Below are 67,791 nucleotides of genomic sequence, written 5' to 3' on the forward strand. Positions count from 1 at the left end.
GGACAACATGTGTTTATTAGAGGCACCGAGCAGCAGGCAGAATCCAATGTGGGGGCGGAGGGAGAGGGTGGGGCCGCAGCTGGAGGTCGGGGTGGGGGGGTGATTCCTGGGTCCGGCGGCCTAAACCCTGATGCACTGAAACCCCATCTTCCTCCCAAAGGCCAGCCTTAACGTGAGTGAATGTGGGCTGCAGAAAGGCCAGAGAAAAGCAGCTTCGTTGTTGGGGTTGGGGAGCTCCGCGGCTAACGTTGGACTCCGGCATGACTGTGGGCAGGAGCAGAGCACAGGGGCCACGGGGTCCTGCCTCTGCCCCTGCCTGGGGATTTGAATGGAGAAGCTCACTAAGGCCGAGATGTAAGGAAGTCACTCCAGGTCACCTTCCAAACCAGCACGACCGTCCGGAGACTTGTTTAAACCCAAAGCCTGGGGAGGATGAGGGAGTAGGAGGCCGGCTGAGGACAGAGCAGAAGCTGGCACCTTGCGCCCCTCTCCACCAGCTCCCCTCGGTAATGTGTGCGACATTCCGCAGGCACCCCGACTGCCATCAGCGAGAAACAAACTGTTAACTTGCAGAGATCACAATCCTGCAGGACGGAGTCCCCCTGGGTTTACAAATGTCCTAGAGATCTACAAAGAAGTTACCTTATCAATAGCCCAATTTCCAGAGGCACATAACTCAGTTCCTCAAGCCCTAACGTCACGCTCCCCTCCATAAAACTGAAGGAGGCCGAGGCAGAAGGAATTGTAAATACAGCTAAATTTTTTCTAAACCCAAATCTCACTAACAAGGACACTTGATAGCAGGAATGTGACGGTCCACCAGGAAACCCCCAACTGTCTTCATGCTAGTGCCTCATTAAGGGGAAAAACGGCCTTGGCTTGATAGGAACCAGGCCTCCAATATCCTGACAGTCTTCTGTACCCCAAGAGCCCTTCTGAACACGACTTTGTCCTCACCTACCCAACTCCTGTGTATATAACCAGCCCCTCCTCACACCCACCGGGCAGCATCTCCGCATGCCCACCAGCCCGTCCCCGTGCTCTAATAAACCACCTTTTTGCACCAAAGGCGTCTTAATTTTCTTTCTTAGCCATCGGTTTCGAACCTCACCCCACCGAACCTCACCTGGGTTCAAGAACTTCATCAGGGACGCCTCGGGGGGCTCGGTCGTTAAGCATCTGCCTTTGGCTCAGGTCATGATCGCAGGGTCCTGGGATCGATCCCCACATCAGGCTCCTTTCTTGGTGGGAAGCTTGCTTCTCCCTCTCTCTCTCTCCCTGCTTGTGTTCCCTCTCTCACTGTCTCTCCGTCAAGTAAACAAATGAAATCTTTAAAAATAAACAAATAAGTAAATAAATAAACCCGAAGCCTGATCCACGGCCCACCAAGCTTACCTTACACACCTGCTGTGTAACTGAGTCATCTAAAGGAAAACCATCTTATCCTCAACGTATGGACCAATTCTACTCTCCACACTCCTCGCCGTTAAACTTAGGATTCCTGCCTGTATGCTGATCTATCATCTTTTGAGCTTTTACAAGATGTGAGAATGTATTAAACCGCTGTAAAATGGCTCATTCTCTGGAGTACTAGACATAGTTTTGCAATATTGGTGAAGTTCAGGGCCCACAGCCCAAGAAAGAATTCTTGAGGCATCTTTGGTTTTATTAAAACCCAGGGACAGGACCGGGGGCAGGTAGAGCTGCACTGGGGTCCTGGGGAGGGGCCTCTATATATACTTCCAAGTTGGGAGGGGTGAGGGAGAGTGCAGGCCTACCAGATATTTTGGGAACAAGGTTTCCAGGACCCTGAGGGGGCAGCTCTAGTGAGGAGAAGGTCATGCACTACTGTTCCATGAAAACTCAGTCCTGAGACCTTTCGGATTTACTGAGGCGGACAGAGACTCCGGCTCCAGCTCCTTTCCGTCCCGGGCTCCCCTTTGCTCCTGCAAAGGCCAAGAAAAGACCAAATTGCAGTCCCCTTTGACAAAGATACAGTAACTAGTCATTGCTCCTGCTGAGCAGGAAGAAAAAGACCACATCCCCTGTGTTGTTTGAATAAGAAAAGAAAAGGAAACAGCCCCCCCCCAGGTGATTTAGTACTCTCCTGAGATACCTCCACAGAGATTATGCTGCCACAGGAAAGGACCATTCAGCCTGGGGGAACTGGGAAACGGTCCAGGCCTTGAGAGTCCTTGAAAACACCCCGCTGCTACCATCCCCCATTGCCTGTTCCCATAAAAACTCTCTCCTCACCCAGCCCGGTGCTCAGTCTCTGCCAGCGATGCCACTGAGCCCGCTATTAACAAAGCTGTGCTCCCCTGTCTCGCCGTGGGCCCTTTGGGTTTTCTCGGTCACCTCGGATTTTCCGCAACAGTAGCTCGGTGCGTGTATGCTTGGGGGGATGATAGCCGCCATGTACTTGGGATACATAAAGGAAGTCTCCAAAGGAATGTTTATGTTAAAATAGACTTACAGGATCCTGGGCGTCGGGCCAGAATGGCTTGTTGCCCTTCGCGAAGTGTCAGCATGGAGGCCGCTGAGCCCCCAGAGGAAGGTCGCTCTGCCTGTTCCCAGAACTTGTCAGTGGGCTGTAGGGAGAAAGGAAATTTAATTTTTCTTCTGCTTTTGGTTCCCACGTCACCCCCCCCACCCCGAACCCTCTGACCCTTCAGCCTGTAAGTTGTTGATGGAAGGTCTCATCTTCCGAGAGGTCTCCCTGCTGACTAGGGGCGGAGAGATGGCCGTGCTGGGCTCCACGCTGTCCCTGGGGCGTACGTAGCTCAAGCAGCGGCGAGAGGCAGAGGCGCTGAGTCAGGAGAGGCCGCTCGTGCGGATCCCCCGAGCGGGAAGCACCCTCGGCGGGAAGCGGCGGCAGAGAAAGCGTCTCGGCACCGGGCGCAGAGACGTGGGAAAAGACACGAACCTGGTTAGAGGAACAGAAAGAAAAAGAACCCAAATAAGAGTCTTTTTTTTTTTTTAAAGATTTTATTTATCTACTTGAGAGAGAGCGAGAGCGAGCGACAGCACAAGCAGCGGGAGGGTCGGAGGGAGAAGCAGGCTCCGCGCTGAGCAGGGAGCGCGACAGGGACTCCATCCCGGGACCCCGACCCGAGCCAGAGGCGGACGCTCAACCGACCCAGGGCTTCCCAGAGAAAGCTTTGAGACAGAAAATGAACCATCATTTTAGTCATTTTTTGCTGACAAATTGCAACAGAGACAACAGCCTATTTGACCTTCAGCAAACCCTGGTAGAATAAATGTTTCATCTTTAATGCTGATAATTCTAAAGATATGTTCATCTTAATTAATCCAACAAACTTAAATTAGTTTCAATGCCAATTACATTCCACCTGGACCCTCTTTTAAAAGCCAATCAGTTTGCTGCCCTCTGTGGTTTTTCCCTGGGACCCTGGGGGGAATCCGGAGTGGGCGGGGTCAAGCGCTGACCCTCCTCTCTGCTCCTCACAGGGGGGGAGGAGAGTCCCGAGCAAGGAGGGCCCCCGAATCCAGTTAAGCAGGAGGCCCCCGGGCCATGCAGATACGGGAGGGGGAGGGCTGGAGAGGAGGCCACGTGCCCCCAGAAGGCAGAGAACACGGTTTCTTGGTTCTAAAGCTCCTCGGCTCAGACAGACGAACAGACACCCTGTTTGTTTGTCCCCCAGCGTGGACACCTGTGGTCCAGGTCGGGCTGGAGAAGACAGGAAACTCCCCGGACACAGAGGGAGTTTCGGCAGCTGCTTGGGAAACCTCCTTCAAGTCCCCATCCCCGGGTCCAGCCCCACAGCTGGCTCTAACTGCAGCCAGCCCGCGAAATGCAGGAGACGCCCCCACAGCCGTCAGGAGGAGGGACCGTGAGACCCCGTCCGCCTCCTCGGGACCACGGCCCCTGTTTCCTCCAGCAACCTGGATCCTGTCGGGATGAGGCCTGTTTAGATCATTATCATCCTCCACGCAGGGAGGGAATTTACCAGCCCGGTTCCTGACCCAACCTGTTCTGCAAGAGGCCCCTTAGGTCGGGGTCCCGATGCAGAGCCCGCAGGCTGCCCTAGAGCATCCCCGCCCATGCGCCCTGCTTCCTGCGGAAGAGACGAACCGCCACATCCCACCGAGGCCACGCGGGGCTACAGGAGCTCAGTCCTTTCCTCAACTTCGCAATCCACATGGTTTCCGGGGGGTTAGAAGGCTCCCCGAGGAAGAGTCCTTGGGAACTGGGGAGAGAGAGAGAGAGAAGGTCCATCACGGGGAATCCCATTCCCGACTCCCAGGTGGCGTCCCACACGGGATACATCAGAGGCTCCTGGCGTCAAAGGGACTCAACGTGTCCCTCCGATGAGGTCGCTCTGATCACCGCTCTGCCTTAAAGTCCCCGGAGGAGCGATGCCAGCGTCCCCCCATGTCCCCACTGCGTCCTAGGCTAGTAGGGCCTGAAATACCATGCCTCGGAGGTCGTGCCGTGAAGGTCACCTCTTACTCCACCTTGCCTTGAAGAACCCACCATTGTTAGCCCATGGAAAACACTAGAGAAGTTTTACCAGGGGAAATGTCCCAATATTGTAGTTTAAGTACTTAGAGGACCTTGACGGAAAACAGTAAAGACAGAAACCCGTCACGTTCTGAGTGACATTCCCACACGTGTGGTCTTTCCAGCCAGAGTCCCCAGGAAGCCATCCCCGTTGGGTTTTAGTTCAGTCGGGTGCTGGGTTCCGCCGGCTCCCCGTGGAGGTCCCGCGGCCAGAAGGGGCCAGACCAGGGACGTGGGTAGGATCACATTAGACCGATGAGGAGGGAACCTCACATGGGAGAGTTAAGATGGGCAGCCAGGCTGGTCGCTGGGGTGCCTGTCCCGTGCCCACGACAGATGACTTTGTCGAAGGACAGGATCAAAGAGAGGGCAGCAAGTTTCTGGGTCTTATTACCGTTCAGGCTCGGGGACTGACTTCCAGCGAAACGGCAGGGTTTCTCCTTCCGTCCCGTAGAGCAGCCGCGGGCAGGAGGATCGTAGCCTGAGCGATCGACAGGAGAGTGTTCCAGTAAGACGATACTCCTCAAAAAGCCCCTGCAGTGAGAGTGCGGAGATGAGAGAACGTACTCCCCAGGCCCACACCAAGGCTGAGTCCAGGAGACACAACCGGAGCCCCACACTGAGCGCCAAAGCATGTAGTTTTGGAATGTCTGTGAGGAGCCCATGGCCCAAGGAGGAATTTTTGAGACCTCTTTGGTCCAAAAAGGTGGTTTTATTAAAGCACAGGGACAGGACCCGGGGGCAGATGGAGCGGTAGTGGGGTCATGAGTAGTGACCCATTAAATACTCTCAGGTTGGGAAGGGGTTAGGAACGGTGAAAGCCTCCCAGGTATTTTGGAACAAGGTTCCCAGGATGCTGAGGGGGCCCCTATTGTTAGGAGAAGGTCATTTATTACTGTTTCATAAAAACTCAGTCACAAGACACTTCAGATGTATATCAGTGGGTCATATGCTGGGGGGATGGTGGCCAACATGTATCTTGGGGTTCAGAGATAAAGGAGTTTTCCAAAAGAATTTTTATATGTTAAATAGACTGACAGGGTCCTGGCAGTTGGGCCAGAATGGCTCGTTGCCCTTAGCAAAGTGTCAACATCGAGGCAGCTGAGCTCCTAGAGGAAGGTCACCCTGCCTCATCCAAGGACTTGTCAGGGGCTCCAGGAACTCAGGGCGTCTAACAGCTTTCCTTTGCCTTGTTTCCCCACCACACTTTCTTCCCCGTGTGCAGCACATTCCCCAGCGGCTGTCCTGACTCGGACTGGACACAACGCCTTCCTAGAGATGCCTAAAGCCTTGTTCATTTGGTGTGGCGAGGCTCCCCGTGTTCTGCAGCTGAAGCATGAGTTCCTGACTCTGACCCTGGAGGCCTGTAGCCCTCACTGCCTTCCAGGACAGCTTCCCCTCCGCAGATGACCCCAGCCAGAGCACAGGCTTTCACCTCCCACTGAGGCCGTGCGCAGCTCGGGGGCGGGAGAAGACGGGCCCTCCCCCGCCTGCCGGTGCTCCTCCCCAGGGAGGAGGCTCAGTCCCTCTGGATGGGGTGAAAGACCCCAAACCAGGCTGGAAATCAGGAGGACTCAGAACGGTGACCTTCACACACACCCCCACACTGCCTCCGTCCATGGAGCCGGTGACTCTGATCTCAGGGTTGTGAGTTCAAGCCCCACACTGGGCGTGGAGATTACATAAAAATAAAAATCTCTTTCTTAAAACAGTGTAAACTCCAGAGGGAAACAAGCCTGCACGGCCTCACCGGCACAGACACACGTGTGTGTGTGTGTGTGTGAACTCTGCACTGAGTAGGGCACAGAGACAACAACCCACCATTGGGAACGACACCTCACACAATTTAACAGGCACAAAACAGTCCATTGTCTGTGCAGCTGAAGAACTTCCCCAGCGAGGGCCTGTGCTCCCCTTCACTACGTTTCTCAGCGGTTCTCGGGGAAATCCGGTCGGTTCTGCCGCCCGAGCTCCTGGGACCGACCTCTGCTCCGCTCACAGGCACCGCAGCGAGACCCGGGCTGCGGCCCTCTTCCCCCGACCTCACCCCCTCAGATGTTTCTAGAACACTCCAGGCACGTTGCGCACTAACTGCCCTCTCCTTTTTCTGTCTTTGCTCAAATTACTTTCTCCTGCTTGAAATTACAAAATAAGTTTAAAATTGCCACGCCCCCTCCTCCCACGTGCTGGACTCCAGCTGCAGAGCCGCTGCTGCCCGCTGTCCCTCCTGTCCAGCCCCCTGACATCGAGCAAGTTCCTTCTTACTGAGCTTCATAATCCGAGTTTCATTAAGGCAAAGGAATCCCCTTTTTCGCTGACGGACTGCAAGCAGCTGGCGCAGCCTGTTAGGCATAGGCACTGACTTAGCAAGGACCGCACGAACGGGGCTAGCAGACGGCCTGCAGACAGGCGGTCGCCTGCCCGGCCTGCATTTACATTCTCCCTTCTGAGCTCGAAAGAGACGCTCCCTCCTCCTCCTGGGGCACTGAGTCAGAAGTCCCTGGAGGACAGAGCAGCCCCGCCTCGGCTTCATCCCCTCAGCCCCACTGACTCCGCATGCAGGGGGTCTCGCGGAAGGCCTGCCAGCTCTCCCCTTATCTCTGGGGTGTCTTTTTGCCGTGCAGCCCCTCCTCTCTGCCCACAGCAGGAGGCCTGCCAACAAGCTGGTGCCAGGTTTGGGGCTGAGGATGGAGAAGCCGCCTGTTGGGTTTGGGACAACTCCCCCCCCCCCCACAGCCATTGGAAAGCAAGCAGCCCTTTGGGGCTTTTGCCTAGGCTCTCCTGTGAGTGTGCATGCTGACACGGTCATAGGGCCACATCCCGTGGCGCTCACCTGCAGGGACCTTGAGCTCGTGGCTGCACAGTGGACAGTGCAGGTGTCCCCGGGGTCCGCAGCACCTGGGCCTCACAGTCTCCCACTCTCCGAGCCCGAGTTAACCCTGCCCTACAGGGCTTCCCAATGCCCATTGCCCTGGGCTGTTAGGCTCAGGAACAGGCAGAGGGAGGGACCCCAGTGAATCAAGAGCCCAGACCTAATCATTCTTGCTCAGTTAGTGAAACCGCTGTCTTCTATCCTGGGGTAATCAGCATACACACCCAGCTTGTCAGGGACCCTATTCTCTGCCTTAAGGGGCCCCAGATGGGGCAGTGGTGTGAGGGTAGTGCTCAACTGGCAGAAATGACCGCAGTGGGGTAGAAGGTCCCCCCACAGGGCCCAGCAGGGTGGGGGCTGCGGCATCTGACAACCCTAACCGGCCGCCTGGCCGCACTCGATAGAAACATGTTCTGTTGCAGTTCCAGAGGCTAGAAGTCCAAAGCCGAGGTGGGCAGGGCCGTGCTCCCCTGGAAGCTGCAGGGGAGACTTGTGCATCACCTTCCCTGCTCCCAGTGCCGGCCTGCAGTCCTTGCTTGCCCCTGTGGTCACTTGGCCGTCCTCTCCTGGCACGCCTGATCTAAGAAGGACTCTCGTTGACACAGGAGTCCCCCTGTTCCAGTACGGGGTCATCTCAACTCAGCCAGTTACATCTGCAATGACCCTACTTCCAAATAAGGTCAGATTCACCGGGGGTTAGGACCTGGACATATCTCTTGGGTGACACAGTTCAACCCAGATCGGGGGAGATGGGAGACTGGCGGCAGGCAGGGGAACCGAGCTGCTGTGGGCGGGGGGAGCCGTGGGAAAGGGGCAGCCGGGAGGCAGCCAAGCCTGTTGGATCCCATGAAGATGCTGGTGTGAAGCCATGGTTCCCATGAGCACAGGCACAGAAGTGCCACAGGTGTCCAGGCAAGAGCAACAGCATCGACATGCATCTCCTGGCTCTGGGCACTGAGGGAGTCTGGGGACAGTGGCCCCCAGCAGCAGTGAGCATGTCCACGGCCGAGAACAGCTCTCCACCAGGAAGAACTGGGGCTCGGGGGAGAAACAGCCGCTCCAGGGCTGGATCCCAGAGAGAGGAGGAGGAGCCTGGAATATTCTTTCTGCCAAAAAACCAAGATGTGCCTCTGCCCGCTGGGGACACAGCAGAGCACAGAGGTCAGTTCTAAGGGCTCCGAGTACCAAGTCTAGGATAGTGTGAGCCTCAACGTGGGTCTCCACCTCCCAAACCAAGTGGACACCCACCGGCCGGTGAGCATGAATAAAGCAAGACCAGCGGAGAGGAGGAAGCTTGCCTCGGGCTCCTTGAGTTCTGGAGCCGGAGCAGCTCCGAGTGCAAGTGCCGCCCGGGCACCGTGTGCACGTCACCACTCCCCCCGCCGGGGGCCTTGGCTGGGAGATGACGGATCAGAGTCCACCAGGAAGGTCCTGGGGCTTCCTCCAGTTCGTGGAGCACATGGCGGGTGTTCCGAGCTTACCTCCCACCCCATTCCCCGTCCCCTCTGCCCATGAATGCGTCGACACGTTGCCATCTGAACATTTCAGAGTTGGTGCGTTTCTGTGCACCCTCCCAAACCCAGCTGTCTTCTCCCGCGCCGGCCAAGGCCCACCCAGCACCTCCCAGGACAGCTGCAGGGCGAGCTACCCGTATGGTCTCAGCTAAAAGATGCCGGGTGCACCGGCAGGCTGCCGGGTGGGCGGGGGCCCTGGGACATGGCACAGCCGCCCCACAGGCCACTCTAACCGCTCGATGCCACCAGGACCCCTCCCTCCCCCAGACTAACAGCCAGAAGCGTCTCCAGATGTGGCCAAATGGCCCCCTGACAGGGGGTGTCACTCTGCCCAGCCCCCATCCCCTGCCGTGGGCGGAGGCCCTCAGGCGGTCAGTGCCCCTCCTGGCCCCACTTCCTCTGGTCACCCTGGCAGGTCATCCCCTCACGTCCTCACAAGAGGGGCCAGTGCGGCTGACAAGCCCGAGAGATAGGGCAGGTGCCCTACGACAGAGTTAGCTCCCTCCGCGTCCTTCCTATTATGGTTAGTGACGGGCTTCGTCTCTGCCTGGGCCGCTTGGACGTCAAACTCCGCCACAGGTCCGTACGCGTGGGAAAAACACCGTCTACCCGGGCTCTGCTCCATCTGCGCGCGGGGCGTCCCCGGGGGCTCTGGAGCGCGTCGGGGGGGGGGGGGTGGGGGGGGCTCCCGACCCACAGGACAGGAGGGCCACCGTTCAGCCCGCGCCCAGGACCGACTCTTTAGAGCCCAGGAACTTGGCGCCGGGTCTAACGGGGTTGAAATGTGGTCCTTGCGGTTCAGGCGGCTGCCTCCCTGCGGGGTCCGGTTGGGACTCTCCCTTGGGCGCCCCCCCACCCCACCCCGTCCCTGGCTTCTGCAGACTGCCAGGGCCCTGCCGCCCGCCACCATGGTGCTAGCTCTGTGCCCTTCCTCCCTGTTGGCAAGATTTTACTAAGGATAATTTGGACTCTGGAGACCTCCTTAGGACACTGAAGACCTCCCCAGACTGGTTCTTCCCGGACCTCTCTGTTCCCAAGCTTTACCACCACCAGCCCCCGCCTGTCCTTGAGTGTCCTTCAAACCCCAACCCCTCCACCCCCTCCACTCCACCCTCCGCCCCTGCGGCCACTCAAGCCCGAGGCTGCCTGCCACCACTGGGGGCTCTCAGGGATGCAGGGACCCTACCAGCAGACCCGTCAAGCTGGGAGGCTCCTTGGAAACCCTATTTCAGCCCCTCAGAGGAGGCCGGCCCTCAGCACCCCAACGGAACCGTAGTCCGCAGCCCCCGTAAGACTGCACATGGGGCCGGAGAAAATCTTGAGGTTTGTTCCATCAGCCTGGATGAGAAGCATTCTCCCTCACGTGAGGCAGGAGATCTCAAATGGTCTCATCTGCAGAAACACAATTCAGGTAAAAACAGAAAGCGGGGGCTCTCTGCTCTTCCCCGTTCGACAGACAGCCGCATCTTCAGGTGCAGTGCCAGCCGCGTGCCAGAGACAGCCGCATCCGCGTGCCCGAGACACGATGGGGAAGGTCGGAGTGAACGGATTTGGCCGTATTGGGCGCCTGGTCACCAGGGCTGCTTTTAACTCTGGTAAAGTGGATATTGTCGCCATCAATGACCCTTTCATTGATCTCAGCTACATGGTCTACATGTTCCAGTATGATTCTACCCACAGTAAATTCCACGGCACAGTCAAGGCTGAGGACGGGAAGCTTGTCATCAATGGGAAGTCCATCTCCATCTTCCGGGAGCGAGATCCCGCCAACATCAAATGGGGCGATGCTGGTACTGAGTATGTTGTGGAGTCCACTGGGGTCTTCACCACCATGGAGAAGGCTGGGGCTCACTTGAAGGGCGGGGCCAAGAGGGTCATCATCTCTGCTCCTTCTGCTGATGCCCCCATGTTCGTGATGGGTGTGAACCATGAGAAGTATGACAACTCCCTCAAGATTGTCAGCAATGGGGGCTCCTGGGTGGCTCAGTGGGTTGGGCCTCTGCCTTTGGCTCGGGTCATGGTCCCGGGGTCCTGGGATAGAGCCCAGCGTCGGGCTCTCTGCTCAGCGGGGAGCCTGCTTCCTCCTCTCTCTCTCTCTGCCTGCCTCTCTGCCTACTTGTGATCTCTGTCTGTCAAATAAATAAATAAAATTAAAAAATTAAAAAAAAATTTTTTTTAAAGTTCATGAAGACTAGTTTGATATCGTGAGTCTCGTCGAGACTGCCACGTCTCCGGAGCTGTCAGCCCCCAGTCTCACACGAGCATGCGTCTTCACTAGGTTTGAGCTCGGGCCTCAGATAAGCTACTGTTGCATCCCCTGGATGGCTAAGATCATCAAAACTATAAACTCAACCAAAGAACAAGTGTGTAAGGACAGAGATCCTGAGACAATGAGCCGCTCGGCACCCATTACTACACGAACACCAAATGCAGCAGAAAAACGAGAAAAAACCAACAACGATGTGTTTAACATTAAAAAAATTTGTTTCTGCTTCTGTGACTTGTGAGGCGCACTTTTTGGGGAGCATACATGGAGGACAGGATGGGTTTATGGGACTGGGGACGGGGGCCAGGAGTGGAAGAGAGACAGAGAGGTCTCAGCTGTATAGCTGGGGAGGGCCCCACAGCCTCCGAGAGACCCTGGAAGGTGAAACCAGAAACAGCGCCCAGCTTCCTCCTGGAATTTCCCTGAAGCCACCACTGGTCGGCTAGGTGAGACCCCGTCCTGGCCTGGGACTCCCGTCGGGTGTGATAGCTACTCCGGAAAAGGTGGAGACAAAAGAGTCCAGCCCCAACTTCCTCCTGATGGGGCACAGGATGCTGGGGGACGACTTCTTGGCCGGGGGATAAGAGGCTCCAGTGCTAGCCAACAGACCTGACGCCTGCGGGTGAGTGAGGCAGGAGGGAACTGGGCTGGCGAGGGCTCAGCCTTGGAGGGCCAGGGTCTGGGGAGGGGTGGCAGCAGCCTGAGCCTGAGCCCGCCCCCCTCCCCCAGCAGGAGCCCAGGCACATCTTGTCACCTCCAGGAGCCATGACAAGCCTCCACCTCTTCCTGCTGGCCATCCTGCTGTGCTGGGAGAGCGGTGAGCAGCGGGGCACCAGGCCGGGGTCTGTGCTGCTGGGCATGGCTGGCCATCCCCTGTGCGAGCCCGTGTGTGCACATGGGACGGGTCCGCCCGCCAGGCCCCAAGAGGGTGGGAAGGGGCCGCGGTTCAGGCCTGAAGAGGTCGGACCCCGTGCTCCCTGCCCCCGCAGCGCCAGCCCTGAGCCTGCAGTGCTACACCTGCACTGATATGGAGAATGGCGGTCACTGCCAGCCCCTCCCGTGTCCGATGCCGGGCGTCTGCTACAGCAGCAACATGACCTTGACCAAGGGCGATGGTGAGTCCCCAGGGCCCGGCGGGTGGGGGCAGGGAGCTCTGCTCTGATGCTCCCCCAGCCCCTCGGAGGAGTGTGGGCTTGCCAGCGGCCCCGCTCCCGCCTGCCTCAACATCCCCAACTGCATGGCAAGGGGCCAGCCTCCAGAGGCCTCCGCGGGGACGGGGCGGGATGCGACTCCAGCAGCAGGACGGAGCACCAAGTGCTCCCCGGGAGCTGGTGAACCGGGGCGAGTCTAGGAGGCTGAGAGGGACGTGGAGCCTCTCACGCCAGGCTCCCCCCTCCTTGCCCACAGGAAAGCAGCTGAAATACCAGCAGAAGGGGTGCGCCCTCTCCTGCAAAGAAGTTTCCATGCTAATGCAGCAGCTCTCCCAGATGAGCCCCATGGATGTCCTGGACCCTGCAGACCTGCAGGGCCAACCTAAGTTTGAATCGGAGGGTCTGGTGTGCTGTGAAAAGGACCTGTGTAACGGGGGGCCAGGGCACCTTGGCCCTGGCAGGGGGCTCCTGCTCAGCCTAGGGCCCGTCCTGCTCTGGGCCCTGCTGTGACCAGCCCTGACTCTCCAGCACAGAAAGCGGGGCCTCGTTCTGAACAGAGTCTGACGCAGCACTCGCACGCACAGGCACACACATGCACCCACGTGCACAGACCCTGAAAACCTCCGCCACCCCTGCCCAGCCCCCCTGCCCAGCCCTAGGCTCAGGCTCCCAGTGCCCTGCTATGCCCACAAGCCTATCCAATTTTGCAAACACCATCAACCAACTATATTGGCCCAAGATGCAGAGACGGCCGCGCCCTGACCGGAGGGCCTCTAGGAGAGCAAAGCCAGCAGCCCTGCCCAGGGTCCTGCCCCCAGTGTGCCAGCCCGTGCCAGGAGAAAATAAACCTTTCCGCACCCTCCTGTTCTCTGCTGGTCCTTCGGCCTCCCTAGGGGTGGGGGGTGGGGATGTCTCATGGCCTGCCTAGGAGGGAGACTGCTCTGCCCCATGGTTTTCCCTCAGCGGGGCTAGGGCCCATGACCCCAGGAATGGGAGTGGTTCTGGAGGGGTGCTGGGCACAGCTGGGGGTGGTTCCCACTGATCCCCATGAGGCGTTTCCTCCAATGCACGTGACCCACCCAGTCCCCCTGGGGGCCTCCATGGGAGCATCTGCCCAGGGTCTTCTCTGGTGGCTGATGCACTGGTGGGCGGTGGGGCTTCGGCCGAGGCAGGTGGTGGTGGGAGAGGGGGTCTCAGCGGGTTCCTTTTCTCTTCCACACATTCCTCCCCTCTGAGCTCCTGCCCCCAAGGGTGACCCTGAAGCTCTGACCCCGCTCCCCAGCCCACAGGACCCTGCTCCTCCCCCACGGGGTGGAGAGCCCGGGACCCTCATCTTCCCTCTAGGCCCCCCCAGTTGCCTCTTCCAGGAAGAGAAGCCCCCTCTCCTCCCTGCCCGGTCCAGAAAGCCTGAGTGTGTCTCTGGGGACTCCCGGGATCGTCAGGGTCAGGTCTGCAGGGCCTTCGCTTCACGACCAGGGAACCTGAGGCACGGGAAGTTAATGCCAGTCTCGGCCAAAGACAAAGAACCAGAAGTGTCGCCCTGCCCACATGTGCCCTCTGCGCCTCCACAGACTGGACCAAGAGACAGCAAGGGTGTGCTCCCGCCCCCAGGCTGGGGGTGCTGGAGGAAATACAGGGGCTGGGGAAGGGGACACCAGCCCCACAGGGACAGCTCCTGAGGCCTCTGAGGTCTGGAAATCCGAAGCGTCTTCCCCATCACCCCTCCTCCCAGCATCTCCCAACTCGCCCCCCCACGGTGCTGGCCACAACCCACACACCCCGACTCTACACCCCTAGAGTGACCAACTAACAGTGCCATGCAGTGGGGGAGGGCTCCGGAGTGAGGGTGCGTTGGGTGGGGGGGACGGGGTGTTTTGTGGGCAGAGGGGTTTGAAGAACCACATCCATCCTGCGCCTCCTGACCTCACCCTGCACCCCCCGGTGACCTTGGGCAAGGGCCCACATCCTCTAGCCTGCTCCGGTGAAGGCACCCCGTGCCAAGCAGAGCCTCTGCAGGCGCTGGCACAGGCCCAGGGGACACAGCTGGGTCCTGTCCCCCCGCAGCAGCGTAGACAGTAGCCAGAGCCACCGGTCCACACACTCACCACGACACCATCTCCATGGGCTTCTTTCTGCGTCCATCCCAGTAACTGGTGCCCATTCCTGAAGGAAACTGGTCTTTCCTTATTGATCGCTGTATCCTGATAACAGGCAAACTTTTTTCACTGTTAATATCCTTAAAGTATTAGTGGGTTACCTAAAAATATTTTCTGTTAATATATGAAGAACTTTTCTCATGTTTTTTCTTAAAATTGCCAAGTTCTCCATTTTCAATTTGTGTCTGGAGCCATCGGAAATGTGCTCTCCCTGGCACGCCAGCCCTGACCCCACAGGGTCTGGGGCAGAGCTCACCCTTCTCTGATCTGCTGCCCGGACACCCCCCCACACACACCCCATGAGGCCACGGGAGGTGGGGAATTGGGGGCGAACGGCCAGCGACCCCCATTCTTATCTCTCACCGAGCTAAAAACATTTCAGCTTTTCATTCTGAAATAGGTTCACACTCACAAAGAAGTTTCAAAAATAGCACCGAGTTCCTATATTCCCTTCAGTCGCTACACCCGATGTTGACCTCTTATATAACCAGGGTCGGAAACAGGAAACCGCCGTGACGCCGACTCACAGATCCCCACTGCTGACCTGGGCCGAGCCCCCACGGCGCCCACGGGGCTTTGCTTGGGTCCAGAGCACAGTCCTAGGAGTCAACCCGCCCGCGGTCCTCACCGGACCGGCTCCTGCAGCTTTCCCGGCCACGCCTGGCGGCCAGTGCCCGTGGCAGAGTTCCAGGTGTTTCCCTCGACCTCGTGCTAAGATCTTAGTTAATCCTGACTATTCCTGCTCTGGACAGTCCACGCTCCCCAAGGTTCGCCTTCCTGTTTGTGGACTGGAAATGCCCGGGGGGGCCTCCAGGGGCCACTGGAAGTGGGGTCCCAGATCCGACCCCTTGTCCCCACCCCACCCTGGGCAGCTCCTATCTGAGGGAGGCCCGTGGGCACAGGCTCGGAGAACAGTAGCCTCCAAAAGCTGGTTGACTTGAATCAAAGTGGGTCTTTCTGTCTGTGTGGCTTCAGCATCCGTCTTGCCCAGTCCTACTGTGCAGTTAGGGACACGTGCCCCTTGGACACGCCCCTTTCTGTGCAATGGGTGAGCGGCCTCACCTGCCCCCCCGGCCCAGCTTCTGGTCATACTTGGCAAGATGCCCCCCCCCGCCCCCGGCGTGCAAGGTGTCCAGGGAGCAGGGTGCACGTGTCTATGTGGTGTGTGCATGTGAGTGGGGTTGTGTGTGTCACTTGTGTTCAGGGAAGGGACACAATGCGGGCAGGGCCGCAAGGCTGGGCTTCGGGGGAGACGAGGTCCTGGTGACCCTCCGCTGTCCTGTTCCCGTAGGGCCCGGCCCAGCCTGCGCAGCGGAGGGAAGGTGAGGGGCACCGAGACAGTCGGCTCCTTTGGCCCGGAAGGCGGCAGGTCAAGGCCCTGGGTGCCCCGCGTGGGGAGGGGTTGGCCCCAGCGCACCCAGAACCAGAGACTGAAGACCTCCCCAGACTCTTCGGCCACTCCCCTGCCGTGGACAGGAGAGGAGGTTTCCTAGTGAGGAGATAAAATCTCTGTCTGAATGGGGCACCTGGGTGGCTCACTGGGTTAAAGCCTCTGCCTTCGGCTCAGGTCATGATCCCAGGGTCCTGGGATCGAGCACCACACCGGGCTCTCTGCTCAGCAGGGAGTCTGCTTCTCCCCCTCCCCTCTCTCTACCTGCCTGTCTGCCTACTTGTGATCTCTGTCTGTCAAATAAATAAAATATATATATATTTAAAAAAAAAAATCTCTGTCTGCGGGGCGCCTGGGTGGCTCAGTGGGTTAAGCCGCTGCCTTCAGCTCGGGTCATGATCTCAGGGTCCTGGGATCGAGTCCCGCATCGGGCTCTGCTCAGCAGGGAGCCTGCTTCCTCCTCTCTCTCTCTGCCTGCCTCTCTGCCTACTTGTGATCTCTCTCTGTCAAATAAATAAATAAAATCTTTAAAAAAAAAAAATCTCTGTCTGAATATGGTGCTCAAGGTGCTCCCAAAGGTGCTCAAGGTCTTGGGGGCCTGGCCAGAGCCTACCCTTCCTGAATGAGCTGCCTGGCATTTCCAAAGCTGGAGGTGGGGCCAGGAGAGGGTGGGGGGAGCAGATCTGTGCAGCGCCCCCCAGCGCACACCGACGACCGAGCAGAAGCCAAGCTGAAGACAAAGCAGAAGCTGACAGACCGCAGCCCCCACCCCAAACCCTGTGACCTTCCTCCTGAAGCTCCCGGCTGTCTTACTGTTCATGCCTCGCTAGGGGGAAAAGCAACTTGAACTTGACAATGGCAAGGGCCCTGGTGGGAGTGCTCTTCTACACATGAAACCTCTCTTGTCCTTACCCCTCTCCACTCCCACCCCCCACAGACCGGGGGCAGCAGCTCCTGCCCACGGGTCCCATCCCTGGGCTTTAATAAAACTGCCCTTTTGCACCAAAGATGTCTCAAGAATTCTTCCTTGGTCCTGGGCTCCAGACCCACCCCACCGAAGCTCCCCTACCTTCCCAAACTACATCAATACGCCTCCCCACCTACGGGCGTCCAGAGCGCTGCGGGAGCACTGACCAGTGTCCACCCAGAGACGCACGGACAGATGGAGGGTCAGCTCGGGCCCAAAGCTGTCCTGGTCTGGGGCAGGTGGGAGTGGGGGGGGTGTCTCTGGAGGGGTGGAGTGGGGAAGACAGAGGCAGGGACCCCTGGGAGGAAGGAGACACCAGGCTGGGGCTGGGGCTCGGAGGACAGGCAGCAAAGCCCCGCAGACTGCATGCGTGGGGAGTGGGTGAGCAGCAGGCACCAGGGGACGCCGGTAGACTCAGACCAGAGGACACAGGCCGTCTGCGGATCCCCCCGCGGTCCCTGCAGGGAGGGGCACGCCTCCCCCACCCACCTTGGCGCTGCAAAGCACCAGTCTCCGCCTCCCCTCTCTGAGCGCGCGCTGGAGAGATCTGGTCCTGGCAAGTTCCGCGCTGCCCCGTGGAGAAGCGTTTCTGTCTCTTGAACAGGTGACCCGGCTGCCGGCGGCTCTCCCTGGGCCCAGCTGTCTGTCTGGACGCCCAGACCGGGGCTGCCCCTGCCGTGCACGAGGCTGCGGGTGGCCCGCGCTTCCCCTGCTTTGTCGGGCGATGCTCTGGGGAGCGGTTTTCTGGGTCAGCCCAAGATTTTGGTTTTATGTTTCTCAACATGGCAGTTCGCGGTCGGGCATGAGTGAGTGTGCCCAAAGGCCACCCTCACCGCGCGGTGACCACGAACTTCAGTTGCTGGGGGTCCTGCTCCTCCAAACTTGGTGGCACCTGGGCACACCCAGTTCCCAGCTGGGCGCTGTCGGGGCTGAGCTTGGAGGCCCCTTTCTGGGGGAGGTTGGTCCCTTTGGCCCCCTGTGCAGCCCGTGGTCCCCTCTAACTTCCCCACAGGCACAGGTCCCGGCTGAGTGCTTTCCTGCCCTCAGGGGTGATGTGGTTTTTTGGAGTATAGGTTCAGTTCGGTGTGGTGGGATCCGGAGTCCACGGCCAAGAAAGAATTCTTGGGAGGTCTTTGATGCAAAATGCTGGTCTTATTAAAGCCCAGGGGCAGGACCGCGGGCAGACGGAGCAGCTGTCCCAGGGCTGGGGGGGCGGGATGTGATTCCGTTCGTGGGGCTTGTGGGTAGGGGAAAAGGGAGATTTTCCAAAGAGCCTTCATATGCTAAAGAGGCTCCCGGGATACCGGAGGCCGTGCCCTTGTCAAGTTAAAGTTGCTTTTCCCTCTAGTGAGGCGTTAACTGCAAGAGAGATGGCGGCTTCCCGGAGGAAGGTCCCGCAGGTCGCACCCAGGAGTGGGGGAGGGACAGGCTGCCTTGGTCCTCAGCCAGCCTTCTGCTCCCCCATCCGTTCCTCTGCTGGTACCCGGGCTTGGGAGGGCTGAGGCAGGCGCCGGGCCCTCGCTCGCACTGTGCGGAACACGGGCCGGGGGCGGGGAGGGGAGGCGCCCCCAGGGGTGGGCCACGCCTGCTAAGGCACCCCACATCAGGCTCTGGAGTATCAGTGAGGCCACCCCACTTCCTGGGGTGGGGGAGGTTAGCTGCTGTTCCCAGGGCTGCAACCAAGTTCATCTGCATTTACCATTCCATTTCTTTTGCAAACATGATGGTTTCCTTACTCAAGTAACTATTTTCTGTAAGAAAGTCCTAATAAGCTCTCTGAAAAATAAATGTCGGTAACTAGGGGTTTCGGTGGTGCCTTTCAGAATGGTGGTGAAGTCAGTATAGTGACTTCTTACTTGATTTTCTTACAAAATGGGGCGACCCGGTGGCTCAGTTGGTTAAGAGTCTGCCTTGAGCTCTGGAGTCCTGGGATGGAGCCCCTCGATGGGCTCCCTGCTCAGTAGGGAGCCTGCTTCTCCCTCTCCCTCTGCCCCTCCCTCCGCTTGTGTGCTCGCTCCCTCTCAAATAATTTTTTTTTAAGATTTATATATTTAACACAGGAAGAAAGATCACAAGCAGGCAGAGAGGCAGGCCGAGCAGCAGTCAGAGGGAGGAGGAGGCTTCCACCGAGCAGGGAGCCCAATGTGGGGCTCGACCCCAGGATCATGACCTGAGCCGAAGGCAGACACTTCACCCACTGAGCCACCCAGGTGCCCCTCAAATAATTTTTTAAAGATTTATTTGACAGAAGAGAGAGAGCACAAGCAGGGGGAGCAGCAGAGGGAGAGGAAGAAGCAGGCTTCCTGCGGACATGGAGCTCCATCCCAGGACCCTGGGTTTGGGATCATGATCTGAGCAGAAGGCAGATGCTTAACTGACTGAGGCACCCAGGCACTCTCAAATAAACAATCTTTTTTTTTTTTAAGTTTTTATTTATTTATTTGACAGAGAGACAGCAAGAGAGGGAACACAAGCAGGGGGAGTTGGAGAGGGAGAAGCAGGCTTCCTGCTGAGCAGGGAGCCCGATACGGGGCTCGATCCCAGGACCCTGGGATCATGACCTGAGCCAGAGGCAGACACTTAACCGAGTGAGCCACCCAGGCGCCCCACAAAATCTTGAAAAAAGACAGAATGGAGCAAGACAGAACTGCATAGAATAGGAAACACAGTGTCCCCCACACAGTGGGGATTTACATATACTGGTCATAAAGTAAAGTACCTTTTTTACAGTGCCTCTGGGATAAAATACAGAAGAGTGGCTCACTAAGGCTTGAGCCTCCCAGGGGGTGGGAGAGGCTTGTGGCCCCCCAGGGAGGGGCAGGACTGTAGCTGAGCCCCACCCCAGCCTGAATCCTACCCTCAGGCCCACAGAGAATTCTCCCAGGGCCCAAGCTGAGGCCTGGCTCTGGGAGTGTTGGAGAGCTCAGGGAAAACCCCGTCCCTCACCAGACCCAAAGTCATGAGATGTGGGAGGCCGTTGAAGATCCTCTAGGCTCCCAGTAGTTCAATGTTATTAGGACAAAGTCACTTTCAAATGCTTCCCATCATCCCCTTTCCGTCGTGACGCCAGGGAGCGCCTCCCCGAGAGCGTGCGTGATGGTGTCCGCTCTGCTGAGCTCCCAGGAGCCTGCCCCAGGCCTCCGGCTCCGGAGGGTGAGCTACCCCCAGGGCCCGGCCCCTCCTCCAGGCCTCCCTGCATGGCGACCTGAAGGCCCCCCACCTCCTCCTCCTCCTCCTCCACAGAGTCCCTGGGCACCCCCTCTTGAACCGGACTCTCCCTTGGGGTTCGCTTCCAGGGCACCCAGACTGACCCCTCTCTCCCCCTCCTGTTCCCCCCCAACCCCCCTTCCCTGCTCTTCCAGGCAAGGAGGAGTCAGGCGCCCTGAGGGGCTGAGGGCAAGGGAGGCAGCCGGGTGTAGGGAGCCGTCCAGGGAGCCCTGGGACCAAGCACCAAGGACCAAGCGTAGGAGGAGAGGGCAGAGGGAGCCCATGCGGGCGTGCGGGAACATGCCCTCTCTTGGAGGGGCCGTACTCCAGCCTCACCGCCTCGGGGCTGGGTTCCGAGGACAGCCATGCTCACCTCCTTTCCCATCTGCTGTGCCCAGCGGTGAGTTTTCTCCCTTTCCTGGTAGAAATTTTACAAATAAGCTGGTCTGCAAAATATAAAAGAGGCCTCTTGGGGTCGTAGCCACTCTGCTGGCTGGCTGGGCGCGGGAACCCGGGAGGGCCACCCTGTAGGATGGACCTCAAGAGCCGGCTCAGACAAGCCCAGGCGCGGGGGTGCCCCAGCCGGGCGTCTCTGCCCCAAGGAAGCCTCTGCTAATGGGCAACCCACGGGCAGGCCTGAGGCTTTTCAGAATCAGGTTGAAGTCAAAGTCTAGAGAGAGGCACATCCAGCCTCCACCCATCTGGGCCCCCAGGGCAATAGGTGGCTGGTTTTTGCCCCTCGGTTGGGACGGCAAAGGGCCAGAGCCGGCCTGTGCCGATGCTCACTCCTGCCCCACCTACCTGGGCCCCGCGCTCCCTCCAGGCCGAGCCTCAGGGAGGGGCCCAGGGTCCTGGGGCCAGCAGCCTGCTAGGATCCAGGTCCCACTCCCCAGCAAGAGAGCAGCGAGTGTGCCCTGAGGACTCTTCCCCACCCCCTAGGACACCCTGCGGAGCCTGAAGCAGATTTGCTTGTGAGAGCAGAGGACCCCGAGCCTCAAGTGTGGGAAATGGGCTGGGCCAGCCTGAGGGTCCTGACCAGGGCCCAGGACAGGGGCGGCAGGAAAAGAATGAAGCCGGCCTGTCCCGGGACCATTTAAGTAAATCCATAGAGTGTCCAGGAGAATGGAGACCCAGCTGGCCCAGACTGAGCACAGCCTCGGGGGTGGACCGGCCCCAGCCTCACGGCCTGCAGCAGGGGCACTGCTCAATCTAGGGAGACCGGAGACAGGGAGCGCTCGGGGACGAGGGAAGTGTCCTGCGAAGGAAGACAGAAGGGCAGAGGGGCGCTGGACAGGAGCTGTGCTGGAGGAGGTCCCTGGGAGCTGGGCAGTGGGAGGGGGGCTGGCCGGGGGACAAAGGCTCACACACCTGTCCAGGGTCCTGCTGGGTTCACATCTGGCGGGGAGGATGGGCGGGGACGAGTGTGAACTGGCTGGAGGGGAGGCGGTGTGGGGGTGTGGGAGGACCCACGCTTATGGCCTCCTGTGAGCCCAGCTCCCAGCCAGCACCGGGGACAGGGACAGAGAACGGCCCTAAGGCTGGAGGAGGCCACCCCGGGTGTGGAGGAGGTCGGAGGCTTTTCAGAATCATGTTGAGACAGAGCCCCCTGGAGGGGTGAGAGCTCGGTGGGAGTGGAGGCTGGGTGGTCCCACCGAGCGGAGACTGATGAGGGAGCAGGAGGCTGGCTGAGGACAGAGCAGAAGCTGGCACCCTGCACCCCCTCTCCATCCGCCCCCCCCCCAGTAATATGTGTCGCATTCCTCAGGCACCCCTGACCACCCTAAGCAACAGTTAACTTGCAGAGATCACCGTCCGGCTAGACCGAGTCTCCCTTGGTTTACAAATGTCCTAGAGAGCTACAAACAAAGAAGTTACCTTAACAATAGCACAATTTCCTGAGGCCAATAACTCAGTTCCTCAAGCCCTAAGGTCTCCCTCCCCACCATAAACAAAACCAAGGGAGGCTGAGGCAGAAGGAAATGTAAATACAGCTAATCTCTTCAAAACCTAAATCTCACTAACAAAGACGCTTGATAGCAGCAATGGGAATGGCCGGGCCCGCAGTGAACACCGACGCAGCCGCAGGGCCGCCGGCAACCCGGCACCTCACAGGCCCTCTTTAGCATATGAAACCTCCCTGCCCCTCACCTTCCCCCAACCGCAGGGTACACAACCTGCCACCCCCGCAGCTCTTCCTGCTACGGGTCCGGTCCTTGCGCTTTAATAAACCACCACTTCGCACCAAAGATGTCTCAAGAATTCTTTCTTGGTCATCGGCTCCAGACCTCAGCCCACCGAACCTCACCTAGGTTCTAGAACCTCATCAAGACCACCGCAGGACCTTCTGCCAAATGGGTGGTGGCATCTTTTCCGCGCACTCATCGGTTGGACATGGCTGTAAGGGACAGCCCTGCCCTCCGCGTCTCCATCAACCAACAGCAGAGTTCAGGCTCCCGGCACCCAGCCCCAGGTGCGACATCCCGAGCGTTCTAGAACCGCCGGGCACGATCCTGTAGGTCAGGGGTCTGTCTTCACGTGCTCTGTAGCAAGTTCCGTACCGGATCCCGATGGATCATCTCAGAGCCCAGGTCTGCTGACCTAGAGTCCCACGGCTGTCACGGGAGCTCCGCACGGCCGGCCACCAGGACCGCTGAAGAGGTTCTTGTAAGGACCTATTTAGAAACTGTCCTGCTCCCCTTCCCCCAGGGGATTTACTTGGAGACAAGTCCCAGAAACCAGCTCCAGGTTACAACGCCCAGATACAGGGTGGGCCCGGCCAGGTGGAGACAGCGGATCAGTGGGGGGTTGCGTACTGTCTCCCTGGTTACCAAGGAGTATGGGCCCGCCCTTTGGGAGCCCTTTTGGCGCCAATCCCAGTCAAGGTGTGATAGGCTGGTTCAAATGTCTACTAGGGTAAATTGTAACTCCACTGGTCACCTAGCATCACTGTGGAGTTTCCTGTGTGTGTTACAATCTCATCCGTCACCTGTGCGTGACCAGGCCCGACCGCATGGCCTTTGCCCTTAGAAGCTAGCCTGTGAAACAGAGAAGGGTTGCCCTCTCTTGGAAGAGTTGCGGCCCCGAACGTTCGGTTAGATTCTTGATGCTTGGCGCGAAATAAAGCTTTGCTTGACCTTCGTTTTGTATCAGTCTCGCTCCTTTGATCACGGACCCATTATTGGGGCATAACAGTTCTCAGGTTGTGTCTGTAGGAAGCCTGAGGTCTTGCGCGTGAAGGGGCCTGGCGGACTACGGCCCCAGCACCCCCACCCTCCCATGCCCTGCCATGCTTGCAAACATCACGCTTTCTTTTAGCTTCTAAATTCTAAGTGTGGCGGTGATGAGGGAGCAGGAGGCTGGCTGAGGACAAAGCAGAAGCTGGCACCTTGCACCCCCTCTGCACCCGCTCCCCTCAGTAATTTGTGTCACATTCCTCAGGCACCCCTGACTGCCCTAAAAGAAAAACAAATAGTTAACTTGCAGAGATCACAATCCTGCAAGGCAGGAGTCTCCCTTGGTTTATAAACATCTTTGAGATTTACAAGAAAAAAGTTACCTTATCAGTAGCCCAATTTCCAGAGGCACATAACTCAGTTCCTCAAGCCCTAATGTCCTCCTCCGCTCCATAAACAAAACTGAAGGAGGCCGAGGTAGAAGAAAAAGCAAATAAAATTAAATTTCTTCTTCTTTTTTTTTTTTTTTTAAAGATTTTATTTATTTATTTGACAGAGAGATCACAAGTCGGCGGAGAGTCAGGCAGAGAGAGAGAGAGAGAGAGAGAGAGAGAGAAGCAGGCTCCCGCTGAGCAAAGAGCCCGATGCGGGGCTCGATCCCAGGACACTGAGATCATGACCTGAGCCGAAGGCAGCGGCTTAATCCACTGAGCCACCCAGGCGCCCCAATTAAATTTCTTCTAAACCTAAATCTCACTAACAAGGACACTTGATAGCAGGAATGTGATGGTCCACCAGGAGGCTCCCCAATTGTCTTTATGTTAGTGCCTCGTTAGAGGGAAAGTGGCCTTGGCTCGATAGTAACCAGGCCTTCAGTATCCCAACAGTCTTCTTTACCCCAATAGCCCTTCTGAACACCCCTTTGTCCTCACCTACCCAACTCCTGTGTATATAACCAGCCCCTCCTCACATGCCTGGCGCAGCATCTCCATCTGCCTACGGGTCCTGTCTCTGTGCTCTAATAAACCACCTTTTTGCACCAAAGACGTCTTTTTTTTTTTAAGATTTTATTTATTTATTTCAGAGAGAGAGAGAGAGATCACAAGCAGGCAGAGAGACAGGCAGAGAGAGAGGAGGAATGCGGGGCTTGATCCCAGGACCCTGGGATCATGAACTGAGCCGAAGGCAGAGGTTTAACCCACTGAGCCACCCAGGCGCCCTTGCACCAAAGACATCTAAGAATTCTTTCTTAGCTGTTGGCTTCGAACCTCACCCGACCGAATCTCACCTAGGTTCAAGAACTTCATCAGTGGGGGTTGTTTTGTTTTGGGGGGTTATTAGCTTCTAAATTATAAGCGTGCACACGCACATGTGTGTGTGTGTGCGCATGTCTGTATTTAACTTCTAAATTTTAAGTGGCTTTCTATCCCACAACACCAGCTCTCAAGCTGTTTCCGTGCAAATATACTCGTCTGATTATTCACTGGGCATCAAATCTTTCCTGGCCGTGTGCTCCGTGTCAAGGAAAAGGGCCAGGTACTTCCAGGGCAGGAGGGGAGGGATCTCTCTGAATGGGCGCTCCAGCAGAGAAGCGAGGGTGCAGGCCCAGGAGGTCTGGAGTGAACTTCCTGTTCTAGGATTGGGGAGAGCTGTGCAAAGGGCCTGAGGCAGGAGCCTGTGACAGGGTGAGCTGAGTCTGTGGCTAAAGCCAATGCTTTGAAATCACAGTAGCACGTCAGGCCGTTCTCTGGGAGAAGCGGGGCCAGCCAGAGAGGGGGCACACTAAGGCTCCACTCGGAGACGGGGAGCTGTGCCCAGAGAGGTAAGGCAGGCGTACCACGCCCCACAGTGTGGCCTCACACAGCTCTCCTTGCACACTGAGCCCCACTGCCCGAGGACGCCTTGCCTCCCATCCGGCTAGAGCGGGAGGGAGAGCGGCTCAGGGCTTCCTGGCCTGGGAGAGTCAGAGCAGCAGGAGAGGAGGGCCGGGGGTCTGCACACTTCCCCACAGGACCCCTGAGCACAGACCTGCAGTAGGAGTCTCGGAGGAGGGGCGCAGCTCCAGAGGGGAGAGCTCGGCTGCCGGGCCCCAAAAAGGCCAAGCGCACCTGCCACAGCTCCAGCTCGAGAGCCCCCACGGAAGCTGCAGGCGCTGACGGTCCGGGGCCGGGGCTGTGCCTCCCTCTTAGGGTGAGAACGCAGAATGCTGGCCAAGGACGACTGCCTACCTGCCCCCCGTGGCCCCAGTCTCCAGCCTCAGCACTCCGCGCCAGCCTCCTCTTATTGGCTCCTCCAGCCCCTGGGTCCCCTTTCTGCAGACGGCGAGGGCCGGTGAGGGCCGTGGGCACCCGTCTCGCCCAGTTCCGGACAAGCCAGACCGTGCGCACCCCTGGGTCCAGACCCCGGACAGGACTAGGAGACATCCAGCGGCAAATGTGTACCCCCAAACTCCAGCCACTTCTGCCAAGAGAAAGTTCCCCAGAGAGCATGAGCAGGGGGAGAGCTGCCAGGGGAAAGGGTGGCGAACACCACGGCACTGGAGTAGAGAAAGAAAGAACATTCTGGGCCCCCGGGTGGGGCAGTGGCTGGCCCAGGAAATCAGCAGGGGGTCTACAAAGCCCAAAGACTTCAGCAAGCCCAAGAAAGAGAAACAGAAGCAGAAACAGAAGCAGGAGTGTCCACAGACACATGTCCACCAGATGGACATGTACCTTGACATTCCAGGGGGTGTCCCGTGCATGTGAAGGAGGCTCCCAGAGTTCAGGGTTGAAGGAGGGAGCCTGAGTGGGTCCACCATGGTGGGCAGACCTTATCTAGGAGGCCTCCAGGTGTCACCGTGGTCCCAGGGAACACGTGTGACCAGTAACTCCTGGATATGCCAAGTCCCTGGATGTGGGGCCTCCTTCGGGAGGAATGGGTCCGCGGGCATGACCCTCTATCCTAGTCACGACACCCACCCTCTCCAACTCACCTGGCTGGACCTGCCTAGAATCCTTCCTGTATCACGAAACACCTCACAAAAACGAACTGGAGACACAGTCATTCTACTTCCAGGAATCTGTGGAGGGGAAGGTTCTCAGAAGGACCCCACAGATTACACCATCAGGCACTGCCCAAGCTCCTGGCTTGGCCATATGTGTTCAGACACATTTTCAAAGGACATCTGAGTCTCATTGTGACTTGGTTGTTCAAACTCACAGAGCTCCCCGAATCAAGGGGTCCTGTCTTGCATGGCACAGAGCCCACATATGCTTTTGGCCACAAATACTTGCTGAGCCCGGACCATGAGCCGGCGGTGGTCTGGGTGCCAGGCACTGCCCTCCAGGGCTGATCTGCTGGGTGGAATCAACAAGCAAGGAGCCCAACAGAAAGTGACGGGCACTGCCAAGATGAAACATATGCCTCTGATGGGGACCCAAATTCATCTTACCTCCAGAGGTAAGATCCAGAGCGAGTAACCAAGGGCTATGGCTTACTGCATGTCCCTGGGGACAGCAGGGCCATCACCCTTAGAAGTGTGGAACCCCAGATACCACCGCTCTTTGCCTGGGGACCTCTTGGGACACGCGCAGACCCCCCAGGGAGAGAGCCCCTAAAGCCTTTCCAAGTTGAGCCATCCCACTTCATCGGGACATTACAGAGAACCACGCAATGTCTGACCTTGATCCTCAACTGAAGACACACACACGCTTACGTGCACACTCACACACACCGACACACACGCACTCACTCCCCTGCACACTCACATGGCCCCTCACATACCCCTAGACCTTTCCCATGCAACAGGCCCCTCTCCATGCAGCTCCCCCGGCCACCCTGCCATTCTGCCTCAGCTCCCTCCCCCTCACCTGTCCTCCCCAACAGGAGGAGGAAGAGGAAGAGGCTTCTAGGCCTGGCAGCGCCTTTCACCACCCTCACCCTCACCGCAAGTGCCATCCAGAAAGGCAGAGAGAAAAGGTCAGGTGCCACAGCCCCTCCCAGGACCCGCGGTGTGCAACTGTGACGTGTACTTCCAAAACACGCAGGTGGCTGAGACTCAGCAAACAAGCTGCCGCCCAAGTCCCTGCAGGAGGAGGGGAACGTCCGCAAACGAGGCTGCGGGGCGGGGGGGGGGGGGGGGGGGGGGGCGGCAGCCCGGTCTGCCGCAAGCCCAGCATCCCCAGCTGCCCAGGCCGCACGCAGCCTCCCAGCCCCGCCAATGAGAAGCAGGATGCGAGGGCATGGAGCCCTGCCAGGCCGCGCTCCCCCGCCAGGGCCCGGCCTCCCTGCCCCGAGTCGATGGTGCGGGTCCAGCCAGGGACCACCTACTGACACGGCACCCAAAGGCTGTGCCGGACGGACGAAAGGTGCTGCCTGTACCCTAGCGGGCCTCTCGGCTCTGCGCCGGGAGGGTCCCATCAGGCGGGCTTTGGCCCTCGTCGCGCAGCGAGCTGGGGGCCTGGGAGCAGCCCGGCTGAGAGTCTCGGCCCAGGTCGGGCAGCCGCAGAAGAGGCAGCGCCTGCGCCCAGGGCAGAAAGGAATCCAGAAGCAGCGAAGATGGATGTCCCGCCGGGGATTCCTACGGCCACAACCACTGCCCTCTGCGGCCTCCGTCCCCCACCCCTCGCCACGGGAGGGCTAAGGGCTCACCCCCGAGGCGGCGAGGCCGGGAGCCGAGGACCCCGGGGGCCCGGGGCGAGGGAGCGGCGTGCTAGAGGCAAGCTCCCCGCCCGGGAGTCTGAAGCGCTCCCACCGGACTGAAAGGAAGGGACGCGAGCCCTCCCTGGGCGCGGCCGGCGAAGGTGGGCCCCGTCCCCGCCCCCACACGCCCGCCACGCGTCGCCGGGCTGCCCGGCGATGACGCGCGCCCCGCGTGGGGACGAGAAGGACCAGCCGGACGGGCCAGCGACACCTCCCTGGGGCTGGGCTCCGGGCCCGTCGTGGGGGGCCTGCCAGCCCCGCCCAGGCCGGGAAGTCCGACCCTGCCCGGGTCCCCACCCCCCGGAATGCCGGCCCCGCGCCCGCCCGCGGGAACCCGCACTCCGCTCCTGCTCCTGCTCCCCAGCGCGCGGGAGCGCCAGCTCTGCGCCGCCCGCCCCTTTGCCCCCAGCTCGCCCTGCGCCCCTAGCCCGCTGGAACCCCGACTCCGCCCCTGCTCCCCCCGCCCGCCGGAGCCCCGACTCCGCCCCTGCTTCCCCCGCCCGCGCGAGCGCCGACTCCGCCCGCTGTCCCCCGCCCGCCGCCGCTGCCACGAGTCCGGGGCTGTCGTGCGCTTGGGCGCCAGGCTTGGGGAGCTTGGCGAGGCCGTGGACCTGCGTCTGCCCCGCGTAAGTCGGCCGGGTCCGGATCGGGGAGGGGGGACGGGGACGACCCCCTTGGCGCCGGGCGGGGCGGAGAGAAGCGGCGAGCGGGGTGCCGGGAACGAGGCGGGGGGGTCTGGAGGAGGCTGGGAGGCTGGGCTTACGCGTGGGCCCGGCGCTCGGGGGCTGAGCCTCCACTCCCATCCCCCAGCCCTCCCAGCCCTTCCGAACAGTGCCCAAGATCGGGGCTGGAGCGGGCACACACCAGCAGCAGGCGCCCTCCCTGGCTGGGTGACCCAGAGCCGCGCAGGCTGGGGCCATCACCCGACTCTAGGTTCGCCTTCACCTCTCCCGTGGGGACTGGAGAGGGGCAGCGTCGCTGACTCGAGAAGGGGGCTGGGATCTCGGCGGTCCGGCAGGATGGGAGGAATTAAGGGCCCATCCTGGTGGACCGACCACCCTGGGGACTGGAGCCTACCCTGGCAAGGGGGTGAAACCTAGTTTGCCAAAGATTATGCAAGCGTATGAGGTGCCTAGGAACGTCGGTCCCCAAAGCCCCCGCTCCCTGGCCCCTGCTGAGCCACCTTCGATCTTCAGGACAAGGACTGTTCCTACCTCTGTAGTGGCCCCCAGTCCCTGCATGCCTGGCTTTGTCAGAAATCAGCCCTGTGAGCCTGGGGGAGGAGTGGGCAGTTCCGATCCCAGATGGCACTGTCCCCTCAGGGCTCCCATTGCCTGACCTGCTCATGTCCATCCACTCCAGCCAGTGCCTCGACTCAGCCCAGTGCGGCCTGTTTGGTTGCATGCCTGGCCGGGGACAGTGGGGACACCAGATGTGACTGGTGGCTGTGCATTCCAGAGCTTCCTGGAGAACAGCTCAGAGCTTCCCCAGACCCAAACCTCACATTCTAGGAGAGGAAGCTGGGCTCCTTTCTCTGGCGCTGCCCGCATCTGGAGATGGCCTCAGCCCTGTTCTCGGGCATCCGAAGCTCCTGTCCCAGACCCCAAGGTGTTAACCCCGGGCCCAGAACTGGGCGGGGGAAGCCTGTTCTCTCCCTGGCATTCCTCTTCCCAGTGCCTGGGACCCAGATTCCCGGGCCCAGAATGCCCTTCTGCCGCCCATGGCTGTCCCCCAGGAAGGCACCAGACTGCTCCTCCCACACCTTGCCTCCTGCAGAACAGGGAACCAGAGCCCCAGCTGCTCCCCCTGGGGCTTCCACCACCAAAGGCCACTGGTCTCTGCCTGGGAGAGGGTCCCAATGGAGGGCACCAGGCAGCCTCCATAGACAGATCTCCCTGGTTGAACCTCGCTGAACCTATGTTTCAGGCAGGAAATGGGGGAATAGCAGATTTTACAGGCTCGCTGTCGTCAGCGCTGAATCATACAGAGCGGGAAGCGCCCCTAGCCTGCGCAACACCGAAGCTGCTGGAGGCAGGTGCCCAGTGCCCAGCCGGCCCCTGAGTCCTCACGGCAGGAACGGAAAGTTCTGGATGTGGGCTGGCTAATATTCCTGGTCACCATCTCCCCCCCCCCCCAGCATCACCAACCAACAAGGGCCAGTCTCTTGGCCTTCCTTTCTGTTTGGTCCGGAGATCTGTCATGATTCCCCAGCCTGCCCCAGCCGCAAGCCCCTCGGGCTGGGGCAGGGGTCTCAGCGCAGAGTGTGCCGAGTGAGGTGGGCGGGAATGGAGCAGGAGGACCCTCCGGGTGCTGGCTGTGTGGCTGCCGGAAGACAGCCCACCCCACCCCACTGTCTGTCAAACGGAGGGCAGCGTGGCTCCCAGGGCCCGGGGCTCCGGTATCTCCTCCCAAGGGACAGCTGTGTCCCCCACCGAGCTGTTGTCTAAGCAGGACCCGGATCTTTGGCTTTGTGAGAGCCCCGACTGGACAGCCATCTCCTCCGGAATGAAGGTCTTCCTACCCGTGCTACTGGCTGCCCTGCTGGGTGTGGAGCAAGGTGAGGTGCCCCCCCGACCCCGGGCTCCGGGCCCAGCCTTTGGCGTGAGCCCTGCTTTCCTCTTGGACTCTCCTTCTGCCTTCTCTCCCAAGTGGTGCCCAGCAGCGCCCAGGGGACCTTCAGGCCCGCTCCCACGTGACCTGTTCCAGACGGCCCCAAGGCCCTCTGCCCCAGCAGAGCGGGTCACTCCTCCTCGCTGCTCCCCTGGAGGCCTCGGGTCTGCCCCTGACACTCCCCGCTGTGCATTTGGACCTGGGCCTGGGTCTGGAGTGTGATGATTGCTCGATTAACATCCACCAAGGACTGGGGGTTGCGGACTGGCAGGGGACACGGGGGGGGGGGGACACCGCTGGGAGGCCCCCCAGGGCCCGAGACAGGTGTCACCTGCCGCGCCTCCCTTCCTCCGCAGCCTGCTCCCTGGTGTGCTTCTCGTGCACGAATCAGAACAGTAACTTCTACTGCCTGAAGCCGACCGTGTGCTCGGACTCGGACAACTACTGCGTCACGGTGTCCGCCTCTGCTGGCCTCGGTGAGCGCCGCCCGCCGCCTCTGCCCTCGGCCCAGGCCCCTGCCCCCCACGCCGGCCCTCACCGCCTTGTCTTCCTGCGCAGGGAAACTGGTGGACTTCGGCCATACCCTGAACAAGGGCTGCTCCCCGATCTGCCCCAGCCCCAGCGTCAACCTCGGCGTGGCGTCCATCGGCACCTACTGCTGCCAGAGCTTCCTGTGTAACATCAGCACGGCCGGCCGGGGGCTGCGCGCCAGCGCCGCGGTGCTGGGCCTCGGGCTCCTGCTCAGCCTGCTGTCCGCCCTGCAGCGGCTCGGGCCCTGACTGCGGCCGCCCAGCAGCCGACCCGGACTCCCCCAGCTCAGGAAGGAAGGCCCGGCCCCTCCCAGACACCCCAAACCATACGGAAGCCTCTTCCTCCAACCCCTTGCCCTGCTCGACCCCTCGCCCCGCTCGATCCCAGCCCCCGCTTCACGCACCTCCCCCTCCCCTAAGAGGCCCCCGCAGCACTCACTCCCCAGGCAGCGGGCCTTGCGACCTTCCTAAGGGAACCTGGGAAGGGCTGAGGGCTGGAGGTCGATCCCCGAGTCAGGACTGAGGCCTGGGGACACACTGGGAGCGGCACGTCTGTCTCGAGCTGGGTTGGGAGCTGTGCTTTGGGCCGCTGCTTCCGAGGCCTGTTGTCACATCCGAGGTCGGTGTTGTCTCAGGGGATGGCCTAGCTCAGTGGCGGGGACGGGGCCTGGGTGCACCCTGGGCATGCGTGCGGGTGTGCAGGAGAGTCAGGGTTGGGGGGGTAGGGGTCAGGAGTCCAACGTTAGCCGCGGAGCTCCCCAACCCCAACAACGAAGCTGCTTTTCTCTGGCCTTTCTGCAGCCCACATTCACTCATGTTAAGGCTGGCCTTTGGGAGGAAGATGGGGTTTCAGTGCATCAGGGTTTAGGCCGCCGGACCCAGGAATCACCCCCCCACCCCGACCTCCAGCTGCGGCCCCACCCTCTCCCTCCGCCCCCACATTGGATTCTGCCTGCTGCTCGGTGCCTCTAATAAACACATGTTGTCCACCTTTTGCTCTGGCTGTGACTGCCTGTGGCCATGACTGCAGTGTGGGGGACCCCCTCCCTGCAGGGGCCTCACTGGGGGAGGACCCCCATGGCCCCACCCAGAGGCCCACATGGGGAGAGGGGCTCCCCTGAGTCCATAGCTCTCTGCCCTCCAGGCCCAGAAGGGAACCTCCACGCTTGGCCACGTGGTAAGTTCATCATCAGGCGGGACAGGGCAGGACCAGAAGCGGGGAGGGAGGTCAGTCTGCTTCTGGGAGGAAGGCAGCCCCCTCCGGAGGCAGGCACGGGTTTGGAGTGGGGAGAAGGAGCCTACAGGAGCAGGCACTCGTGGGCACCGGCGTCCGGCTCTCCGGGACTCGACGATGGGATGGCGGCCCGTCGGGTCCCCGCAGGCACAGGCAAACCTGGCAGGACGGGCGGGGGCCGGGGAGTGGGGGTGCGGGACACTGCCTTGTGACCACCTCCTCTCTGCCAGCCATGCTGTGTCTGTGGTGACCAGGGAAGCCGTCCCTGCCGGCAAGGCTCTGTGTTCCCAGCCCACGGCTCCTTTGACTGGGCTGGGGCGCGTCGGGCACTCCTGGAAGGTGGGGAAGTCGGTGTCTACTTGATGCCAGCGGGCCAGGTCTGAGGACCCAGAGGGGGCCCAAAGGATGAGCTGAGAGTGTCCGTGGCTTCATGCGGGAAGGAGCCGGGAGGGAGCGAGGGAAGGGCTTCCTGACCAGCACGAGGGAGAGAGCGGAGCAGACCGCGCCTGGGGCACCAGCGCCCTTGGGGTGAGCTTCCTGCTGGAAAGGGGTCCGGGCTCCTGCTCCTTCAGGAATCCAGGGTAGAGTCCATGGACAGCGAGGGTCACCATGGGAGTTGGGCCGAGACTCCCCGGGGGTGAGGTGTTGGTGCCAGGGCCGGCCCTGGAATGCGCTTGGGATCCTGTTCTCTGAGGCCTTCCCAGGTGTTTGGGGCCCAGGAGGAACTCAGAGTGATGAACCGCCGGCCCGTGGAGTGGAAAACCAGCTTCTCTGGGCCCATTCAGAGCCAGGGAACCGCCGAGCAGGAGTCGCTGGGACGCGCCCGCCCGAGGAAGAGCCGGACGGAGACTCTGGGAAACGCGGTCCCTTGGGCTTCCCAGCCTCACACCCGCCCGCGCGCTCAGGCTGACCCCGGGGGCCCCAAGTGCTGTGCCTGTGCCAGTGGCCGCAGAATACTGTCCAGCAGCGCGGGACAGTGGTCAGTGTGGGGCTCAGGGTCGTGGCCCGTCTCGGGGGAATCTCTGAGCTCCAGCGTGGGCACGGATGCTCGGAAATGCGGGTTCTCATCGCCACGGCCACCAAAGTGGGGACACCCCGCCAACACACAGCCAGGTGACGGTGCAGGGATTGCATCCGCGGAGGGGACAGTCCCCAAATAAGGGGGGCAGGAGGGATCTGCCCCGGTAGGGCGACAAGAGGAAGGAGACCCCGCCTGACCAGGGCCTTGGGGAGGGATCGGGAAGCACCTTGGGGCAGCCTGACTGAGACTGAGTGGGCCGTGACCGTGGGACGCACCTGACGGGGTCAGGCTGGCGTTAAGAACAGAAGAAGGGGCGTCTGGCTGGGTCCCCGGAGCGGGCGACTCTTGATCTCCCAGTTGGAAGTTCAAGCCCCACGCTGGGTATAGAGATCACTTAAAAAAATAAAAAATATTTAAAAAAGAAAAGGAATCCCAGGAACTAGACGTCAGAATGTCCCCCAGATACACACGGGCAGCTGTTGTGGCGGGCAAGGGTCCTCCGCGGGGCTCCGAGTCCCCGGGTAGAAGGCACTGGCGGTATTGTTCACTCAACATTGGTCAAGCGACGGCGCTGGCGTGGCGCGAGGTGCCCGGCGGGTGGTGGCGAGGTGGTAGGACCCCGTGACCCCGCACTCTGCTCCTGCCCACGTCACGCAGGCTTCCGTCCCCCGCACCTGCTGTCTCCCAGGTGGCATTCCTCTGTCACTGCCCTTCCCGCACCTACACTCAGAGATGGTGATGCTTATCCCGTTTTCAGAAGCCCCCTGAGGCCGGGGGCTTGAAGCCACCCGCACTGCTGGCTGGGGGACCCCGGGGCCCACACTGCCTCAGCTCTGGGGTCAAGTCCTTGCAGAGCTGGGCTCAGAGGCCGGTGGGGCCCCCGGGTTCCCTCTGCCTCTCCCTGGGTGGGGGGGAGGTTGGAGGGCGGGGAGGGTGCAGGCCCCTGAGGGAGCAGAGGCAGGGGGGTGGGGTGGGAGAGAAGGGGCTGAACCGTGGGAGGAGGAGCCCAGAGCTCTAAGTTTCCATTTCCTGCCGCCTGGGGGAAGGCAGGTAGGGCGGGGAGGGGCGGGGCCGCGGGGGGAGGCCTGCTGGGGCCTCGTGCCCCAGACTCTAGGGGTGCCCTGGCACCTGGCCAGGCTGCGGGGAGGGGCCAGGCACAGGGTGGCCAGGAGCCCAGACTCCCTGATCTCAGCGCCTGGAGCCCGGGGGACGCCCCTCCCCCATCTCAGTAGCCCAGTCAGCTCTTTGTTCTGGTGCGTTCCGCATGCCCCCAGGGAGGGGGTCTCTCTGGGGAGAAAACGGGCATGTCTGGCTCCTGTCCCTCGCCTGCCCTCCCTGCTGCTGGGCCTGCGGGCCTGGGAGTGGAGGGATCCTGCCCCAGCTCTGGCCTCCACCCGCTGTGCGTCGCCGGGGTGGCCACGGCCCAGGCCACGCCAGGCAGGCCCTGCGCCTCCTCTCCCCGTCCTGACCGTCCGCCACTTCGCCCTGCTCCTGCTCTCCTGTGATTTCTAGGTCCCCAGCGTGCTCGGCCCACGGCCCCGTTGGGACGGAGGAGATCTGGGAAGTGGAAAGCACAGAGCCGGACGGAGATGGGGACACAGCAGACCCAGGGACGACACGGCCGCTCTGGCCGGGGCTCAGGCCCGTGGACACCCCACCAGCCCCCAACAGCGGGCCCGGGACGGTCGTTCTGAGGTCCCACCTCCGCAGGCCCCAGCCATGAGGCTGTGCTCCAGCCTGTGGGGACGTCCCTTGTGTAAGAGCCTGCCTCGTGTCCCCATGGGGGATCTTATCGAACGCTCCGTTTCTCCTCACCTGGGGCCCCAGACTGTCACCTTGGGAGTGTCTCTGGAGTCCCCTCGGCTGTGCCGTCGTGAGGAGGTGAAGTGGGAAGACGGGGGTCTCTGAGGAAAATGCACGAGACATGGATTCGGGAGGGGCGCACAGAGAGGAGGGGCCAGCTGGGGGTCCGGGAGGGCAGTGTGCGGGGCAGCAGACACCACACCCCCGAGGGGTTCTAAGGCTGGGGGAGGGACCACTGGGAGCCCAGCAGATTCTAAGAGGAGAAGACCCAAGTGGGGTGTTGATGCCATGGACCCCCTCCTGCAGGGTCTCCCTCCTGCAGGGTCTCCTGGGACAGTCCCATCACTCGTGAGCACCTGCGGCAACTGTCCCTCTGGCCGCCTTTCCAGCCTGGCCAGTAGACAGCAGGTGTCCCTGTCACCGGGGCTGGAGGGGGCGCCGCGTGGCTTCACTAAGTCCTGCCCACCCTCTCCAAAGGGCACCTTCCGCCGCCCTCTTCTATTTTTCTGGTTCGGATGTGCCATCTGTTCTCTGCTGGGAATTTGGCCAAACCTGCCTTTGCCTGACTCTCCTTCGGGGAGGGACTCAGACTGGCACCCTTTCCATCCGCTCCCCGAGCAGAGGATAACCTGACCCCCTCTTCCAAGAGTTCTCTGGGGACCAGAGCAGAGTAGGACCCTGCAGAACGACATGCCGCCTCCCCCAGCTGGCCTGGGTTTCTGGCACCCGGACTGAAAGCAGCGGACCCAGGGCCTCAGCAGACGAGGGAAACTAAGGCCAAAACAATTTGCATTTCCTCAACCTACCGCCCAGGGACTGACAAGTCCTCGGAACAGGCAGAGCGACCTTCCTCTAGGGGTTCAGCGGCCTCGATGCTGACACTTCGCGAAGGGCAACAAGCCATTCTGGCCCGACCCCCAGGATCCTGTAAGTCTATTTTAACATAAACATTCCTTTGGAGACTTCCTTTATCTCTAAACCCCAAGGTACGTGGTGGCCATCATCGCCGCAAGCATACACGCACCGAGAGACATCCGAAAGGTCTCAGGACTGAGTTTTCATGGAACAGTAGTGCATGACCTTCTAACAGGAGCTGTCCCCTCAGGGTCCTGGAAACCTTGTTCCCAAAATACCTGGGAGGCCCGCACTCTCCCTAACCCCTCCCAACTTGGAAATATATAGGGGCCCCTCCCCAGGACCCCAGTGCAGCTCTACCTGCCCCCGGTCCTGTCCCCGGGCTTTAATAAAACCACCTTTTTGCACCAAAGACGCCTCAAGAATTCTTTCTTGACTGTTCTCTCCTAAACCCCAACATTTCCTACATGATTTGGTGCATGGCGTGGGGCGTCGGCCTTTCATCTGGCCTCTGAGCCTTGCTGCAAACTTGACAACGGCTTTCTTTCCCTCCATTCCCATTTCAGGGGCTTTGAAAGGAATATGATATTTTTTCGTTAATAAATTTTTTTTAATTTTTTAAAAAGATTTTATTTATTTATTTGACAGGCAGAGATCACAAGTAGGCAGAGCAGCAGGCAGAGAGAGGCGGGGAAGCAGGCTCCCTGCTGAGCAGAGAGCCCGATGCGGGACTCAATCCCAGGACCCTGAGATCATGACCTGAGCCGAAGGCAGCGGCTTAACCCACTGAGCCACCCAGGCGCCCAGTAAATTTTTTAAAAAATATTTTATTTATTTATTTGACAGAGAGTGGGAGAGACCTTGAGAGAGAGCACAAGTGGGGGAAGCAGCAGAGGGAGAGGGAGAAGCAGGCTCTCCACTGAGCCAGGAGCCTAATCGGGGCTTGATCCGGGGACCCTGGAATCATGACCTGAGCCAAAGGCAGACACTTAACTGACTGAGCCACCCAGGTGCCCCAAGGACTATCATCTTTTTTTTTTTTTTAAGATTGTATTTATTTGACAGAGAGACGTAGTGAGACGGAACACAAGCAGGGGGAGTGGGAGAGGGAGAAGCAGGCTTCCCACCAAGCAAGGAGTCTGATGTGGGGCTCGATCCCAGCATCATGACCTGAGCCGAAGGCAGACGCTTAACAACTGAGCCCCACAGGCGCCCCCCAAGGAGTATCGTCTTACTGGAACACTCTCCTGTCGATCGCTCAGGCTACGATCCTCCTGCCCGCGGCTGCTCTACGGGACGGAAGGAGAAACCCTGCCGTTTCGCTGGAAGTCAGTCCCCGAGCCTGAACGGTAATAAGACCCAGAAACTTGCTGCCCTCTCTTTGATCCTGTCCTTCGACAAAGTCATCTGTCGTGGGCACGGGACAGGCACCCCAGCGACCAGCCTGGCTGCCCATCTTAACTCTCCCATGTGAGGTTCCCTCCTCATCGGTCTAATGTGATCCTACCCACGTCCCTGGTCTGGCCCCTTCTGGCCGCGGGACCTCCACGGGGAGCCGGCGGAACCCAGCACCCGACTGAACTAAAACCCAACGGGGATGGCTTCCTGGGGACTCTGGCTGGAAAGACCACACATGTGGGAATGTCACTCAGAACGTGACGGGTTTCTGTCTTTACTGTTTTCCGTCAAGGTCCTCTAAGTACTTAAACTACAATATTGGGACATTTCCCCTGGTAAAACTTCTCTAGTGTTTTCCATGGGCTAACAATGGTGGGTTCTTCAAGGCAAGGTGGAGTAAGAGGTGACCTTCACGGCACGACCTCCGAGGCATGGTATTTCAGGCCCTACTAGCCTAGGACGCAGTGGGGACATGGGGGGACGCTGGCATCGCTCCTCCGGGGACTTTAAGGCAGAGCGGTGATCAGAGCGACCTCATCGGAGGGACACGTTGAGTCCCTTTGACGCCAGGAGCCTCTGATGTATCCCGTGTGGGACGCCACCTGGGAGTCGGGAATGGGATTCCCCGTGATGGACCTTCTCTCTCTCTCTCTCCCCAGTTCCCAAGGACTCTTCCTCGGGGAGCCTTCTAACCCCCCGGAAACCATGTGGATTGCGAAGTTGAGGAAAGGACTGAGCTCCTGTAGCCCCGCGTGGCCTCGGTGGGATGTGGCGGTTCGTCTCTTCCGCAGGAAGCAGGGCGCATGGGCGGGGATGCTCTAGGGCAGCCTGCGGGCTCTGCATCGGGACCCCGACCTAAGGGGCCTCTTGCAGAACAGGTTGGGTCAGGAACCGGGCTGGTAAATTCCCTCCCTGCGTGGAGGATGATAATGATCTAAACAGGCCTGGTCCCGACAGGATCCAGGTTGCTGGAGGAAACAGGGGCCGTGGTCCCGAGGAGGCGGACGGGGTCTCACGGTCCCTCCTCCTGACGGCTGTGGGGGCGTCTCCTGCATTTCGCGGGCTGGCTGCAGTTAGAGCCAGCTGTGGGGCTGGACCCGGGGATGGGGACTTGAAGGAGGTTTCCCAAGCAGCTGCCGAAACTCCCTCTGTGTCCGGGGAGTTTCCTGTCTTCTCCAGCCCGACCTGGACCACAGGTGTCCACGCTGGGGGACAAACAAACAGGGTGTCTGTTCGTCTGTCTGAGCCGAGGAGCTTTAGAACCAAGAAACCGCGTTCTCTGCCTTCTGGGGGCACGTGGCCTCCTCTCCAGCCCTCCCCCTCCCGTGTCTGCATGGCCCGGGGGCCTCCTGCTTAACTGGCTTTGGGGCCCTCCTTGTTCGCCCCCCCCCCCCCCCCCCCCGCTGTGAGGAGCAGAGAGGAGGGTCAGCGCTTGACCCCGCCCACTCCGGATTCCCCCCAGGGTCCCAGGGAAAAACCACAGAGGGCAGCAAACTGATTGGCTTTTAAGTAGGTGTTTTAATCTGCTTGACTGTCCTGCACCCGTCACGCAATCAGGTTTTTGTCCACGCACCTGTCTAACTACAGGTACTTGTTCACGTGGGAAGGGCGGCAGGCTCCTTCCCAGATGGTGTTTAATAGAATCGGGTTCAAGAGGTCGGGGGCCCCCACCCCCTAAAGCATGCTGGCCGGCCAGGAGCCCCCAGGTCAAGCTCTTCATTTAGCTGTCCCACTGTCCGCAGAGCTGACACCCCCCTTCCCCACCCCGGACGTGGTTGAGACCCCCGAGGCCATTCCCTTCCTTCTGTCACATACCAGTTGTAAGTCTTCCCCACAGGAAGACTTTAGATGGGGCACGGGGTAAGCTGAGGAAAGCTTAGAATACCAGGACGGGGTCCTTCCCATTTTAAAGGTAGTTTCCCCCCCCCCGGGATAGAGGGTCCTTGTCTCTGCCGACCTTTCTTCTGGTCGAGTTCCATCAATGTTCCATGATTGTTCATCAGTGTTCCACCAAGGCTTGCCCAAGGTCGGATAAGCTCCTGATCTCTGTTGCAACTTATTAGCAAAAAAAGTGACATAAGGGCCCTGGGTGGCTCAGTGGATTAAGCCTCTGCCTTCAGCTCGGGTCATGATCGCAGGGTCCTGGGATCAAGTCCTGCTTCAGGCTCTCTGCTCCGCGGGGAGCCTGCTTCCTCCTCTCTCTCTGCCTGCCTGTCTGCCTACTTGTGATCTGTCTGTCAAATAAATAAATAAAATCTTTTTTAAAAAGATGACTTAAAATCATGGTTAATTTTGTCTGTCTCAAGGTTTTCATGGGTAACTAAGAGAGCTTTCAAAGTCTGTCATAACGTGAAACTTAACATTTTGCTCCATGATAAATTGGGATTGAAATCATTGGACACCTAGGTCTTTTCCAAATAGGAGAGAGTGCCACTGAACACAGCTTTGCACTTTTGACTTCTTATTGCTAAGAAACTACGGATATTTGGGTCTGTTGGAAAACGTGCTTTGTGCTTAATAGAGTCATAAAACTGCCATCTGCAGAACTCTGGAGTGACAGTTCACAACTGGTTACTGCTTAGTTCTCCGGAGACTAAGAGTTAAAATCTTGCTACATGTAATTAAAACCGGTGGGAATAAGGGAAGAAACTCAGTATGTGTAAGAAAGATCTGAGGAAAGGGGACACATTTTTGTCAAAGGGAAGGTGTGGGATGTTTGCAAAGGGAAGTCTTCGGAGAGGAATTTGAGTGTGGTCAGGACGGACCAAGGTTGAAATGAGCAGATTTGAAAATACGCTAGTGTGAGACTGAAATTCTGTTTTCTCTCTGTTCAAAAGACACAGTTTTCTGGGATTGTTGGTCTGCTCTTGGGAAAAAAATATAAACAAAGCTGTTTGCTCTTTCTTTGCCCAAAAAACCGGCCTCTACGGTTTGTGTTTATCAGGTTTTTAATGATCCATAATCCTGCTTAGGCATGTGCTTTAACTTCCTAAGGTTTTACCAAACTTCCCTGAGATTTCAAATTGTAAACAACGTCTCTTTGACTAATAAGGCTTGTTTACACGGTGTGTTGTGTTCTGGTGCAAGGTCGTCATTGAACCGTCGGAACCATGGCTGGTCTCTAACATTTGCTCTTCCAGACCTTTCTCTTGCGATATTGTGATTTACAGAAACATGGTAAAGTATGCATTTGTGAACACAATGAAGCATTTAACTTTTCTCTCTGATTGAACCCCCTGAAGCTCAAAAGGTCTCAGTAAGTATCCTTTCTTCTCGGGCAATCATAGTACCTGCATGAGCTCTGTAAGGATCTGTTCTCCTCATAACAGGGCATCATTGGAAACACTGATGATTTTACCACGGCTTTCAGATGTCACGTTTGAGAGAGACGTGCACAGACTCAGATGTGACTAGACAGCTTTAAGGAGCTAAGGTTGACTTTATGAAACCTGGAGCCATAAAGCCCCTTGGAACTGTTGGCCTGACCCCTTGCTTATGGAGTCCCCAGCAGCCTCACCAGGTGAGTCAAGAATGTCACTTCCCAGCAGGTGCAGGACCCTCGGGCTGTCCTGGGGACCTGGTGGAGAGGAATCCGCCGCATCTACAGGTACAGCGGGCATGTCTGATGGCAAGTACGTGGCTTGAAAGTTCAACCTAGAGATTCCTTATAAAGTTCCAGCAAAGCAGATTCTAAAAGATCTGTAGGATCACTCACTGTTCTTGCTGAGCTTATGGAAATAATCAGGCCAGGTGTGTTAAAATTGAACTTGTTTTACAAACAATGTAGTCTTAACTTGGCTACCTCTGGAAATAACAGCGATTTTAGTGAGAAAATTTGCGTTTCGATAACACACTTTTGCAGATGTTAAATCGTAGTTCTGATTGTCTTTGAGTGTTTGCTCTTTGCCTGAGCGAGCCAGCTTGAGAACCTTCAGAGAAATTAGCCCAAGAGCTCATGTGTAGACAATCTTGCTTCTTACTCTGTGGAGACAATAACGAGACCCCGTGGGCACAGGATTGTTTGGACAGCTGGAGCATGGGATCGGTTCCCCAACAGTGTATAGGTCAGCGATCACCACGACCAGTTCCGTGTGGCTGGGATGACAAAATTGCTCCTTAGAAGCACAGCACACCCCACGCCACGGGGCTACCCATGGGCTTCTGCAGATGGTGGACAGCCCCACGTTCCTTAGGATTGCATTGGGTGATGCACTGGGGGCTGCCCTTATCCCGAGGCAAGTCTTACCCCACTTGCCAGTGATTCCTGCTAACTAGGGTTGTGTGAAGGCCCAACCTCCTACAATGAAGGCTTCTTGATGCCACATTTATCCTAGAAGTTACCGCTGTTGACGTAAACTCACAAGAGGAGGCTTCAGGCAATCATGCAGCCGTCACCTGGAACTAAGCGGGAATGCAGTCACCCACAAATGCGGAAGGTGGCCTTGCAGAACCAAAGGGCCCTTGAAACCCCAACTGCAGTCCAAGGACGCCCAGAAGCAGGTGACCAGCTCCACGCAGGACCCGAAGTGGCTCTAACCTGTGGCTGCGCCTTCCCCCAGGCTGGATAGGCCCCTGGACCGCGGGTGTTGCCGGGATGCGCGGACCCACTGTTAAAGCCATGACAAGCATAGCCAACCTTCCGAACCGAAAATGAGGGTACACGTGCCAGGCTTCAGGGGTCCGACCACCTAACACCCATCTTTGCTCCTTCTTTGGGCCTGGGGGATGTTGTTTGGCACATGGAAGCTCCTAATAAGGGCATGGCCCAAGCCCTAAATGACACCCAAATCACATTTCTCTACGAAATACTGAAATAGCACAAATGCGTGAACCAGCTTTACAAAACAGAAAGGTGTGAGATGCTTTACTGCTGCACCCGGTGGAACCCGTGCTTCACAGAAACAAAGTGCGACGCCCACGTTCCAGATGCCACGAACCTCCGCCTGCGTCTCTAACCGACAGGAACACTCGGTGGGCGTCCTGGGAGACCCTGTCTCTCCTTCAATGACTGGTTAAACTCCCGGACTGGACAAGATTTTTGTCAACTTTCCAAGGACTCTGGGGGCACCTGGGTGGCTGGGTCGGTTGAGCGTCCGCCTCTGGCTCCGGTCGGGGTCCCGGGATGGAGTCCCTGTCGCGCTCCCTGCTCAGCGCGGAGCCTGCTTCTCCCTCCGACCCTCCCGCTGCTTGTGCTGTCGCTCGCTCTCGCTCTCTCTCAAGTAGATAAATAAAATCTTAAAAAAAAAAAAAGACTCTTATTTGGGTTCTTTTTCTTTCTGTTCCTCTAACCAGGTTCGTGTCTTTTCCCACGTCTCTGCGCCCGGTGCCGAGACGCTTTCTCTGCCGCCGCTTCCCGCCGAGGGTGCTTCCCGCTCGGGGGATCCGCACGTGCGGCCTCTCCTGACTCCGCGCCTCTGCCTCTCGCCGCTGCTCGAGCTACCTACGCCCCAGGGACAGCGTGGAGCCCAGCACGGCCATCTCTCCGCCCCTAGTCAGCAGGGAGACCTCTCGGAAGATGAGACCTTCCATCAACAACTTACAGGCTGAAGGGTCAGAGGGTTCGGGGTGGGGGGGTGACGTGGGAACCAAAAGCAGAAGAAAAATTAAATTTCCTTTCTCCCTACAGCCCACTGACAAGTCCTCGGGACAGGCAGAGCGACCTTCCTCTAGGGGCTCAGCGGCCTCCATGCTGACACTTCGCGAAGGGCAACAAGCCATTCTGGCCCGACGCCCAGGATCCTGTAAGTCTATTTTAACAGAAAAATTCCTTTGGAGACTTCCTTTATCTCTAAACCCCAAGGTACGTGGTGGCCATCATCGCCGCAAGCATACACGCACCGAGAGACATCCGAACGGTCTCAGGACTGAGTTTTCATGGAACAGTAGTGCATGACCTTCTAACAGGAGCTGTCCCCTCAGGGTCCTGGAAACCTTGTTCCCAAAATACCTGGGAGGCCCGCACTCTCCCTAACCCCTCCCTACTTGGAAGTATATATAGGGGCCCCTCCCCAGGACCCCAGTGCAGCTCTACCTGCCCCCGGTCCCGTCCCCGGGCTTTAATAAAACCACCTTTTTGCACCAAAGACGACTCAAGAATTCTCTCTTGGCCATGGGCTTCGAAAGCAAACATCGTTTGTTCATCAGTAGGCTGGGTCACAAACTAGGTACCAGCTCCTCCTCCCCGGCACTGTGTGTAAGTTCTGCACTAACTGCAAGAGGAGACCGCGCTTGGAGTCCTGTCTCCCTGTGTCCTTACCTACTGCAAGCGACAGACCCTTGCTCAAACCAAGAGACTTGGGCCAACGCACCCCCCCAAGGGGAAGACCCCTTGTCCTCGGGGACAGGAGGGGTGTTCACGCCCAAGTAGGAGTCTGCAGAACTGTTGGAGGCAGGCCCCTGGCCAGGGCGGCCTCCGCCATTAAAAGATGGCGCCTGTAGGGGCGCCTGGGTGGCTCAGTGGGTTAGGCCGCTGCCTTCCGCTCAGGTCATGATCTCAGGGTCCTGGGATCGAGTCCCGCATCGGGCTCTCTGCTCAGCAGGGAGCCTGCTTCCCTCTCTCTCTCTCTCCCTGCCTCTCTGACTACTTGTGATTTCTCTCTGTCAAATAAATAAATAAAAAATCTTTAAAAAAAAAAAAAAAAAAAAGATGGCGCCTGGCTAGTTGCCAGGTGAGGATTGCCTCGTGAGACTAAGCGGAACGCCCAAAGAGGAGGTAAACACCATTGGTTGCTAACGTAGTTGTTCGTTTGGGTGCACAGCCTGATTCGCTCCCTCCTGTACCCTGCTCGCTGATTGGTCATGTAAGCGTATATAAGTGTGTAGATTTGCAGAAATAGAGAGAGAGAAGATGCATCTGAACCAGGCTTCTTGTCCTTGCGGGTCGAGGGTGATACAGAACCCCCTGGAGACCCAGGCCCTTCCTTGCTTTGGACAGAGGGTCCTGAGTTCACCAACATAAAGGCACCCCCTTCATGCTCGTGCTTTGGGGAGCCCCTCAGTAGATTACAACGAACACCATTCTTTGAGAACAGTGTCTCTCTGCCCTCCTGGCACCAGGAACCCAGGGCAGGAACAGGAGGAAGCCACCATCCTCAAGATCCTTCCTGGGGATGCTGGTGGCTCCGTGGGTGGAGCATCGGACTCAGTTTCTGCTCTGGTCCTGAGCTCCAGGTTGTGGGATCGAGCCTCGAGTCAGGCTCCACGCTGAGTGGGGGTCTGCTTGGGGCTCCGTCTCCCTCTCCCCCTGCTTTTACTGCTTACTCTCTCTCTCAAAAACGAAACAAACCCCGCAACACCCACTCTGAGAGGGGCTGGGCAGGGGTGAGATCGAGCAGTCGCCGAGCTCTCCCACGGGGCTCAAATGCCTTTTTTGTAACGAGACTTTTGCTTGGTTCCTGGAGAGCGCTGTCCTTCCACGTGCGCACCCGCCCACTCTCCTGCCCCTACTCCCGGCCGCGGGACTCACACCCTCCTGCTGGGTCTCATGGACGCGCCGGCTCTGAGCTGTTCTCTCCGAGTCGTGTTCCCGCAGGTTCCCTGGGCTGCCCGCGCCCGCCTCTGCCTCCTCGTGTACTGTCTTCCGCACTTGCGGTCACCGAGGGAGCTCTGGTCACCGCGGGAGCTCCTCAGAGAGCTCCCACAGCACCCTCGTATGTGGCCCCCACACGGCTGTGGATGTGTCTAGGAAGGTGTTTGTAGGGTAGATGAACATTCCAGTGGGTGAAACACAAGTACAGCAGGCTGCCCTCCGTCGCGTGGGTGGACCTCGTCCAGTCAGTTGAGGATCTGGATGGCACCCCGACGGACACCCCCGCCCCCCACCCCGCAAGAAAGGGGCAGTTCAGCATTGAACAGCCTCTGGCCTTAACTTGGATGCTGGCTCTTCCTCGCCTCTGCTCGGCCAGACCGCGCTGATGACTCTGAACTTGCCGGCTCCCATAATCGTATAAGCCGGCTCAGTCCACGAGATCTAGTCCTGTACAGAAACGTTCTCTTATTCTGTTTCTCTCGAGAATCCTGACCATCACCCAGAATGTCCTTTTGATTTGCTCTCAGGAACCCCGTTCTGTCGGAACGCCCCGTCTTTGAATCACCTGTTTGTCTTTTCCTCTGTTTTATGGATCACAGTATCGTTGCTATTCTAAAATTCTCTTGTGCTGGGGCGCCTGGGTGGCTCAGTGGGTTAAGCCGCTGCCTTCGGCTCAGGTCATGATCTCAGGGTCCTGGGATCGAGTCCCACATCGGGTTCTCTGCTCCGCAGGGAGCCTGCTTCCTCCTCTCTCTCTCTCTGCCTGCCTCTCTGCCTACTTGTGATCTCTCTGTGTCAAATGAATAAATAAAATCTTTAAAAAAAAAAAATAAAAAAAATAAAATAAATAAAATAAAATTCTCTTGTGCTAACTCCCTTCTGTGGACCATCTGCTGGTCTGTGCGTGTGGCTTTCCCCTATTGTGATTGGTCATGGCCCCTGCCTCTGGAGATCCTCAGAGGCTTTATTGTGCGCTGGGCATTGTAGAATTGTAGAAGTAAGAACCACAGAGGCTGCACTCACACACCCCCGGGACAGGGGCCCCACACCCTCCTTAGCCGGATCAGTGGGTACCAAGTACCAAGCACCTACAGCTTTGTGGGGTCTGGCCTGCAGGTTGAGAAAGGTGCATGGAAACGCCCGTGCGTCCCTTTCCCCTGCCCCAGCCTCTGGCTGAGACTGGCCTGTGTCCTTGGCCCTGGAGCACGTGGGACAGGCCGTTCTGCTCACTCACTGGGTCCTTACGCTCTGCCTGTAAGCCTCCCGCGTTCGGAAGCAGCTTCCCAGTCTGACAGCTCTCTTGGGAGCAAGTTCAGACATGCATCGGAGGCCCGCCTCTTCCTCTGCGGGGATTTGCTGCCTAGGGAGACTGTAGGAAAGGTCACCTTCCTGGCAGCGGTCCCTTCCAGGGCGTGTCTCCCGCATCCCCAGCTCTGCGTGCATTCTGGGTGGGAGAAGGCGTTGGCAGCTTTGCAAATGTCTACCTGGTGGTAAGATCATCACTGGTTTCCCTTGCCCAGAGCCAAGTCTGTGTGGGTCGCACCCACCCCTTGGTGCCTGGAGGTGCCACATGGCCATGGGAAGGAAAGGGCGCTGCACCAGCCCACCTGGGAAGGATTCTGACCTCTGACCCTGGTCACTCAGCCCTTGCCCCCGTCACAACTCTCCAGCATATTTTAAACACAGTGATGGTGATCTGTCTGGCTTTCTCTCCCGGGTCCGGTGAAGTACTTGACTGCACGGTCCACGTCATCCTCCCGCACCCTCTCCTCGTGGGAGCCTCTGACGGCTGCGGAATCGCATGCCCACTCTGCATCCCGGTCCGTCGGACGGTTTCCCAAGTTTGCTGTTTTTACTACTTATTCTCCAGGATTCCTGGGTACAGTATCATATCATCTACAACAGCAGGTTTACTTCTTTCCATTCTTTTTCTTTTCTTTTTTTTTTATTTGAGAGGCAGAGAGTACGGTTTTGAGGGGGGCATGAAACAGAGGCAGAAGGAGAGAGAGAATCTCAGGCAGGCTCCACGTCCAGCACGGGGCCGGACACAGGCTGGATCTCATGGCCCCAGGAAGACCTGTGTCAAAATCAAGAGCCCCAGCCTGAACCACAGGAGCCCCCAGGTGCCCCTTCTTCCCGTTCTAATGCCTGCCCTGCGCACCCCTGCTGAGCACTTCCTGTTCACATGCGCATCGAGATGGGGACACTTCTGCTGTCCTTATAATGTAAGATGATGACTTCAGGAGATTGGGTTTTTCTTGAATGTTTTTAATCGAGAAAGGTTATTCGACTTATCAGAGGTATTTGCCAAGTCTGTAGATTTGCCCCTATATTTATTTTCATTTCTATTAATAGGAGGAACTACCTTGACAAGTTCCCTAGTATTTTTTTTTAAGATTTTATTTATTTATTTGACAGATCACAAGCAGGCAGAGAGGCAGGCAGAGAGAGGGGGAAGCAGGCTCCCTGCTGAGCAGAGAGCCCGATGCGGGGCTCGATCCCAGGATCCAGAGATCATGACCTGAGCTGAAGGCAGAGGCTTAACCCACTGAGCCACCCAGGTGCCCCGACAAGTTCCCTAGTTTTTAACGGTCATTGAATTCCTGGGATATACCCGGCTTTGTCACACTATATGACGGTCTCAATGCGCTGCTGGATACTGTTTGTTTATATTTTTTTTAAGATTTTTGCTCTGGTATTTCTAAGCGATGTTAGTCGGTGATTTTCTTTTTTCCCAATTTTTTTTTAAAGGAAAGGTTCCTTTTAAAGATTTTATTTATTTATTTATTTATTTGACAGACAGATCGCAAGTAGGCAGAGAGGCAGACAGAGAGAGAGGGAGAAGCAGGCTCCCCGCTGAGCAGAGAGCCCGATGCGGGGCTCGATCCCAGGACCCCGAGATCATGACCCGAGCCGAAGGCAGCGGCTTAACCCACTGAGCCACCCAGGCGCCCCTTTCTTTTTCCAATTTTTTGTGTTACCACGTCTTCTTTTCAATGAAACCGAAATTTGGGCTTTAAAATCTTGTACAGCACTCGGAGGAGCCCTTGATCGCCCAGGGAGATACTCGCTTCGGTCCTTACTTGTCATCAAGGAGGCGGCCGGCAAGTCGGCATCAAGCCGCGTTTTTCTTACAGGTGTTTGGGGGGGGCCCAGGTCCTAGGACTATTTCTGGGTCCTCGACGCCGCTGCGGTTCCTCTGGGGCCCAGGCCGCGTCCGGGACCCGCGTCGCCCCCCGCTGCCCTCCGCCACCCCCACCCCCCATGCTGTGCCGCTCCCCTCCCCCGCCCCCGCCCGCCCCCGCGCGGCCGCCTCCCTCCCCTCCCCCTCCCCCTCCCCCTCCCCCTCCCCCTCCCCGCAGGCGGGGCTCCGAGCGGCCCGTCGCCTCCTGCCCTTCCCCCCCCCGTCCGTCGTCCCCCCCGTCGCCCGCTCGAGCCCTCGGTCCGGCCGTCGCTCCGCGCGTGGCTCGCCCGCGGCCGCGGACCGGTCCGGCCGCCGCTGGTTTCCCCGCACGTTCCCGCGCGGGCCCGGCGGGCGTCTGCGAGCGGGGCCGCCCTCTGCCGGCGGCGCGGGGAAGTGCGGGCTGTCGCCGCGCTCGCGCCTCGCTCGGTGGCGGGTCCGCGGTCGCTCGGGGGCAGGGGCCCCGCCCCGGGGCGTCCGGTACTTTCCCGTCTTACTCCCCCCTTCCCGTTTGCCACCAGCCCGCAAGGGTCCGCGCCCCGGGAAGGGCCGCATGTGACGGCCCCGCGCCCCGGTCGCCTGTGGCTGGTCCCCCCGCCACCAGCTCTAAGTCCAGACCCTCCCCTTCTGGGGCCGGCTTCTGTCTGGTTCATCCACCTCGGCTCTGCCTTCCTCCCCCCTTCCTCCCCGCTGCCCCCAGGTGCCCAGGTCCTCCGCCCCCGCCAGACCGGGTCTGTCCCCGCCAGGGACATCCCGGCGTCTCCACCTCCCCGGTGCTGAGGTCACGGCAGAGGTCGGGTCTGTTGCCTCTCCGTTGACCTGCGCTCCCGCTCTTGCTAGAAAGTAGCTAGAAGTGCCCTGGGAAACCCAGAATTCGGGGGGGAATGTAAGAGTCTAAATTTCCTGGTGGCACGGACAAGACACTGGGTTCTGGGTTCTGGTTCCGCAGCCGGTGACCTTTTTAAGTTCGTGCGTGAATTCCAATAGCGCCTCATCCTGCACTTTCCGAATTCAATCCGCAGGGCGTCCGGATGGTGGCGGCTGATTTCCCACCTTAAATAGAAGCGGTGACAGCGCCAGAAGCAGGGGTGATGCAGTTCTAGGAGCCCCTTGTCCCATCAGAGGACCCTCGCAGGCCTGGCTCGCTGAGAGCGCTCATACATTCTGTTGGATTTAATCAAACTATTTTCTGCACATATGGGAATATAGTATGTTTTCCCTTTGGGGGGCCTTGGTGATTTTCTGACATTAGAGTACATTTTCATTAATTTTTATGGGAGATTGCCCTGGAATTTTCATTTCTTCTAATACCTTGTGCATTTTTTTCAAAATCTAGTTAACGCTAGCATCTGAAAATTAATTACGGAGTGTTCATTTCTTCCTTTCCTCTGAAACAGGTTCTGGAAGATTGAGGCTATCTTTTCTTTGAGTGTTTGTAAGAATTAACCAGTGAGAGCTTGTAAATCGGGTTTTCTTTTTATCTTAATAAATTTTCTTTTAATTTTTTATTTATTTAAGTTAATTTTAAATGAGTCTTTTGAAGTATACTTTGTAAGAATTAAATTCACAAACTAGGGGCGCCTGGGTGGCTCAGTGGATTAAGCCGCTGCCTTCCGCTCAGGTCATGATCTCAGGGTCCTGGGATCGAGTCCCGCATCGGGCTCTCTGCTCTGCAGGGAGCCTGCTTCCTCCTCTCTCTCTCTCTCTCTCTGCCTGACTCTCCGCCGACTTGTGATCTCTGTCTGTCAAATAAATAAATAAAATCTTTAAAAAAAAAAAAAGAAATTCACAAACTTTATGGGCACGATCTCATGAGCTTTGTCAAGTCCATGCAGTCCTGTAACCACCTCCACAGTCAGAACACGGAACCTGTCCTCACGCCCAAAGAGGTCCCTGGAGGGGCACCTGGGTGGCTCAGTGGGTTAAGCCGCTGCCTTCGGCTCAGGTCACGATCTCAGGGTCCTGGGATCGAGTCCCGCATCAGGCTCTCTGCTCAGCAGGGAGCCTGCTTCCCTCTCTCTCTCTCTCTCTCTCTCTCTGCCTGCCCCTCCATCTACTTGTGATTTCTCTCTGTCAAATAAATAAATAAAATCTTTAAAAAAAAAAAAAAAAAAAGAGGTCCCTGGAGATGGGGTTTTGGAATAAGGTGAGGTTCGGTGGGGTGGGGTCCGGAGCCCACAGAGTAAGACTTGTCGAACGCGGGCATCAGGTCTGTGCTGCCTTCCGCTTCCATTCCTCTGGGATAAAGGGCCAGAGCAGCACCTGCGGGGTCACACGCTAAGACTAGGTTTCACTTTCTAAGAAACTGCCAACCATTTTTCCAAACAGCTGCTCTGGCCTGTGTGGGTGTCCAGCTCCCTCCTTAGACGCTGGTGATGAGGGCTGCCTGTGTGTGACCCTGGTCCTTCTGTCCCCCGCACACGGGTACCGCAGCATCTCCTTGTGGTTTCCGTGTACATTTTCCTAAGGGCTGAAGACACCCAGCTTCTTGTCCTGAGCTCTTTGCCCTTGAACTTCTTCTCTGGTGAAGTGTGGATTCAGATCTTCTGCCCATTTATTGTATTTAATCTTATTATTTAATCGTATGCACTATTTTAATATATACAAATATTTACTTCTGGCTTTGGATTTCAATTTTATTTCCTTAAAGTGTCTTTTGAAAAGCAGAAATTTTTAATTCTGATGAAGTGTAACTTATGTTTTTCCTGTTACAGATCATGCTGTTTGTGTCCTGAGAAACCCGTATCTCACCAAAGTCATACAAATACTCTCCTGGGCTTGTTTCTAGAAGTGTAAGCGCTTGTGTCTAGGTGTTAGACCCGCCCCACAGAAAAATGACACCCAGGGTATGAGGAACCATGTGTATGGTTAGAGATACAGGTTACTTTTGTCATATGAAAGTCTAATGATCCCAGCACCACTTACAATACTGTCCCCACTGAATCACCTTGATGACTTTCTAAAAATCAGCTGACCGTACACGTGTGGGTTTATTTCTGTTCCACTGATGCATGTGTCCATCCTGATGGCCGAAACAAAACTGTCCTTTTTCTCTTTCTTGTTTTATTTAAAATATTTTCAAATTTTTCTTTCTTTATTTTTTAAGTTTTTAAATTCAGTTAATTAACATATAATGCATTATTGGTTTCAGAGGTAGAGGTCAGTGATTCATCCATTTTTAAAATTTTAATTTATTTTTTAAAATTTAAATTAAATTAATTAATATGTAACATATTATTGGAAAACTGTCTTAATCACTGGAGTCTTACATTCTGGCTTAAAACCAGGTAATGTCATATCTCCAGATTTGTTCTTCCTTTTCAAAAGTGCTTTTGGCTGCTTTAGCTACTTCACATTTTCATGTAAGTTTTTTATTCAGACGGAGGTTGCGTGGATACTGGTCTGGGGAGGCCTGAAACCTCAGGAATATGAGTCTTCCAATCTGTGAATAAAATATCTTCTCTAGGGGTTCCTGGGGGGCTCAGTCAGTGAAGCGTCTGCCTTCAGCTCAGGTCATGGTCATGGTCATGATGGCAAGGGGCTCTCTACTCGGCAGGGAGTCTGCGTCTCTCTGCCTCTCCCCCTGCTTGTGCATACTCTCTCACTGACAAAGTCTTAAAAAAATTAGCTTTTAAAAAATAGGCTTCTTTAATTTTTTAAAAAATATTTTGTTGAATTCATTGCTAAGTATATCGTGTTTTGATGATATCCTGATTTTTGATTTTTGAAATATTTTGCCATTTATTTTTTAAAGAGAGAGAGAGGGGGGAGCAAGTGTGTGGCGGGGCTGGGCCAGGGTTCCAGGCTTGGCCCAGAGCCGGACGCAGGGCTCGATCCCACCACCCTGAGATCATGACCCGAGCTGAAATCAAGAGCCGGTAACTCAACCAACTGAGCCACCCGGGCGCCCCTTTTGTAATTTAATTTTTTAAATTTTTATTGAGATAATTGTAGATTCACTTGAGTCTTAAGAAAGAACACAGTGGTCTGTGCACACTTCACCCAGTGTCTGCTAATGGTTACGTTTGCAAAACCAGATAAAACATCACAAGCAAGATGCCGACATTGATACGACCCACCAGCCGCTCGCCCCACCGTCTCCCTTGTGTGTGGCTGTTTAGACCCACGACCTTGTCACCGCAGGTCCCTGCGTGCCCCCCCCACCCCCCATGGTCAAGATAGTGCACTTCCCCACCAGCACAAACACCTGCCCCTTGACCCCACCTCCCTGCCTCTCACTCCTCCCACCCCACCCTCTGCCTTCGGGAATCTCCGGCTCCGCCCCGCCTTGACGGGGTTGGAGTTGTGCACTGTGGGTCTCGTCGGTGTCGGCTTCTCTCCCAGCTCACTGCCTGCCGAGTCATCCAAGTCCTGCCTCGCCAGGGGCCGTGGTTTAACTGCGCACCTGCGGGGGGACCTCTGGGCCACCGCAGCTCTCGCTCACAGGTAAGCTGCTGTGGGCGCAGCTTCCCACGCGCAAGGCCCAACCTTGCACTTGCCGGCTCCTGGGGTGATGTCCTCTCTGGTTTTACTAGACGCTTGCAGACTGGTTCCCGAGTGGCTGTACCATTCCCATTCCCTCTAGCAAGGTGCGAGTGGGGCAAGGGGATCCCAGACGTTTCAAGCCGCCGGGGGTGCAGGACGTGCCCGGAGCCCTGCAGCGTCACCGTGGCCGGGCTGTCGGCTCAGCGGAGCTGATCCAAGCCAGAGCTCCGTGGACGGGGCGGTGCCGCCTTTCCTCCTTCTGGACACTGTGAGCAAAAGCCTAAGAGGGGACAAGGTGCCCACCGCCCTGCTCTATAGTCCTCTGGGGGACAGTCTCTCTGATGAAGCTTCGGGGGGTTTTGAGGACCCGGGATCGGGGGGGGGGGGGGGGGGGGGGAGCGCTGGGGTGGGAAAGCACGGGGTCGTGGTGAGGCACCCTCACGTCCCCCCTCGCCCTCCTGCGAGGAAGCCAGAGGGCACCGGGGCCGGGTGTGTGAATGAATGAACATAAGTGTGGACTCACGGGGCTGCGGTGCACCCAGGCCGAGCCCCACGAGGCCCGCACTCGGAGCCCCTGTAACTGCCTGTGGTCGGGCTCAACACACACGTAGGGTTTGAACCAGGAGCCCAACCGCTCAGCTGCGAGCCTTGCTCTCCAAGGACCCGAGAGCGAATCCCAGGCTGTCCCATCAAGGACCCAAGTGGACGGACGGACTTGAGGGGCTGGGATCGTGACCAGCACGGAGGCTGAGGTGGCAGTGGGCCAAGGCCGCAAGGACCCAAGGACCCGCAGGGTAAGATGTGACTGTGAGTCCCAGCAGTCTCCAAGCCAGGAGGACATGCCTCAGAGCACAGACGGTGGGTATCGGACTTTGGTCTGGAAGTTTTACCTGGTGCAGCCCCAGCCCAGCACAGCCGCAGGCGGCCCCGGAAGCTCCTAGGGAGGCTTGCTGGGCCGGGGCAGCGCCTCAGTGGTCGGGCAGGTGTAAGAAACACAATCCCGGGGTGCCTGGGGGGCTCAGCCGTTAAGCCTCTGCCTTCGGCTCAGGTCACGGTCCCAGGGTCCTGGGATTAAGCCCCGCATCCGGCTCCTACTCTCGCTGTCTCTGTGTCAGATAAATAAATAAAATCTTTAAAAAGAAAGAAAGAAAGACCCACAACCCCATGTGGCACCCAGGTCCCCCTAGGGACAGTCTGTGATGTCAGGACCTCCATGAGGATGACAGTCCCCCATGCAGCCTTCTGTCCTGGGGTCTCCCATCAAGCTCGGTGGGTTCCGGGCAGCCCTGGGTCTCTGGGGTACTTCGGGGTGGCCAGCTGTAAACAGTTGTTTGTTGTGACATCAGGTCCCCCCTACAGGGCTGGCAGCGTCGGGAGGGTTTCTGTGCACAATGGCCAGGAGCTGAGGCTCCCTGTGCCATGCCGGCTGTGACCCAAGGATCACACGACCCACTCACCGTCACTTAATGCAGCACCCAGAAGATTCTATCTTCGTTTTTGCTTTATTTTGTTTTGTTTAGGGGGCGGAGAAAGCTTCCTGAAGAACTGAGGTAGCGAACCTCCCCCTTGGCCCACACCTCCCCAGTCCCAGGAGCTCTGAGTTGGCTTGTGTCATCTCGGTGTCCCGTTGGGTAATCAGAACTTTACACTAAAAAAAATAATTCCCCATTTTCACCTAGAACGTTAGCCCGGCAGGGTTGGAAAGGAGGAGCACTAAGCGTTATTACGGAAAGATACTCGAGCTGCTTAGCACGAGGTCCCGAATTGGTTCACTAGTTTAAAATGGGTCTCCCAGGGCTCCTGGGGGGCTCAGTGGGTTAAGCCGCTGCCTTCGTCTCAGGTCATGATCTCAGGGTCCTGGGATCGAGTCCCGCATCGGGCTCTCTGCTCAGCAGGGAGCCTGCTTCCTCCTCTCTCTCTGCCTGCCTCTCTGCCTACTTGTGATTTCTCTCTGTCAAATAAATAAATAAAATCTTTAAAAAAATAAATAAATAAAATAAAATAAAATAAAATGGGTCTCCCAAAGGGCTTGGTGCCTGGTCCATTGGTCTTCAGACAGCGCGAAGCCCTCAAGGGCCCCGTGTCGCTCTCGACCCGCAAGAACGACCCGCAGACGAGGTTGAGTGGCAAACTTCTTTATTGTCAGTCTTCTACATATCTTGATCCGGGAACCCCGCACCACAATATTAGCCCCCTATTATAGTCCCAAAGCTTACATAAGGATCATACATCACATCACGCGCTATACCTATACACCAATCATAAGTCCTACAGGTGACCTTATTGAAGAGCATGTGAGGTGCCCGTGAGCATCTACGTGACTCTGCAGGTGCCCATTGTTCTGCATGTCTTGTGCTTATCCCATGACTTGTTAAATTAATAATATACCCAACCTATGACTCTAGGCATTGAATTAGCATCATCCATGAACGCACCCAATTTCCTTGGGTTAAACATTCACGGTCCCATTGTCCTGGGCCTAGTCACCTACGTGACTGCCATCCACAAGTGCATGGCTCCCCACATCTCCCCCTTTTCTTTTATATATGGCAGGGATTGTGCCTGTCTTAGGTTGCCAATCCTCAACACACACGCTTACCCGTCATCGGGTACTCCCCCCGGATCGAGGAGCCCCTGTCTTAGGTTGCAATGGTGAGGGATCAGTCTTACCCGTCTTTGGCTACCAATCCAGCCTCGAGCCATATATTGGGGAGACTCCGGCCGCATGGCCATGCCGTATCCAGTAAAGAAAAAGCCAAAGTCATATAGGATGAAGGGTACTTAACATTACTAATGTCATGGGCGACAAGACTTATGCAAATTTAGGTAATGGACTTAATTTGTTTTTTCCTTTTACTTATAGCTTGGAGTACATCTAACTGGGCACAAGTTTTCTTTTTAAACTGTGACCACATCACTAACGCATATGTTACAAGATAACGATAAAACCAATGAGTATAAACACAACCATATTGAGGAAAATCATAAGTAAAAAATTGAAAACAAACAGGAGGCATAGAAGACGTAGCTTCCCAGGTGAATTCTCGAGAGAAAGTAGCCCCTATCCCTTTATCCGCTAATCCTCCTAATAAATCAACTAAATTAGTAAACACTCGAGGCGAAGGATCATTCCAGGTAACTGGCTGAACTACTGGGGGATCAGGCAGATAGGCCCAATAGGGAACCGCTTCCCCGGGGGTTAACATCAAAGACACAAATAAGAAAAGACAAAGCATTTTAAACGGAAGATGACGAATCTCCAGCCTCCAAGATGTCTGATCTTGTTTTAGCTGCAGCATTTTCTTCCCCCTCCTCCGCTGGGGGGACCTCAGCACGGTCAGCAGCATCTTCATCATCAGTAGCAGCATCCTCCACAGGTTCCACCGCAACCAGCCTGGTAAGGCGTTCTGGCACCCAGATTGGGGCAGGGGCATCCTGCGGGAAAACACAAAGAGAACCTCGGTGCCACCTAAGCACCGGGTCAGGGCCTTTCCACAACCCTGTAAGAATGTCTTTCCATTTCACCATCATCTGCTGTCTCCTATGCGGGCCCCAATGGCGCTCCGCAGCCGAGACACCATGTTTATCAACCGTGAGAAAATTTAAAATAAAAGTAACTAAATTAGTAAGATCATTAGGGGTACGATATCCTTCTCCAATTCCCCCTTTTTGTATTTTTTGCAGAGTAATCTTGAAGGTCAAATGAGCACGCTCCACAACACCTTGTCCTTGAGGATTATATGGAATGCCCGTTACATGATGAATATTATAACAGGCCAAAAAATTAGCAAAACTGGCAGATGTATACGCAGGAGCATTGTCAGTTTTAAGTTGTTTCGGGACTCCCCAGCATGCAAAGCTCCGTAAGCAATGCGAAATAACATTTTTTGTGCTCTCTCCTCTCAAGGGGGTAGCGCTAATAACACCAGAACAGGTATCTACACTAAGGTGGAGATATTTCTGTTGACCAAAAGAAGGGATATGTGTGACATCCATTTGCCACAAATGGTTAGGTAAAAGGCCTTTAGGATTCACGCCATGTGACATAGAAGGCAAGAAGGTAACACAGTTATTACAGGATTTAACTATGTCACGAGCATCGGCTCGAGAAATATGAAAACGCATCTTAAGCGTTTGTGCATTAACATGGCATTTTTTATGATACTCCTTAGCGTCTTCTAGAGCTGAATAAACATGGAAACGTGCTGCAGTATCAGCCAGATGATTTCCCAATGTTAGTGGTCCAGGAAGATCAGAATGGGCACGTATATGTCCAATATAAAAGGGAGCTCCGCGAGACAATATTATCTCTTGTAAGTCTAGGAGTAATGAGGAGATATCTGATTGACTAGTAGATATGATGGCAGTTTCAATAGTCCTAGTAGCTGCGACAGCATAAATGCTATCAGAAATAATATTGATAGGCTGATCTAAAAAGCGTTGCAACATGCACATAATAATTAAAAGTTCAGTACGCTGTGCAGATGTAGAAGGCACTACAACTGGCAGTACATGGTCATCCACCATATAGGCGCCAGTTCCTGTTTTACTGCCATCTGTAAAGATAAGTTTAGCATCAGGCAAAGGTTCTAGACGGCAAAATTTGGGCCAAATAAAGGCTGTTGTTTTAAAAAACCCAATTAAAGGATGAGAAGGATAGTGATTATCAAAAGGAACAGGATAAGCAGTTAAGACAACTGCCCATATATCATTTTCATTGGTTAATAGTTGAATTTGATTTTTATCATGAGGAACTATACAAGTGTCTGGCATTTTACCAAGAATTTGTATCCCAGCCTTAAGAACTTTAGCAGCTACCATAGCTACAGCTACAGGATAAGGAGTGATTACTCGTGGCATATTATGTGATAAATATGCCCAAAATAAAGGACCCCCCTGCCACAGCATTCCAGTGGGAGACCCAGGGGATGGAATGACTATAGCTTGAACAGGCTTTTGCGGATCACACCGATCTGCTACAGTCAAAGTCAATCTCTTTTCAACCAATTGCAAAGCCTTAAGAGCAGCAGGAGTAAGACTCCGTGGAGAATTTAAATCCGTATCTCCTGGTAAAATATCGAATAAAGGTTTTAATTCAGCGGTTGTTACTTTAATATAAGGACGAATCCAATTAATATCTCCTAAAAGTTTTTGAAAATCATTTAAAGTATGCAAGCAATCTCGCCGGATTTGCGCCAACTGAGGTTTCACAGTAGTTTTAGAAAGTTGCATCCCTAAATAATTTTGTAAATCATTGGCCTGAATCTTTTCAGGGGACACACACAATCCCCAAGTTGCCAATTGTGCTTGTAAGGCTGATAAAGCCAATGGGAGAGCATCTTTATTTGGACCACATATTAAGATATCATCCATATAGTGGTAACAGAGAAGATCTGGAAATTTTTCTCGAAATGGCTCTAAGGCTTTGCTAACATACAATTGACATAAAGTGGGGCTATTTGCCATCCCTTGGGGCAATACTTTCCATTCAAATCTTTGATCAGGCTCACTATGATTTATAGCTGGCAGGGTAAATGTAAATCGTTTTGTATCTGCAGGATGTAATGGAATTGAGAAAAAACAATCTTGAATATCAATAATAATAGAAGACCAATGTTTGGGCAGAGCAGTAATTATTGGTAAACCAAGTTGGATAGGACCCATTATTTGCATTTGCTCATTTATTTGCCGTAAGTCATGTAGCAAACGCCACTTTCCAGATTTCTTTTTAATGACAAAAATAGGAGTATTCCGTGGTGATGTAGATTCTTGAATATGCCCTGCCTTTAATTGGTCCATGACTAATTCTTTTGCCGCTTGCAATTTTTCTTTTGTTAGCGGCCACTGAGGTACCCAACGCCTCCACAATAGCCACCGTAAAGGCGGCTTGAGGCCCATAGGCACTAACTGCCTCTTTCAACTGCTTTACTAGCTTGAAATCTAAAGGTTGATGGTATCGCTGCCTTTGCTGGTCCTCCAAAACCGGAAAAACTCCTTTATCAGGTCCCATAACTTCTCTCCAATTAGCGGCCACACAATCTGAACAATGGCACACCTTCGCACAATGAGGCTGATAAGGTGGCGGCCATTCACATGGCGGAGCTGTGGGGCACTTAGCTGCCCCTGGCACAGAAGCATCCTCAGACCGTTTCGCGCCAGGAGGCCGCGAAACCTTTTTCTTTCTTGACTTTTTAACTGATTTTAGTGAAGTAGATGAACTATCAGAAGAATCTGTAGAACTGCTAGAGCTGGTTTCCGGCCCCGAAGCTTTTGTAGAACTAGCTTTCGAAGAGCCCTTCGAGGATTCCTCTTTTAATTTTTCTAAAATTTGTTCCCCTTGCTGCACCACTTGCTTTAGCCGCTCCCGAGACGATTGTAGGCAGACCTTAACAAGGGACCACACCGCAAGCGTCTCTGGAGTAACTGTTGTACTTCGCCGCAAATCCTCCCCCAGATGTTCCCATTGGGGCACATTCAAAAGTCCTTCCTCTATGAACCAAGGGGCAATTTCGCCGGCCTCTTTCAAGAAGGCACGAGCAGTCCTAGCCTTTAATGGAGTGCCATGAGCCTTTAGCAGATCCTTTAACGGACCCTCCATTTTATAGCGGGCAAGTTCGTTTCCCATCTTTGGAAACCCTTACACCTCTGAGGAACCTTAAAAATTGCCCACTAACAATAGTCCCCAGAGACTTCACTCCCGTCTAAAGACAGGAAATAGGCGCGCACTTTAGATCGCCACCCTAGGGCCCTTTAGGGTGAACTTCTTGCACTTACCCCAATCCTCAGCCCACGTCCAGAGTCGGGTTCCCGGGTTTCGGCACCAGATGTCGCTCTCGACCCGCAAGAACGACCCGCAGACGAGGTTGAGTGGCAAACTTCTTTATTGTCAGTCTTCTACATATCTTGATCCGGGAACCCCGCACCACAATATTAGCCCCCTATTATAGTCCCAAAGCTTACATAAGGATCATACATCACATCACGCGCTATACCTATACACCAATCATAAGTCCTACAGGTGACCTTATCGAAGAGCATGTGAGGTGCCCGTGAGCATCTACGTGACTCTGCAGGTGCCCATTGTTCTGCATGTCTTGTGCTTATCCCATGACTTGTTAAATTAATAATATACCCAACCTATGACTCTAGGCATTGAATTAGCATCATCCATGAACGCACCCAATTTCCTTGGGTTAAACATTCACGGTCCCATTGTCCTGGGCCTAGTCACCTACGTGACTGCCATCCACAAGTGCATGGCTCCCCACAGCCCCGCATGCCCACGGCGGCGTCAGGCGCTGGAACGCAGCGCGCAGGGCTGAGCGCAGGCCTGATAGGAAGCCCCTGGTGGGGACCTGGTGCCCTGACCCCAGACCGCTGTTTCGGACCTGCCGTCCTGGGGTTCTTGTCCCTTCCTGCCAGCTGCCTCAGCCTGCCCCGTCCTCGCCCACTAGCACGCGCAGTCACCGCTGTGGCCTGGGGGAGACACAGGCCCTGGCGAAGCCCCCCCCCGCCCCCCACCTGCCCTCGGACCGGGCCTCTCGCTCAGCTCGGCTGCGCCCCACGGCGGGGACTGGAGCCTGAGCAGGAGCCAAGCACAGTCACGGAGGCAGTGAGGGCACCGGGCTGAACCCGGAGAGAGCATCAAGGCAGCCGGGAGCCAGCGGACCCTCTGGACGGGGAAGAAGCCGCGTGGGAGGCACCTGGAGTCGCGCTGCCCCTCAGCTCAGATCCCTCCCTGGGCAGAGTCTGGCCTTGGCAGGGTCTGGGGGGCCCACCCTGGGGGGACGCAGTCCAGGCAAAGGCCCAGCCTCAGACCGTGTCAGAATTTCCGTGGGCTGTCCTCTGCGGGCGAAGGAGGGGACAGGCCGGGCTCCTGTGTGCTCTGGGGCGGAGGGCACTTTCTCCGTGGTCAGTCGACAACGAGGGCTGCAGAGGGCCCCTCCAGTGGGCACATGGGGTCATAAGAGGGTCACAAAACGCTTCTCAGGAGACCCGATTTTTATCCAAATGCTCATCCCCACAGGGCTTTGTTGTGTGCACCAGTCTGGACCTGCCCAGTGGCCCACTCACAGCCCATGAGTCTGGCAGCCTTGTGGACCCAAGGGTAGGACCCCCTGTAGAATCCTTGGGGGAGGGGAGCTTGGGGCCAGAGCCTGGCAGGTGTACGTGACCACACGCCAACAGCCGAGGCACATTCTGCGGGGCAGAGCCGTCCCCTGTGCCTGGGGCCAGAAGGTCCCTGAAGCACAGTTCTCTCTCCCTCCCGCCGAACCTGAACCTCAGGGACAGGACCTCCTGTCCCTCCTGGTGACCCAGGGACGTGGGCCTCCCTCCAGCTCTTGATTTCTGAAAGCCAAGACATCGGGGCTATGGGACCCTCTCCCGCCCCTCCCCCCACATGGCTCCCTGCCTCCCTGTGGGGAAGCAAGGTGACCAGTAACTGGGGTCCCACAAAGGGTCCCGCTGACCGCGAGCTGGCCGTCTGGCTCTTCCCTGACTCCTCGGAGCCTTCTCCCCTTGTGTCCCCCAGCCACCGTGGCTTCCCAGAAACTCCTTCCTGGAGGCCAGGAGGACAGCTGGACATCCAGCAATCCTGTCCACTGTGCCCTCGGCTGTCCCTCACCCAGCAACCAAGAAGCGGTGGCCATGCTTGACACAGCCACTCCATCCCTGCTCGTGGGGGCTGACAACTGTGTGACCCATGCACGTCCCTCTCTGTTGTGGTCAGGACACCAGGCATTCAGCCCCGCTCTGGGGAACTCACCTCAGTCCTCCCTGGGAGACCAGCCCGCCCCCCACACCCCTGCCCAGGCTCCTTTCTCACACCTGCCTGCCACGCCCCCTTTTTTCCCATCTTTGTGGCTTTGTGGATCTCACAGTCCCAAATTCACCATCAACTCAATCACAGCATGAATGGACAAATGGACAAAAATATAGTATAATGAATGGACACCCGCCCACCCTGCAGACTTCTTCCATCGCCTGTAGACCCCCCTCCAAGCCGGAGAGCTTCAGTGGCCGGAGAGGGCAGGACCTGAGGCTCCCTGGGGCCAGGTGGAGTCCCCGGACTTGCGTCCCACAAGGAGGGAGGAGGGGGAGGACAGTGCTGGCGGGTCCGCGGCGTGGGCGGGAGGGCAGACGGCCCCGCAGCCTCATCCGGACCAGCGTATCCTCTGCCTGTAGCTGTTACAGAAAAGCTGGCCCGTGGTGGGGAGGGGGAGAGGGGGAGGAGGGGCTGTGTGTCTGGGGCGGCACGGAGGCTCCAGGAGCCCAGGGGCCACGGGGGTGGTGGGGGAGCAGCAGTCACTGTGGGGGCTGGGCTGGCCCTTCCCCAGCACCTACCACCTCGGGGCCGCCCCTCCGGCCTTTCCACCCCCTGGACTCCTGCTGGACTCTGGCGGGCAGGGAGCTGGGCTTGCGCTGTCCGGGAAGACCCTGACCCAGGACCCGCACCAGGCCCCGCTGCACACGGCTCTCAGGATGCCCTTCAGGGAATAAGGCCGCAAGGAGAAGAGGAAGAAAACCCGTGGGAAAGACTTGACTGACAGGCCAGGGTGTGAAGAGGTGGACCACCTGACCACCCGCACGGGTCCCTGGGCAGGGGGAGCTGCGCCGTTGGGGGAGCCTGGGGAGACGGGACGGGGGCTCAGAGGAGAGGGTAGCCTCCCTCCAGGCTGCACCCCGAGCGCCACGGTGTCAGGTGACAGATTCTCTGCTTGGCCAAATTCTAGTCGGGCTCCGGAACCTTCCCCAGGCCCATCCGTGCCCTTCGGTGACATCCAGTTTTAGCGAGAAGCCCCCACCCTCCACCCCTGCCGCCCACCACATCCATCAGTTTCCTCATCTCCCCCCAGGTGAGGTCTGGCCACCAGGCTTGCCCTCAGCAAAAGTCCCGGGAGGTGGGTTCAGCCTGACCGCCCCCGCCCCCAAAGGCTCCTCTCGGTCACGGTCACTGTCCATCACTGACCCGAAGCTGCTCCTGCGGCCCCCGCTGCATTCAGAGGGGAGGCCATCTGCTTCTCCCCCAACCGCCCAACCCTCCTCCATACACCCCTCCCCGCCCCGTGGCCCCTGAGCTCTGGTCCTCCTGACGGGTTCAGACCCTCCCCTGCGCATAAGGCTTCACAGGCTTTCACAAGTGTCAGTGAGGGCTCCTGGGTAGCTCCGTGGGTTAAGCCTCTGCCGTGGCTCGGGTCCTGATCTCGGGGTCCTGGGATGGAGCCCCTCACTGAGCTCTCTCCTCGACGGGGAGCCTGCTCCCCCTCTCCCTGCCTACCTGTGATATCTCTCTCTCTGTCAAATAAATAAATAAAATCTTAAAAAAACAAACAAACAGGGCGCCTGGGTGGCTCAGTGGGTTAAGCCGCTGCCTTCGGCTCAGGTCATGATCTCAGGGTCCTGGGATCGAGTCCCGCATCGGGCTCTCTGCTCAGCAGGGAGCCTGCTTCCTCCTCTCTCTCTGCCTGCCTCTCCATCTACTTGTGATTTCTCTCTGTCAAATAAATAAACAAAATCTTTAAAAAAAAACAAACAAACAAACAGTCAGTGAATTTTGTTTCTTAAGCTGGCTCGGGTAAGAACAGGTCCTGGGGAGCCCAGCGTGTGGAGAGCACATTTGGGGTCAAAGGCTCTGGAAAACAAGGACAGCCAGCCTGGACAAAGGGGCCTGGGAAGATGAGCTGGGGGCAAGGTCTGGGGCTGTGCGGCCGATGGGGAGGGTCACCCTCCACACTGGGCCCACCTCTTCCCCAAGGAGCGGCACTGAGGAGAGTCAGCCCCGAGGACACCTGTGGGAGACAGCCTGGCCTGAGCTGAGGACCCGGGTCCCCGAAGCCCCAGGCCCAGCGCGGCCCGGAGCACGCATGAGTGACATTGGGGAAGAGCCCGTCCTCCTGCTCTGGCTCTCGCAGGCTCCAGAAACTCTGCAGGGCCCCAGGGCTTTCCAGGGTTCTGGGGGTGGGGCAGTCCCCAGCCCTGGGGTGGGGGGCGTGGCCGAGCCCAGAGGTCCCTAGACACAGGCTTTGGTGGCCTCCGGCTAGAGGCTGCTCCTACCCTCGCGGCCTCCAGACCAGGGCTCACAGCACTCTGCAAAGAATGGGAAGATTGAAGATTTGGGGTGGGAGGACGGATCACCCTCCCCCTCCCCACTCCCCTCCACTCCTGGGCTCTGGCTCTGGGCCTGGCTCTCAGCGTTTCCCTGGAGGGCGGTGTCCGAGTCTGCCGTCCAGCACCCAGCAGCCCCGCTCCCCCTGCCCCTCCCCACCCCAGCCTCCACCTCTCTCCTCCACTCCTGACCCCTGAGGGCCCTGGAGGCAGGGACCCAGCCTGTGCACAGTTCTGCGGTGAGAACAGGCCCTGAGTAACAGGCGAGGAGATGCTGGGGGCCCAGCCCAGGCATGGACCCTGGGGGGATGCAGCCCGCCCTCCTTCTGCTCAGTGTTGGAGGTGACTGGTGGCTAAGACTGCCGTCCTCAGGGACCCCAGGAAGCCCTCCCCAGGGCAGGAGCTGCCTAAGAGGGCCTGGCGGGCCCCCATGGGCCCTCCCCAGGCGACCCTCCTCCAAAGGCCAGCGACCTGCAGCGCGGTGGAGGTGGAGGGCGGGAAGAGTGCTGGGCTAGGAGTACCGGGAGAACCAGCATCTGCAGGCTGGTAGGGAGGTGGGGCCCAGGAGAGGGAAGAGAGCCTGTCCGGGGGGCCCGGGAACACCTCCTGCTCTGCCCCACTCTCAGGCGGAGGCTCTGGCGCCATGGGGGGGCTGCTTCCAGCCCTGTGGGCTTTGCTGGCATCTGCGGGTCTTGCTGGCAGCAAGGAAGAGCCAGGTAGGGGCGGCCCGGGGGGCGCAGGGGGCGTGGGGGGAGCAGGCCATGTGGGTAGCCCTCTCCACCGTGGCCCCCTGGCTGCCCCACAGGTGGGAACCTGAGCTGTTACCAGTGTTTCAAAGTGGCCAGCCTGGCACAGTGCAGGCCCACCGCGTGCCGCCCCACCGACCAGGTCTGCCTGTCCAATGCCGTGGTGTTCCTCAACGGCAAGTCCAGTAAGTCCGGCGGTGGCCCAGGAGGGCCCGGGGCTGCATCCCGACTCCCATGGGTCGCTCCCCTAACACGGGGCTCCTGGCGGGAGGGCAGGGGGGGACGGCACGCACCCATTGCGAGTGGTTCTCCTCTTTCAGAAGCGCTAGTCCCTAAATGCTGCTGCTCTGGGGGCTGCCTGCAGGCCCGAGGCTCGGGAGTAGCTGAATGCATGGGGAGAGCCGGGCGCCCAGACCGCTGAGCGGGCAGTGGACGGCCAGGCAGGCGAGACGCTGGCCGGGCACACATGGCTGCCCACTGCTGCCCTCCACGCCTCTCCGCCGCCTGGCCGCTGTGGGGCGCAGGTAGTAAGGTTTGACTCGATGAGCCGGCCTTAGAGGAGATTCTTTTTTTTTTTAAAAGATCTATTTTTATTTTTATTTATTTATTTGACAGAGAGAGATCACGAGTGGGCAGAGAGGCAGGCAGAGAGAGAGGAGGAAGCAGGCTCCCCACTGAGCAGAGAGCCTGATGCGGGACTCGATCCCAGGACCCTGAGATCATGACCTGAGCCGAAGGCAGCGGCTTAACCCACTGAGCCACCCAGGTGCCCCTTAGAGGAGATTCTGAAGTGGAATGGGAACTTGTCCCCCAGAGAAATGTCACAGAGCCCACCGCCGGAAGCCCTCTCCTGTGAAACCGTGAAAGGGTCCAGCGAGAACTAGGTGTGGAGAGACCCATCTGTCCTGAGAAAGGGCGATCAGGGCCGCGGAGGGTGGCCAGAGGGTTCGGGCGCCTGCGCACCTGCCCACGCCCACACAGCCGCGCCCTCCCTGGCATCCAGGCCTCCGGGCCTGGCTGGGACACTGCTCACCCAGTCCATTCCACGATGAACCTCAGCAGGTGTCCTGTCTCCTGGTCTTCCGGTCACGATGCAAGAAAGTCCCTGCTGCCGCGTCGGGCTTCCCCGCGATGAGCCGGTCCAGTGTCCGCGCGCCTGCGCCAGCGCCGCAAGGGCCGTTTGGCGGACTTGCTGGGCTGGTGGCAGCCCCCGGGGAGCTGGGGGCTGCTCCATCTCAGGAGGGCGTTTAACCGGAGGGCCGCCGGCCCCTCCACTCTCCTCCTGCCTCCTGGAGGTGGCGCCGAGCGCTCTGCCCGAGGCTGCTCCCCTTCCGGGCCTGGCTTTTCAGTACTGCGGAGCTGAGGCCGAGATCAGTGCTTACACTGAGTGTTGTGGGACCCCCCCCCCACCCCCCGGGGTTGGCTTTTCCCTTAACAGTTTCCCTGCCCTGGGATCTGCCCAGGGACTCTGCGCCAGGTTTTGTGGCCTGAGGGCGCAGAGGGAGGGCACATATTGGTAGCCTGCTCTCCAGGGACCTTCTGGCCGGCGCCCTGACCTCTGCCCCCCAGATCTCCAACCTGAGCACTGGAGGCTCGCGAGGGAGGAGGAGTAGGAGGAGGTCCGAGTCTTGACTGCCTTCAGGTTGCCCAAACCCAGCAGCACCCGCGGCCCAGGAGCTTCCATGATACTGTGTAACACAATCCCCACAGCCCGCAACTTGGTATCATTCAACAGGACAAAATGTAACAACACAACCCAGACCACCGGGCCACAATGGGATAGCCTGTAGGAGAGGGTCTCCTACAATTTGGGTTGTTTTGAGTGTTTTCCTTTCTTGCGATGTTCCCTTCGGAGGTTTCGCCACATCTTCCAGCGAGCAGCGGGAGGACGAGGCTGAGTCCTGGACTGAGCGAGCAGAGGGGACAGCCACGTCCAGTCCCTTGTCCACTCTGCTCTACCCCACATCCCTAAGACTTGCAGGCTTCTGGGCAGGCCAGCGTGGTCTGGGCTGTGTGTGGCTCCAGGGAAAAGCCCTTACCAGGGCCAGCAGTCCTGAACCCTGATTTTGTTGGGACCTCAAAGGTGACTGTGGGCAACCAGGTCCCCACTGCCCTTGCGGGGCCCAGGGTTCTCTGACTCTCAGGTTAAGTTCTGGCTTTTGCCACTCATGTGGAAAGCACCCCCACCCCCACCTTTGGGCCTCTTCCTGCAGCCTGGCGGCCACCTGGCCCCTCCTCTCTTTTGCAGAATCAAAGGTGAGCCTCTCTGTCAGCAAGCGCTGTGCTCCCAGGTGTCCCAACACCAACACGAACTATGAGTGGACAGTGGGGCCCAGGATACTGGGCAGGATCATAAGGCGGTGTTGTTCTGGAAATCTCTGCAACAGGGCACCTGCCATACAAGAGGGGCCCTGGGCCCTTCTAAGGGGGGTCCTGCTTGGAGGCGGCCTCCTCTGGGTCCTGCTGGGGGCACCTCTTGGCCGGGCAGACCCACCACATCCCCCCCACCCCTCCCCTCAGCCCAGCCCCCATGCTTTTCAAGACACTGGGTGGCAGGAAGGACGCCACAGCCTCCGTCCCAGGCCTGGCCACTTCTCCCATCTCTGGCAGGCGCCCTTTGTTCAGAGAAGGTAGCCCAGTTTCCCAGTATGGGGTAATGGCTCCCGGGATTCACCCTGAACACACTGCTTAGGGCCCCGTCGGGGGCAGGAAGAGTGGAGGTGAGCCCGAGGGCGGCTGCCGCCCGGACTCTGGCTCAAACCTGGCCAGCCCCGCCTCTGCTGTAGTGGCCCGGGCAGAGTGCGGCTGTGGGTGTCCACCTGTGCATGGAGACCACGACCACCGCCCACAGAGACAATAAACTCATGGCCTGACCGTTCCGCGTTCCCGCTCCTTCAGCCGTTTCTGCCCGCCAGGCCTAGACCACATCCCCCCGCCCACGTCCACACGGTCGTGCACGACCTCAGCGGCCAGGTCTGGACAGAACCATCCAGCGGGGCCAGCCGAGCGTGGGGATGGCCCCTGGGTTCTGGCCTAGCAGTGTGTAAGCAGCAGACCAGAAGGCCAGTAAGCCATTGCGTGGACGTGGGGGAGACCCTGGAGGGTGGGGGTCTGGGGCGTGTGGGTGGTGCCCATATAAGTACTGGGACGCAGGGACGCTGGGAAGGGACGGCTGGACAGAGGGGCTGTGTCTGGTGGGCAGCTGGGTGGGGGAGGGGGAGGGGTGAGGGCTGCTGGAAGGGCTACCGGTGCCCGGGACAGCCCCCTGCCTGGCCAGGCAGAGGGTCGCCCAGGTGAGGGCCCAGGTGAGGAGCAGGTTGGGACAGGTAGAACCGGTGACAAGCTCAGGACTGTCCAGGCTGAGCTGGGGCCCCCTGCCGCCCCCCCCCCCAG

The 67,791-nt window shown here is 57.7% G+C and overlaps 3 protein-coding genes and 2 long non-coding RNA genes across 8 annotated transcripts; 4 read left to right on the top strand and 1 right to left on the bottom strand.

Moving 5' to 3' along the window:
* Positions 1-1,749: 1,749 nt before the first annotated feature.
* LOC116574885 lies at positions 1,750-2,967 on the bottom strand. Its single transcript, XR_004279528.1, has 3 exons — positions 2,669-2,967; positions 2,257-2,591; positions 1,750-1,946 (listed from the first exon to the last, which is right to left on the bottom strand). It is a non-coding gene; the product is annotated as an uncharacterized LOC116574885 (long non-coding RNA).
* A 7,451-nt stretch (positions 2,968-10,418) lies between these two features.
* LOC116574991 (glyceraldehyde-3-phosphate dehydrogenase-like) lies at positions 10,419-11,761 on the top strand. Its single transcript, XM_032316020.1, has 2 exons — positions 10,419-10,889; positions 11,624-11,761. The coding sequence occupies exons 1-2, from the start codon at positions 10,437-10,439 to the stop codon at positions 11,759-11,761; spliced, it is 591 nt and encodes a 196-aa protein (XP_032171911.1). The 5' UTR covers positions 10,419-10,436.
* LOC116574883 (lymphocyte antigen 6H-like) lies at positions 11,695-13,185 on the top strand. 2 transcript variants are annotated; one of them, XM_032315828.1, is made up of 4 exons: positions 11,695-11,799; positions 11,910-11,994; positions 12,167-12,292; positions 12,585-13,185. In XM_032315828.1, the coding sequence occupies exons 2-4, from the start codon at positions 11,943-11,945 to the stop codon at positions 12,836-12,838; spliced, it is 432 nt and encodes a 143-aa protein (XP_032171719.1). In that variant the 5' UTR covers positions 11,695-11,799; positions 11,910-11,942; the 3' UTR covers positions 12,839-13,185. The 2 variants fall into 2 exon arrangements, with proteins under 2 accessions (XP_032171719.1, XP_032171721.1); XM_032315830.1 differs by having other exon boundaries at positions 11,699-11,799; positions 11,907-11,994.
* A 14,977-nt stretch (positions 13,186-28,162) lies between these two features.
* On the top strand, positions 28,163-31,535 carry LY6E (lymphocyte antigen 6 family member E). Of its 3 annotated transcripts, XM_032315825.1 has the most exons (4): positions 28,398-28,527; positions 30,353-30,458; positions 30,868-30,987; positions 31,070-31,535. In XM_032315825.1, exons 2-4 carry the CDS (start codon positions 30,407-30,409, stop codon positions 31,288-31,290), a joined length of 393 nt encoding a protein of 130 aa, XP_032171716.1. In that variant the 5' UTR covers positions 28,398-28,527; positions 30,353-30,406; the 3' UTR covers positions 31,291-31,535. The 3 variants fall into 3 exon arrangements, with proteins under 3 accessions (XP_032171717.1, XP_032171718.1, XP_032171716.1); XM_032315826.1 differs by lacking the exons at positions 30,353-30,458; positions 30,868-30,987; positions 31,070-31,535 and adding exons at positions 29,264-29,509; positions 29,828-30,346 and having other exon boundaries at positions 28,163-28,527; XM_032315827.1 differs by lacking the exons at positions 30,353-30,458; positions 30,868-30,987; positions 31,070-31,535 and adding an exon at positions 29,828-30,346 and having other exon boundaries at positions 28,163-28,527.
* Positions 31,536-34,576: 3,041 nt separating this feature from the next.
* On the top strand, positions 34,577-39,479 carry LOC116574886. Its single transcript, XR_004279529.1, has 3 exons — positions 34,577-36,026; positions 37,217-37,303; positions 38,012-39,479. It is a non-coding gene; the product is annotated as an uncharacterized LOC116574886 (long non-coding RNA).
* Positions 39,480-67,791: the final 28,312 nt, after the last annotated feature.

This window comes from Mustela erminea, chromosome 16 (assembly GCF_009829155.1).
Source record: "Mustela erminea isolate mMusErm1 chromosome 16, mMusErm1.Pri, whole genome shotgun sequence".
Lineage (NCBI taxonomy): Eukaryota > Metazoa > Chordata > Mammalia > Carnivora > Mustelidae > Mustela > Mustela erminea.

Coding starts and splice junctions, on each gene's coding strand:
- LOC116574991 (XM_032316020.1), top strand. CDS start 10,437: ATGGGGAAGGTCGGAGTGAACGGATTTGGCCGTATTGGGCGCCTGGTC. Junction 10,890..11,623: donor TCAGCAATGGGGGCTCCTGG/GTGGCTCAGTGG, acceptor CTGGTCGGCTAG/GTGAGACCCCGTCCTGGCCT.
- LOC116574883 (XM_032315828.1), top strand. CDS start 11,943: ATGACAAGCCTCCACCTCTTCCTGCTGGCCATCCTGCTGTGCTGGGAG. Junction 11,995..12,166: donor CCTGCTGTGCTGGGAGAGCG/GTGAGCAGCGGG, acceptor CTGCCCCCGCAG/CGCCAGCCCTGAGCCTGCAG. Junction 12,293..12,584: donor GACCTTGACCAAGGGCGATG/GTGAGTCCCCAG, acceptor CCTTGCCCACAG/GAAAGCAGCTGAAATACCAG.
- LY6E (XM_032315826.1), top strand. CDS start 28,207: ATGCCGGCCCCGCGCCCGCCCGCGGGAACCCGCACTCCGCTCCTGCTC. Junction 28,528..29,263: donor TGGACCTGCGTCTGCCCCGC/GTAAGTCGGCCG, acceptor CATCCACTCCAG/CCAGTGCCTCGACTCAGCCC. Junction 29,510..29,827: donor CTCCTGTCCCAGACCCCAAG/GTGTTAACCCCG, acceptor CCTATGTTTCAG/GCAGGAAATGGGGGAATAGC.